The following is a 72089-nucleotide window of genomic DNA, read 5'->3' as shown; positions in this document are numbered from 1 at the left end:
CTCTGTGATTGGACCACTCTGTGGTCTCCTCATGCTTCTTTCACGTCACCAATATGTCAAAGGGCCACTTTGTGGACTTCTCGTGCTGTTCCCACCCTCTCTACTTCATGACTGGACCACTATTTAGCCTTTTTGGCTTGGCTGACATCATCATTTATTTGATCTGTCAAAAGGAAGGTAAAATGAGATGCACAACGGATCCTGTCTGTGTAGCAGCTGTAAGGCCTGTATGGTTTCATCAGAATTCGCTTGTGATTTGGTATCCAAAAGCAGGAGTGGGTACAAAACACAGAAGACTTGCAAATATTCCGTTCACATGTCATCTCTGTTTTGAATCCACTCCTGTTTTTTTTTTGGCATTAGCAATACTGATGGATTACTGACCAAATGCTGACCGACAGCATCCGTTTTTTGTGGGTATTGTTCTGGCAGATCAGAGGAAGGGCAAAATAATCAGTGACGTCAACACAAACTTACTGCTGACACCCTCTCCATTATGTCGGGAGGCTCTACTTGTATAAGCATGTAACAGAACAGGATCTGTAGACATTTATGTGGAATCAGCAGATGACGGTGTAAAAGGAGTGTGCTTCTCCTTAGCGCTAACATTGACCTGTAAGGCTGAGTTCATATGTGAGTTATTTGGTCAGTTTTGACCCGGTGACTGCCCAAATAAGTGAAGTGTGCAGTGATTCTAAGTGTGACGCCTGTCATCTACATGTCATACAGACTCACAGTATTATTTCACTACCAAAGCAGACTCCCTATGTGTGTTACTGCAAGGCACAGTGTTCTACACCGCTATGAAGGCTCTCTGCAGCCAAGAAATAGCCATTATTTAATGTAATTAGCCTCAAATTTGTTACTCACCTCTAGTTGAGATACATACCGTATTAGATGTGGATAATGTTACCAGAGGCCATCCATTTTTATGACATGAAATCCTTTTGTTTGTTTTGCTATTGTTTGCTATTTTTCTTTTTAGCTATATATGTACACTTGCGTCTTTAGAATTCTGCACAAAACCCCTGAAGAAGCCATATTAGCTGGTAAAACATGTCAGGGGGCAATTGTAGGTTTTAGCAATTTGTCTGTCCGTGTCCTTAGGTGTAAAAAAATATTGCATATTTGCATAATAGAGCATTTATCAATAGGTAGTTTAGGCTACAATGTGAGTCAGTGATGTAACTGGCCACCAGTGACCTGGTAGCAGTACCTATGTGATTAAGCCGGGAGAGTGCACATCACTGCTATTAGCAATCAAATATAAAAACATCAGACATTGGACACAAGGCACAGTCTATTTTTAATACTTGAGTTTTAATACATTTGAAAAAAAGTTATATTTTATTAATATGTAAACATGTATCTGGGTCATTAGGTACCAAGCCTGTATGGCTAAATTAGTGTATTCTGTGTCTAATTATGAAGCATCTCAGCACCACATAAAATTAGAGGTCTTGGATGGTTGCTTTCTAGGAGAACTCAGCTCTCCATGAGCTATGTAGGGGGGGGTCTCCCTTTTTCCAGGAGTCTCCCAGACATTTTGGGAGAGTTGGCAATAGTGGCATAGCTAGAACTGACTGGGCCCAACAGCAAATTTTTGAACCCCACAGCGACTGCTTTCCAACCCCCACCTCCCATGCAATCCCCACTCTTGTGGCTAGTCAAGATCACTTTCTCAGGCGAGGCCCAGCAGGAGCCCCATCCGTTTCCCACAGTCTCACTGTATATAATTAGTGATGGACGAACATTGGCAGGGACGATACGTGATCGCGTGAACACGATCAAATGTTCGTGAACCGCAAGTTCGCGGCGGGCCCCATTCACTTTAATGGCAGGCGAACCTGAAAAACCTTCAGGTCATATTTGCAGCCACCAAATACTTAAGTGCACAAATCGTCCCACAACATGGACAGTGACATACCAGAGGGGGATCAATAGCAAAAATTCCCACAAAAATATGTATTTTAATCAGGGGCCATTTTTATGCGTCTTAAAGGGAAACTGTCAAAAATGTACCCTGCTGAAGCCTAGAAATTTTTTATTTTAGGCCACGGGAGTAGAGGCACCAAACATTAGAGATGTCGCGAACATAAAATTTCCGTTCGCGGACCGCGAACGCAAATTTTCGCAAATGTTCGCGAACGGGCAAACCGCCATACACTTCAATAGGCAGGCGAATTTTAAAGCCCACAGGGACTCTTTCTGGCCACAACAGTGATGGAAAAGTTGTTTCAAGGGGACTAACACCTGGACTGTGGCATGCCGGAGGGGGATCCATGGCAAAACTCCCATGGAAAATTACGTAGTTGACGCAGAGTGTGGTAAGTTGAATTCGCAATGCAATTAATATAACCTGCATTAATCGCATTGCGAATTCAACTTACAGCTAAGTTCCTAATGGTTGTATTGCTAGAATTGACGAATATAACGAATATAGCACTATATTCTCAATCTTCGTTATATTCTAGCAATACAACCATTAGGAACCCAGCTCTAAGTTGAATTCGCAATGCGATTAATATAACCTGTATTACTCACATTGCGAATACAACTTAGTCAAATTTGTGACACTGCAGCTTCAGAATGAATCTAAGATGGATGCTGTCCTTGCTTCTGTCACACCCTGTATGAATGGTGTGCACACAGTACTGTCTGTGACTGAGCCTGCAGCCTCTCACACAACACGGGCAGGCAACTGCAATATAAATATATATATATATATATATATATAAAAATAAAAAAAGCAGACTGATGTACCAGCCCTGAAAAGGGCTTTTTGGGGTGCTGTCAGGACGCTGTCCTTACAGCAGATGAGTCTGTGGACACAGAACACTGCCCTAGCTAACGCTTTCCCTATTGAATCAGCAGCAGCAGCACTGTCCCTCCTCTCACTGAGAATGCAGATTCCGAATGAATCTAAAATGGATGCTGTCCAGGAGGTAGGAGGGTCTGGGAGGGAGGGTATGCTGATTGGCTGGAATGTGTCTGCTGACTGTGAGGTACAGGGTCAAAGTTTGCTCAATGATGATGTATAGGGGGCGGACCGAACATCGCATATGTTCGCCCGCCGCGGCGAACGCAAACAAGCTATGTTCGCCGGCGAATAGTTCGGGACATCTCTACCAAGAATTAGACATTCACCGGACAGAAAACATGAAGTGATTATGTGGCTGGATGTATATTAGACGAACTTTGAAAATCAATTTTACTGCAGGCCAGTGGAGTACAGGCCCCAAACATTAGGCATTCACCGGACAGAAAAAATCAAGTGATTATGTGGCTGGAGGTATATTAGACAGTCATTGGATATCAATTTTACTGCAGGACAGATGGCTACAGGCCCCAAAAATTATTCATTCACCGGACAGAAAACATCAAGTGATTATGTAAATGTCACGGATGGTGTACAGGAAACAAGACAATACAATATAAACAATGACTCACTGGATCCACAACTAAGGAACAAAAGGGAGACCCCTGCAAGAGACCTGCCGCTCTCCCTTATTGCTCAGCCTATGCGACCACCCCAAAGGTGGATGGGCGCATATCCACGTACCTCGACTATCTTACACCTGATGACCCTACAATAGTGAGGGGACACGACCACCGGCTCCCTACACAAGACACGGAGGGAGTCAGGGTCACCTGGATCCAGAAAAAAGAAAATCATAAATACATAAACAGAACTTATCTTGCAGACGACTGGGGACTGTGGACTGTGGACTGGGAACTAGGAACAGCATGCACACACACTCCAGGAAGTTGTATAAGCCACACACTACTGCATTCTGGGGAGGAACTTAAAGGGCAGCAATCAGTTCAACTGCATGACAGCTGAGATAGACTAACGAGATGAGGAACTTAACCAAAACAAAGAAACTCAAGGAGGAGGATCTGGAAAGCTCCTGTCAGAGCTTCTCAACTGTCTGGTTGTGACAGTACCCCTCCCTCTACGAGTGAACTCCGGACACTTAGGGCCCACCTTCTCAGGATGGGACCTATGGAAAGCCCTGATGAGACGAGTGGCCTTAATGTCCGTCACTGGGACCCACATCCTCTCCTCAGGACCATAACCCTCCCAATGAACGAGGTACTGGAGGGAACCGCGGACAAGACGAGAATCCACAATCCTAGAGACCTGAAATTCAATATTTCCATCAACCATAATCGGAGGAGGAGGCAAAGGCGAGGGTACAATAGGTTGAACATAAGGTTTCAATAAGGACTTATGAAAAACATTATGGATCTTCCAAGTCTGAGGAAGATCAAGACGGTAGGCAACAGGATTGATGACAGGATCTTGTAAGGCCCAATAAACCTAGGACCCAACTTCCAGGAGGGAACCTTCAATTTGATATTCTTGGTAGACAACCACACCAGATCACCAACATTCAGGTCCGGACCAGGCACACGTCTCTTATCTGCCACACGCTTATATCTCTCACTCATGCTCTTTAGATTATCCTGAATCTTTTGCCAAATAGATGACAAAGACGAGGAGAATCTGTCCTCATCAGGTAAACCAGAAGACCCCTCTCCCGAGAAAGTCCCAAACTGCGGATGAAACCCATATGCACCAAAAAATGGTGACTTATCAGAGGACTCCTGACGACGGTTATTTAAAGCAAACTCAGCAAGGGACAAAAAAGAACACCAATCCTCCTGATTCTCCGCCACAAAACAGCGCAGATATGTCTCCAGATTCTGATTGACGCGCTCTGTCTAGCCATTCGACTGCGGGAGGAAAGCAGAAGAGAATGACAACCGAACCCCCAAGCGAGAACAGAAAGCCTTCCAGAATCTGGAAACAAACTGCGTGCCCCTATCAGAGACTATGTCTGAAGGAATACCATGCAATTTGACAATGTGGTCAATAAATGCCTGCGCCAGCGTCTTAGCATTGGGCAAACCAGGAAAAGGGATGAAATGCACCATTTTGCTAAAACGGTCCACCACCACCAGAATCACAGTCTTCCCCGAGGAACGAGGCAAGTCCGTTATGAAGTCCATGGACAGATGTGTCCAAGGACGGGAAGGAATGGGTAAGGGAAGGAGAGGACCTGATGGCCGTGAATGAGGGACTTTGGCACGAGCGCAAGTCTCGCAAGCTGCCACAAAACCCTCAACCGACTTACGAAGCGCAGGCCACCAGAATCTCCGAGCGATGAGATCCAGTGTGGCTCTTGCCCCCGGGTGCCCAGCAAGGACCGTATCATGGTGTTCCTTAAAAATCTTGTGTCTTAAAGCGAGAGGCACAAACAACCTCCCGGGAGGACAAAGATCAGGAGCCTCTGACTGGGCTGCCTGCACCTCTGCCTCCAATTCAGGAAAAAGAGCAGAGACCACCACACCTTCAGCCAAAATGGGACCCGGGTCTTCAAAATTCCCACCTCCCGGAAAACAATGTGACAGGGCATCTGCCTTCACATTCTTAACCCCAGGGCGAAACGTGACAACAAAATTAAACCTTGAAAAGAACAAAGACCATCTGGCCTGTCTCGGGTTCAGACGCTTGGCTGACTCCAAGTAGGCCAGATTTTTATGGTCAGTAAACACAGTAATAGGGTGTCTGGCTCCCTCTAGCCAATGGCGCCATTCTTCAAAAGCCAACTTGATGGCCAACAATTCCCTATCTCCCACATCATAATTTCTCTCTGTGGAGGAGAGTTTCTTTGAGAAAAAGGCACACGGTTGCCATTTGGCAGGAGAGGAACCCTGAGACAAGACCGCACCCACCCCTACCTCAGAAGCATCAACGTCAACTATGAAGGGTAACGAAATATCAGGTTGTACCAGGATGGGAGCGGAAGCAAAACTCTCCTTGATATTAGAAAAGGCCTTACGCGCCTCTACCGACCAGGAAGAAAAATCTACCCCCTTTCTGGTCATATCAGTGAGTGGTTTAACAACAGAGGAATAATTCAAAATAAATTTCCTGTAATAATTGGCAAAGCCCAAAAAACGCATCAGCGCCTTCTCATTCTCAGGAAGCTCCCACTCAAGCACAGCGCAGACCTTCTCGGGGTCCATGCGAAAACCAGAAGCGGAGAGAAGAAACCCCAGAAATTGAATTTCTGGAACCGCAAACACACATTTTTCCAGTTTCGCGTATAATTTATTCTCCCACAGAATGAGCAAGACCTGACGTAAATGTTCCTTATGAGTCTTGAAATCAGGAGAAAAAATCAAAATGTCATCCAAATACACTAATACAAATTTTCCCATTAAATGATAAAAAATGCTGTTCACGAAATGCTGAAAAACGGCTGGGGCATTCATCAAACCAAAAGGCATAACCAAATTCTCAAAATGGCCCTCAGGGGTATTGAAAGCCGTCTTCCATTCGTCTCCTTCTCTGACCCTGACCAGGTTGTATGCCCCTCTTAGGTCTAATTTGGAAAAGACTTTAGCCCCAACAACCTGGTTAAACAGGTCCAGGATCAGAGGAAGCGGATAAGGGTCACGAATAGTGATACTGTTCAGCTCCCTGAAATCCAGACAAGGTCTTAAAGAACCATCTTTTTTCTTAACAAAGAAAAAACCAGCGGCAACAGGTGACTTCGAGGGTCGTATGTGTCCTTTTCTCAGACTCTCAGAGATATAAGCACGCATAGCGACCCTCTCAGGTTGGGAAAGATTGTATAAACGAGATTTCGGCAGCTTGGCGCCTGGGATGAGATTAATAGGGCAATCGTACACCCTGTGCGGGGGCAAATCCTGAACTCCACTCTCAGAGAAGACATCCGAAAATTCAGAGAGGAAAGGTTGTACAGTCTTAGTAGAAACCTCAGAAACAGATGTCATGAGGCAATTCTCTCTGCAAAAGTCACTCCAACCATTTATTTGCCTCGCTTGCCAATCAATGGTGGGGTTATGTTTAGTGAGCCAGGGTAGCCCCAACACTAGAGGAGTAGGCAAACCGCTAAGGACGAAACATGACACATCCTCAACATGAGCATCACTCACAATTAAACGGATATTGTGAACTATGCCCTTTAATGATTTCTGAGAAAGTGGAGCGGAATCAATAGCAAAAACAGGAATATCCTTTCCCAAAGTGCATACCTGGAAACCATGAGTTATTGCAAATTGATTATCAATGAGATTGACAGCTGCTCCACTATCCACAAAAATCTCACAAAAAATGCTTTTGCTCTCTAGCGCCACCCTAGCAGGCAGGACAAAACGGGAACTACAAGCAAACGGAAAACCTTCAATTTCCGCCTCAACCCTGCCAATAGTAACAGACGGAACATTTTTAAAAGATTTTTTCCTTTTAGTTTCTTTATTACTCCCAGAAAACTGCCTGAATCTCCAAGAGGGACAAACATTCGCCAAATGATTTATACCTCCACAACAAAAACAAACCCTCCCATGCGGGCTGAATCTTCTATTGTCAGAGGCAATCAACCCCAGCTGCATGGGCTCCTGCTCAGAAGGGACTGACAGCGACTGAGACCCCTGCGCACAGAAAGAGACCGCTGCACTGTCCCGGGACTGAGTATGACAGGAAGGAGAGATCTCTCCTCTCTCTCTAAGACGCCTGTCAATACGAACGGCCTGAGACATAGCAGAATCCAAGGAGGTAGGTCTCTCATGAAAGGCAAATGCATCTTTCAATCTCTCTGAAAGACCATGGCAAAATTGACTTCGGAGTGCAGCATCATTCCAACCAGTATCAGCTGCCCATCTCCGAAATTCTGAGCAGTATATCTCTGCGGATTGTTTACCCTGGCATAACAGACGTAGTCTAGACTCAGCCAGAGCAATACGATCCGGATCATCATATATCTGACCCAGGGCTAAAAAGAATTCATCCACTGAACGGAGGGGCCGTGCCCCCTCCGGCAGCGAAAAGGCCCAGGATTGAGCGTTACCCCTGAGCAGCGATATAATGATCCCCACCCTCCGTTCTTCATCACCAGAGGAATGGGGAAGAAGGCGAAAATGGAGTTTGCAAGCCTCTCTAAAACGCACAAAATACTCACTACCCCCGGAGAACGTATCCGGGAGCGAGATCTTAGGCTCAGAACAAACTCCATGAACGCAAGCTGAACCGGTCACTTGAAACTGAGAAAAAGTCTTACGGAGATCAGCTACCTCCAATGAAAGACCCTGGAAGCGCTCAGCCAAAAGTGAAACCGGATCCATGCTTGAGACGGTTTTGGTGGCTTATAATGTCACGGATGGTGTACAGGAAACAAGACAATACAATATAAACAATGACTCACTGGATCCACAACTAAGAAACAAAAGGGAGACCCCTGCAAGAGACCTGCCGCTCTCCCTTATTGCTCAGCCTATGCGACCACCCCAAAGGTGGATGGGCGCATATCCACGTACCTCGACTATCTTACACCTGATGACCCTACAATAGTGAGGGGACACGACCACCGGCTCCCTACACAAGACACGGAGGGAGTCAGGGTCACCTGGATCCAGAAAACAGAAAATCATAAATACATAAACAGAACTTATCTTGCAGACGACTGGGGACTGTGGACTGTGGACTGGGAACTAGGAGCAGCATGCACACACACTCCAGGAAGTTGTATAAGCTGCACATTACTGCATTCTGGGGAGGAACTTAAAGGGCAGCAATCAGTCCAACTGCATGACAGCTGAGATAGACTAACGAGATGAGGAACTTAACCAAAACAAAGAAACTCAAGGAGGAGGATCTGGAAAGCTCGTGTCAGAGCTTCTCAACTGTCTGGTTGTGACAGTAGCTGGAGGTACATTAGGCGGTCACCGTATAACAATTTTACTGTTGGCCAGTTAGATTACAGGCCCCAAAAATTATGCATTCAACATACATAAAAGATCAAGTGATTATGTGGCTGAAGGTATATTAGACGATCATTGGATATCAATTTTACTTTAGGCCAGTACAAGTACATGTCAAATACATAAGTTTAAAAGAACTAAAAATATAAAATTGGATTAAAAACATGGCTAACAAAATCCCCCCTCTTGAAAAACCCCCAAATGATAATAGTTGAAATTCGATAACACGTGGTTGTCACAGGTGTTGAATTCCTCCATGATCCCAAACATTAGGTATTTACCGGACAGAAAAGGCCATTTATGCCACTGTATTTAAATAAGACAGGGACCATTCTTTGTTCCGGGTGGTGACGGATATGTGTGGGCTGGCATGAGGAAATTCAATTAAACGTGGTCGTCACAGGTGTTAAATTCCTCCGTGAACCATGCCTCATTCGTTTTAAGAAATGTGACGTAATCCACACTGTCGTGAACTAGGCAATAGAGATGGCCCGAATAGTTCGCCGGCGAATAGTTCCCGGCGAACATAGCTTGTTTGCGTTCGCCGCGGCGGGCGAACATATGCGATGTTCGGTCCGCCCCCCATACATCATCATTGAGTAAACTTTGACCCTGTACCTCACAGTCAGAAGACACATTCCAGCCAATCAGCAGCAGACCCTCCCTCCCAGACCCTCCCACCTCCCGAACAGCATCCATTTTAGATTCATTCTGAATCTGCATTCTCAGTGAGAGGAGGGACAGTGCTGCTGCTGCTGATTCAATAGGGAAAGCGTTAGCTAGGGCATTGTTCTGTGTCCACAGACTCATCTGCTGTAAGGACAGCGTCCTGACAGCATCCCAAAAAGCCCTTTTCAGGGCTGGTACATCAGTCTGCTTTTTTTTTTTTTATATATATACATATATTGCAGTTGCCTGCCCGTGTGTGAGAGGAGGGACAGTGCTGCTGCTGCTGATTCAATAGGAAAACGTTAGCTAGGGCAGTGTTCTGTGTCCACAGACTCATCTGCTGTAAGGACAGCGTCCTGACAGCACCCCAAAAAGCCATTTTAAGGGCTGGTACATCAGTCTGCTTTTTTTATTTTATTTTATATATACATATATTGCAGTTGCCTGCCCGTGTGTGAGAGGCTGCAGGCTCAGTCACTGACAGTACTGTGTGCACACCATTCATACAGGGTGTGACAGAAAATACCTTGCAGATAAAAAAAATTCTATTTAATATTTTTCTGTGATCTAATCCCATTTGCAAGCCCGTGTGTGTCAGGCCCACACAGACTGTATTGTGGCCACTGGCTAGTGGCTAGACCTCCACTTATATCGTTACAGGGTGTCATTTACTCACAAATACCTCGCAGATAAAAAAAAAATTCTATTTAATATTTTTCTGTGATCTAATCCCATTTGCAAGCCCGTGTGTGTCAGTCCCACACAGACTGTATTGTGTCCTCTGGCTAGTGGCTAGACTTCCACTTATACTGTTACAGGGTGTCATTCACTCACAAATACCTTGCAGATAAATAAAAATTCTATTTAATATTTTTCTGTGATATAATCACAGTTGCAAGCCAGTGTGTGGCCCACACAGACTGCCCTGTGCCCACTGCCCACCACTTATATAGGGTGGCACAGTACCTTGCACGCATAGTAACACTTATCTAATAAAAAATGACAGGCAGAGGCAGGCCACGCCGCAGGGGACGTCGTGTTCGTGGTGCTGTGATTTCCACTGGCCCTGGAATAATGGCCAGTGTTCAGAGGCCACGTACCCTGAACCCCAAAAATTCAGAGAAAATAGTTGACTGGCTTACACAGGACACCCAATCTTCAACAGCTTCCGCTAAGAACCTTGACGCACCATCCTCCTCCAGCTCAGCTTTGGTCACCTGCTCTCAAGTTACCACTCTCCCGCCCGCCGCCACCACCACCACTACCACCACAGCCGCTTCACTTGATCCCTCAGAGGAGTTATTTACACATCATTTGGATGAAATTAGTGATGCGCAACCATTATTGCCAGAGGATGGAGATAACAGGGATATGTCTCAGTCAGGCAGCATTACACACATGGACATACAGTGTGATGATGATGATGATGTTGTACCCGCTGCTGCTTCCTTTGCTGAGGTGTCAGATACAAGTGAAGTGGTTGATGATGACGATGTGTCCGTGGATGCCACGTGGGTGCCTGCTCGAAGAGAAGAAGAAGAGGGGGAAAGTTCAGAAGGGGAGACAGAGAGAAGGAGGAGATGAGTTGGAAGCAGGGGGAGGTCGTCGCAAGGAGCTAGTGGCACAGTCAGACAGCATGTATCGGCACCCGGGGTCAGCCAGACAGCACGCCAATCAACACATGCTGCTGCCACCACCAGAATGCCGTCATTGCAAAGCTCAGCAGTATGGCATTTTTTTTGTGTGTCTGCCTCTGACAACAGCGATGCCATTTGCAACCTGTGCCAAAAGAAACTGAGTCGTGGGAAATCCAACACCCACCTAGGTACAACTGCTTTGCGAAGGCACATGATCGCACATCACAAACGCCTATGGGATCAACACATGATGACGAGTAGAAGCAGCACACAACCTCAAAGCCACCATCCTCCTCCTGGTCCAGCATCTTTAGCCAGGTCAACCACTGCTGTCCTCCTTGCCCCCTCTCAACCACCCGCCACTCCGCCTCTCACCTTCAGCAGTTTTATCTCATCTGCCCACAGTCAGGTGTCTGTAAAGGAAATGTTTGAGCGTAGGAAGCCAATGTCCCAGAGTCACCCCCTTGCCCGGCGTCTGACAGCTGGCTTGACGGAACTCTTAGCCCGCCAGCTTTTACTATACCAGCTGGTGGAGTCTGAGGCCTTCAAAAAATTTGTCGCTATTGGGACACCACAGTGGAAGGTACCCGGACAAAAAATTTTTTCAAAAAAGGCAATCCCAAACCTCTACTCAGTGATTGAAAAGGAAGTCATGGCATCTCTGGCATACAGTGTTGGGGCAAGGGTCCATCTGACCACTGATACCTGGTCTTCAAAGCACGGTCAGGGCAGGTATATCACCTACACTGCGCATTGGGTCAACCTGCTGACGGCTGACAAGCATGGAATGCGTGTCTCTGCAGTGGAGTTGGTGACATCGCCACGACTTGCAGGCAGGCCTACTGCCACCTCCTCTACTCCTCCTACTCCATCCTCTTCCATAACCTCCTCGGCTGAGTCCTCTTCTGCTGCGGCGTCTGGCTGCACATCAACTGAATCCCCCCAGCTCCCCAGGGGCTATTCCACATCCCGGATACGACAGTGTCACGCTGTCTTGGGGTTGACTTGCCTAAAAGCAGAGAGCCAGCATTCCTGTCCGCCCTGAACGGACCTGGATCAGTGGCTGACCCCGCACCAACTGGAGATCGGCAAAGTGGTGTGTGACAATGGAAGCAATTTGTTGGCGGCATTGAATTTGGGCAAGTTGTCACATGTGCCGTGCATGGCACACATGTTGAATCTCATCGTACAACGCTTTGTGCATAAGTACCCAGGCTTATAGGACGTCTTCAAGCAGGCCAGGAAGGTGTGTGGCCATTTCAGGCGTTCCTACACGGCCATGGCGCACTTTTCAGACATTCAGCGCCGAAACAACATGCCAGTGAGGCGCTTGATTTGCGACAGCCCGACATGTTGGAATTCAACACTCCTAATGTTCGACCGCCTGCTCCAACAAGAAAAAGCCGTCAACGAGTATTTGTATGACCGGGGTGCTAGGACAGCCTCTGCGGAGCTGGGAATTTTTTTGCCACGTTACTGGACGCTCATGCGCAATGCCTGTAGGCTCATGCGTCCTTTTGAGGACAAACCTATTCAGTCGCACCGAAGGCACCATCAGCGACCTCATCCCATTTGTTTTCTTCCTGGAGCGTGCCCTGCGAAGAGTGCTGGATCAGGCTGTAGATGAGCGTGAAGAGAAAGAGTTGTGGTCACCATCACCACCAGAAACAGCCTTGTCATCATCGCTTGCTGGACCTGCGGCAACGCTGGAAGAGGAGAGTGAGGAAGAGGAGTCAGAGGAGGAATGTGGCTTTGAGGAGGAGGAAGACCAACCACAGCAGGCATCCCAGGGTGCTCGTTGTTGTCACCTATCTGGGACCCGTGGTGTTGTATGTGGCTGGGGTGAAGAACAGACCGTCAATGACATCAGTGAGGACGAGGAACGGGAAATGAGTAGCTCGACATCCAACCTTGTGCAAATGGGGTCTTTCATGTTGTCATGTCTGTTGAGGGACCCTCGTATAAAAAGGATGAAGGAGAACGATCTGTACTGGGTGGCCATGCTACTAGACCCCCGGTATAAGCAGAAAGTGGTGGAAATGTTACCAACTTACCGAAAGTCAGAAAGGATGCAGCAGTTCAAAACAAAAATAAAAAATATGCTTTACACAGCTTATAAGGGGGATGTCACAGCACAACGGGAATCTAACAGGGGAAGAGGTGAAAGTAATCCTCTTCCTACCACGACCACGGCGGCAAGGACAGGACGCTTTACAGATGTGTTGTTGATGGAGGACATGCAGAGCTTTTTCAGTCCTACACATCGCCACAGCCCTTCGGGATCCAGCCTTAGAGAACGATTCGACCGACAGGTAACAGACTACCTCACCTTAACTGCAGATATCGACACTCTGAGGAGCGATGAACCCCTTAACTACTGGGTGTGCAGGCTTGACCTGTGGCCTGAGCTATCCCAGTTTGCGATAGAACTTCTGGCCTGCCCCGCTTCAAGTGTCCTGTCAGAAAGGACCTTCAGTGCAGCAGGAGGCATTGTCACTGACAAAAGAAGTCGCCTCGGTCAAAAAAGTGTTGATTACTTCACCTTCATTAAGATGAATGAGGCATGGATCCCGAATGGACTGACAGTGGGGGATACGTTTGACTAACAAAGGGCCTGATGACATGCCTTGGCCTCAAAATGGTCCCCACGCTGCTGTATTTAACCTCCTCAGGACCGCCGTACGCAGGATTGCGTCTTTGCGGCGGCCTTGCTCTTCTGGGTGGACGCGCCGGCGCGTCCTCTCGCGAGACGCGAGATTTCCTGTGAACGCGCGCACACAGGCGCGCGCGCTCACAGGAACGGAAGGTAAGAGAGTTGATCTCCAGCCTGCCAGCGGCGATCGTTCGCTGGCAGGCTGGAGATGTGTTTTTTTTAACCCCTAACAGGTATATTAGACGCTGTTTTGATAACAGCGTCTAATATACCTGCTACCTGGTCCTCTGGTGGTCCCCTTTGTTTGGATCGACCACCAGAGGACACAGGTAGCTCAGTAAAGTCCCACCAAGCACCACTACACTACACTACACCCCCCCCCGTCACTTATTAACCCCTTATTAGCCCCTGATCACCCCATATAGACTCCCTGATCACCCCCCTGTCATTGATTACACCCCTGTCATTGATCAACCCCCTGTAAAGCTCCATTCAGATGTCCGCATGATTTTTACGGATCCACTGATAGATGGATCGGATCCGCAAAACGCATACGGGCGTCTGAATGAAGCCTTACAGGGGCGTGATCAATGACTGTGGTGATCACCCCATATAGACTCCCTGATCACCCCCCTGTCATTGATTACCCCCCTGTCATTGATCAACCCCCTGTAAAGCTCCATTCAGATGTCCGCATGATTTTTACGGATCCACTGATAAATGGATCGGATCCGCAAAACGCATACGGGCGTCTGAATGAAGCCTTACAGGGGCGTGATCAATGACTGTGGTGATCACCCCATATAGACTCCCTGATCACCCCCCTGTCATTGATTACACCCCTGTCATTGATCAACCCCCTGTAAAGCTCCATTCAGATGTCCGCATGATTTTTACGGATCCACTGATAGATGGATCGGATCCGCAAAACGCATACGGACGTCTGAATGAAGCCTTACAGGGGCATGATCAATGACTGTGGTGATCACCCCATATAGACTCCCTGATCACCCCCCTGTAAAGCTCCATTCAGATGTCCGCATGATTTTTACGGATGCACTGATAGATGGATCGGATCCGCAAAACGCATCCGGACGTCTGAATGAAGCCTTACAGGGGCGTGATCAATGACTGTGGTGATCACTCCATATAGACTCCCTGATCACCCCCCTGTCATTGATTACCCCCCTGTCATTGATTACCCCCCTGTAAAGCTCCATTCAGATGTCCGCATGATTTTTACGGATGCACTGATAGATGGATCGGATCCGCAAAACGCATCCGGACGTCTGAATGAAGCCTTACAGGGGCATGATCAATGACTGTGGTTATCACCCCATATAGACTCCCTGATCACCCCCCTGTCATTGATTACCCCCCTGTAAAGCTCCATTCAGATGTCCGCATGATTTTTACGGATGCACTGATAGATGGATCGGATCCGCAAAACGCATCCGGACGTCTGAATGAAGCCTTACAGGGGCATGATCAATGACTGTGGTTATCACCCCATATAGACTCCCTGATCACCCCCCTGTCATTGATTACCCCCCTGTAAAGCTCCATTCAGATGTCCGTATGATTTTTACGGATCCACTGATAGATGGATCGGATCCGCAAAACACATACAGGCGTCTCCCTGGAGCCTTCCAGGGGGGGTGATCAATGACTGTGGTGATCACCCCATATAGACTCCCTGATCACCCCCCTGTAAAGCTCCATTCAGATGTCCGCATGATTTTTACGGATGCACTGATAGATGGATCGGATCCGCAAAACGCATCCGGACGTCTGAATGAAGCCTTACAGGGGCGTGATCAATGACTGTGGTGATCACTCCATATAGACTCCCTGATCACCCCCCTGTCATTGATTACCCCCCTGTCATTGATTACCCCCCTGTAAAGCTCCATTCAGATGTCCGCATGATTTTTACGGATGCACTGATAGATGGATCGGATCCGCAAAACGCATCCGGACGTCTGAATGAAGCCTTACAGGGGCATGATCAATGACTGTGGTTATCACCCCATATAGACTCCCTGATCACCCCCCTGTCATTGATTACCCCCCTGTAAAGCTCCATTCAGATGTCCGCATGATTTTTACGGATGCACTGATAGATGGATCGGATCCGCAAAACGCATCCGGACGTCTGAATGAAGCCTTACAGGGGCATGATCAATGACTGTGGTTATCACCCCATATAGACTCCCTGATCACCCCCCTGTCATTGATTACCCCCCTGTAAAGCTCCATTCAGATGTCCGTATGATTTTTAAGGATCCACTGATAGATGGATCGGATCCGCAAAACACATACAGGCGTCTCCCTGGAGCCTTCCAGGGGGGGTGATCAATGACTGTGGTGATCACCCCATATAGACTCCCTGATCATCCCCCTGTCATTGATCACCCCCCCCTGTCATTGATCACCCCCCCCTGTCATGCTGCATTCAGATGTCCGTATGATTTTTACGGATCCACGGATACATGGATCGGATCCGCAAAACACATACGGACATCTGAATGGAGCCTTACAGGGGGGTGATCAATGACAGGGGGGTGATCACCCCATAAAGACTCTCTGATCACCCCCCTGTCATTGATCACCCCCCCCTGTCATTGATCACCCCCCCCTGTCATGCTGCATTCAGATGTCCGTATGATTTTTACGGATCCACGGATACATGGATCGGATCCGCAAAACACATACGGACATCTGAATGGAGCCTTACAGGGGGGTGATCAATGACAGGGGGGTGATCACCCCATAAAGACTCTCTGATCACCCCCCTGTCATTGATCACCCCCCCTGTCATTGATCACCCCCCCTGTCATTGATCACCCCTCTGTAAGGCTCCATTCAGACATTTTTTTGGCCCAAGTTAGCGGAATTTTTTTTTTTTTTCTTACAAAGTCTCATATTCCACTAACTTGTGTCAAAAAATAAAATCTCACATGAACTCACCATACCCCTCACGGAATCCAAATGCGTAAAAATTTTTAGACATTTATATTCCAGACTTCTTCTCACGCTTTAGGGCCCCTAGAATGCCAGGGCAGTATAAATACCCCACATGTGACCCCATTTCGGAAAGAAGACACCCCCAGGTATTCCGTGAGGGGCATATTGAGTCCATGAAAGATTGAAATTTTTGTCCCAAGTTAGCGGAAAGGGAGACTTTGTGAGAAAAAAAAAAAATATCAATTTCTGCTAACTTGTGCCAAAAAAAATAAAATTTCTATGAACTCGTCATGCCCCTCATTGAATACCTTGGGGTGTCTTCTTTCCAAAATGGGGTCACATGTGGGGTATTTATACTGCCCTGGCATTCTAGGGGTCCTAAAGCGTGAGAAGAAGTCTGGGATCCAAATGTCTAAAAATGCCCTCATAAAATGAATGTGGGCCCCTTTGCGCATCTAGGCTGCAAAAAAGTGTCACACATGTGGTATCGCCGTACTCAGGAGAAGTTGGGGAATGTGTTTTGGGGTGTCATTTTACATATACCCATGCTGGGTGAGATAAATATCTTGGTCAAATGCCAACTTTGTATAAAAAAATGGGAAAAGTTGTCTTTTGCCGAGATATTTCTTTCACCCAGCATGGGTATATGTAAAAAGACACCCCAAAACACATTCCCCAACGTCTCCTGAGTACGGCGATACCACATGTGTGACACTTTTTTGCAGCCTAGGTGGGCAAAGGGGCCCACATTCCAAAGAGCACCTTTAGGATTTCACAGGTCATTTACCTACTTACCACACATTAGGGCCCCTGGAAAATGCCAGGGCAGTATAACTACCCCACAAGTGACCCCATTTTGGAAAGAAGACACCCCAAGGTATTCCGTGAGGGGCATGGCGAGTTCCTAGAATTTTTTATTTTTTGTCACAAGTTAGTGGAAAATGATGATTTTTTTTTTTGATTTTTTTTTCATACAAAGTCTCATATTCCACTAACTTGTGACAAAAAATAAAAACTTCCATGAACTCACTATGCCCATCAGCGAATACCTTGGGGTCTCTTCTTTCCAAAATGGGGTCACTTGTGGGGTAGTTATACTGCCCTGGCATTCTAGGGGCCCAAATGTGTGGTAAGGAGTTTGAAATCAAATTCTGTAAAAAATGACCTGTGAAATCCGAAAGGTGCTCTTTGGAATATGGGCCCCTTTGCCCACCTAGGCTGCAAAAAAGTGTCATACATGTGGTATCTCCGTATTCAGGAGAAGTTGGGCAATGTGTTTTGGGGTGTCATTTTACATATACCCATGCTGGGTGAGAGAAATATCTTGGCAAAAGACAACTTTTCCCATTTTTTTATACAAAGTTGGCATTTGACCAAGATATTTATCTCACCCAGCATGGGTATATGTAAAAAGACACCCCAAAACACATTCCTCAACTTCTCCTGAATACAGAGATACCAGATGTGTGACACTTTTTTGCAGCCTAGGTGGGCAAAGGGGCCCACATTCCAAAGAGCACCTTTCGGATTTCACAGGTCATTTTTTACAGAATTTGATTTCAAACTCCTTACCACACATTTGGGCCCCTAGAATGCCAGGGCAGTATAACTACCCCACAAGTGACCCCATTTTGGAAAGAAGAGACCCCAAGGTATTCGTTGATGGGCATAGTGAGTTCATGGAAGTTTTTATTTTTTGTCACAAGTTAGTGGAATATGAGACTTTGTATGAAAAAAATAAAATAAAATAAATCATCATTTTCCACTAACTTGTGACAAAAAATAAAAAATTCTAGGAACTCGCCATGCCCCTCACGGAATACCTTGGGGTGTCTTCTTTCCAAAATGGGGTCACTTGTGGGGTAGTTATACTGCCCTGGCATTCTAGGGGCCCAAATGTGTGGTAAGGAGTTTGAAATCAAATTCTGTAAAAAATGACCTGTGAAATCCTAAAGGTGCTCTTTGGAATATGGGCCCCTTTGCCCACCTAGGCTGCAAAAAAGTGTCACACATCTGGTATCTCCGTACTCAGGAGAAGGTGGGGAATGTGTTTTGGGGTGTCATTTTACATATACCCATGCTGGGTGAGAGAAATATCTTGGCAAAAGACAACTTTTCCCATTTTTTTATACAAAGTTGGCATTTGACCAAGATATTTATCTCACCCAGCATGGGTATATGTAAAAAGACACCCCAAAACACATTCCTCAACTTCTCCTGAATACAGAGATACCAGATGTGTGACACTTTTTTGCAGCCTAGGTGGGCAAAGGGGCCCATATTCCAAAGAGCACCTTTCGGATTTCACAGGTCATTTTTTACAGAATTTGATTTCAAACTCCTTACCACACATTTGGGCCCCTAGAATGCCAGGGCAGTATAACTACCCCACAAGTGACCCCATTTTGGAAAGAAGAGACCCCAAGGTATTTCGTGATGGGCATAGTGAGTTCATAGAACTTGTTATTTTTTGTCACAAGTTAGTGGAATATGAGACTTTGTAAGAAAAAAAAAAAAAAGAAAAAAAATCATCATTTTCCGCTAACTTGTGACAAAAAATAAAAAGTTCTATGAACTCACTATGCCCATCAGCGAATACCTTAGGGTGTGTACTTTCCGAAATGGGGTCATTTGTGGGGTGTTTGTACTGTCTGGCCATTGTAGAACCTCAGGAAACATGACAGGTGCTCAGAAAGTCAGAGCTGCTGCAAAAAGCGGAAATTCACATTTTTGTACCATAGTTTGTAAACGCTATAACTTTTACCCAAACCATTTTTTTTTTACCCAAACATTTTTTTTTTATCAAAGACATGTAGAACAATAAATTTAGAGCAAAATTTCTATATGGATCTCGTTTTTTTTTGCAAAATTTTACAACTGAAAGTGAAAAATGTCATTTTTTTGCAAAAAAATCGTTAAATTTCGATTAATAACAAAAAAAGTAAAAATGTCAGCAGCAATGAAATACCACCAAATGAAAGCTCTATTAGTGAGAAGAAAAGGAGGTAAAATTCATTTGGGTGGTAAGTTGCATGACCGAGCAATAAACGGTGAAAGTAGTGTAGGTCAGAAGTGTAAAAAGTGGTCTGGTCTTTCAGGGTGTTTAAGCACTGGGGGCTGAGGTGGTTAATGTCTGCATACCGGATGACTTTCGTGAATTCTCCGCCACCAACTAGGGTTCAAGCCGCAATGTTTTAGTCACCTTTCTGCCTTGAAAACATCAATTTTTCCGGCCGCTGCTACAACAGCGGCTGCAACAATAACATAATTTTTCAGGCATGTGTACATGCCTAATTTTTCTGTCCTCTGGTGCTGCACTGTGGCTGCAAAAACAAAACAAAAAAAAAAGGCACATACAAGTGTCAATTCCCCTTCGTGATCGTTACCTTGTTGTGGTGAAGGGGCTTGCATATCACAATGAAGCGATCATCACCTCTATGAGTGTGTTGGCAATGTTGCCACACCCCAGATGATAAGGCCATTGCTTCATTATGATCAGACCAAAAGCGATCGGCTGGGTAATTTTTCATAGAAAAAACATACATACATAGGGGACATAACAGGGATTAAACTGATAGGAATAGTACTAGTTAAGACACCACTCATATAGGGTGTCACAGCACATTGCTCCGTGCACGCGCAGTGCCCCAACTTGGGACTGAGTAAGAGGACCGACCAAGCTGCTTTTTCCATCTCCCAGTTCCTAAAATCAATTCATTTTGGTGTATCAGAGTTTGGTCTGTCACTGTGAAGGCAGTCGAAGGTACCCGGCCTAAATTTTTTTTCACAAAAGGCAATCCCACCCTGATATGGGACGTAACATGGATTAAACTGATGAGAATAGTACTACAGAAAATGCCACTCATATCCGGTGGGGCAGTAAATTGCACGGCGCAGACGCAGTGACCATGGCGTGGATTCAAACAAAGGGGAGGGAGCCAGCATTTTTTTTAACCATCTCCCCGTTGGAAAAATCTATTTAATAATTTGACCCCAGATTGGGGACGTAACAGGGATTAAACTGATGAGAAGAGAGAACTACAGAAAATACCACTCATATCCGGTGGGGCAGTAAATTGCACGGCGCAGACACAGTGACTGTGGCGTTGATTCAAACAAAGGGGAGGGAGCCAGCATTTTTTTTAACCATCTCCCCGTTCGAAAAATCTATCTAATAATTTGACCCCAGATTGGGGACGTAACAGGGATTAAACTGATGAGAAGAGAGAACTACAGAAAATACCACTCATATCCGGTGGGGCAGTAAATTGCATGGCGCAGACACAGTGACCGTGGATTCAAACAAAGGGGAGGGAGCCAGCGTTTTTTTAACCATCTGCCCGTTCGAAAAATCAATTCAATTCACCTTTCGGGGACCCTTGGTGTTGTACGTGGCTGGGTGGAGGAAGAAACCTTCAATGACATCAACGGGACATGGCTAGCTTGGTATCCAACCTTGAACAAATGGGGAGTTTGCAGTTGGGCAAATGGACTGTTTGCGGTTGTTTGCAGTGCATTAAAAGGGGAGTTTGGTCTGTCAATGTCTGTGAAGCGGGCGTAACCCTTACACTACCTGATCGATACAACATCATACCTGATCGTATACACACACTGGATGTTTTATACCACGTTGTTCAAAAAAAAATTGGATTGTGTGATTTATGCCCTTTATGGATTAAAATCCAACTCTGCGTCAGCTACATAATTTTCAATGGGAGTTTTGCCATGGATCCCCCTCCGGCATGCCACAGTCCAGGTGTTAGTCCCCTTGAAACAACTTTTCCATCACTACTGTGGCTAGAAAGAGTCCCTGTGGGTTTTAAAATTTGCCTGCCTATTGAAGTCTATGGCGGTTCGCCCGTTCGCGAACATTTGCAGAAATTCACATTCGGCGTTCGCGAACGGAAAATTTTATGTTCACGACATCACTACTAGGCAAGTGCGCTTATTGGTCACGATCCCCCCTGCTGCGCTGAATGTCCTTTCAGACAGGACACTTGACGAGGGGCAAGCAAAGAGTTCTATTGAGAATTGTGCCAGCTCTGGTCACAGGTCAAGTCTGCACACCCAGTAGTCAAGGGGTTCCTCGCTTCTCAGAGCATCCACATCGGCCGTTAACCCGTTGTAGTCGGACACCTGTTGGTCTAGGCGTTCCCTGAGGCTGGATCCAGAGGGCGGCTTTTCATGGGTTGGTTGCAAGAATGATCTCATATCCGAAGTGACCAACACATCTTCAAACCGCCCTCTTCTTGTCTGTGAAGGTTCTGTGAAGGCCCTCTTCTTGCATGCGCTGTAGGATTGGTACCCGCAACTGTTTCTCCGTGGGTGGAAATTCCTCTGCCAGCGCCTGCAACAGCAGAATGCAGCATCTCTTAAAACAAGGCCTGTAAATGCTGCATTCTGACAGCAATATGTGATGCGGGTAACATGTCCGCCATTTTGTGTTTGTACCGGTGGTTTAAGTACGTTGCCACCCAGTACTGGTCCTTGCCCTTTATGCTTTTTATACGAGGGAGCATGAAGGCCCCCATTTGCACTAAATTGGAAGCGGTGGAGCCGCCTGGCTCCTGCTCATCGCCCAGGAGAATGTCTTCCTTGGTCTCCTCGCCCCAGCCATGGACAACATCAGGGATCCCAGAAAAGTTTAAAACCTGCTCTTTTTGCTCCTCCTCCTCCTCCACTTAGCCACCATCCTCCTCTGACTCCTAATCCGACTTCTGCTGACTTGTCTCAGATGGAGTAGCCCCCCTGGGAATTCATTCAGCATTGCAACTTCCTCATCTTCCTGCTCCTGCTCCTCGATGGCTTGATAAATGACACAACACAAAGCACGCTCCAGAAAGAAGGCGTAAGGTACAATGTCACTGATGGCGCCGTGACTGCGAATTACCAGTTTGGTGATCTCATCAAATGGCCGCAGAAGTCTGCATGCATCGCGCATGAGCAGCCACTAGCACAGTGGGGGAAAAAACAAGCTCCCCGGGAGCTGTCCTGCCACAGAGTTCGTACAGGTAGTCGTTAATGGCAAGTTTCTGCTGGAGCAGCCTATCAATCATATACAAGTTGGAATTCCAGCGCAGTCACAAATCAAACATCTGATGGGAAAGTGGTGTCGCTGCTGAACATCAGCAAGGCAAGCCATGGCCGTGTAAGATCTTCTAAAATGACCGGAGATTTTCCTGGACTGTTGCAAGACATCCTGGACATCGGGGTATTTGGCAACGAATCGCTGCACAACTATTTTCAGGACGTTTTCCATGCACGGCATGTGTGTCATTTTGCCCTGTTTCAGTGCGCTCAACAGATTGGCACCGTTGTTGCACACCACTTTACCAACTGTCAAATTTAGCGGGGTTAGCCACTGATCGGCCTGTGACCACAGAGCTGAAAGAAGTGCAGGACTAGTGTGGCTTTTGGCTTCCAGGCACAACAGCCGCAGCACAGCATGGCAACGTCTCACCTGGAGTGTCAAATAGGTTATGGGGAGCTGGGTGGCTGGAGCGGAAGAGACGGTAGCAGTGGAAAAGGAGGAGTCAGCTGAGGAGGAAACGGAGGATGGAGTAGGAGAAGGAGAAGAAGAGGCAGGCCTGCATGCAATCCGTGGCGGTAACACCAAATCCACACTGGTGCCATGGGTTGCATGCTTGATAGCCATCAGAAGATTCACCCAGTGGGCAGTAAAAGTTATGTACCTTCCCTGCCCGTGTTTGCTAGACCACGTGTCTGTGGTCAGATGTATCTTGGCACCGACACTATGTGCCAGAGATACATTCACTTGCCGCTGAACATGGCTATATAGCTCTGGGATGCCCTTCTGGGAGAAATATTTCCTTCCGGGGACCTTCTATTGCAGTGTGCCAATGGCCACAAATTTTCTAAAAGCCTCCGAGTCCACCAGTTTATATGGCAGTAGTTGGCAGGCTAGCAGTTCCGACAATCCGGCTGTCAGCCATTGTGCAAGAGAGTTATCTGGTGTCATCAACTTTTTACATTCGAACATTTGGGCCATGGAGACCTGCCTTTTGCCAGATGAACGCAATGACGGCGTGGTGGAAGGTGGAGTGGAGGACAAATGGGAGGAGAAGGAGAAGAGGCAGGACGTGGAGCACCGGGAGTGTGGCTTTGTGGGTTCTGATGGTGTTGCTCCCACTGGGCTCAGTGATGGGAGGCCAGGTGCCTTCTTAAGACGTTCGTCCCTAGGTGAGTGTTGGGCTTACCGCGACTTATGCATTGACAGCACAGGCTGCAGATGGCAACACTATTGTCAGCAGCTGACACGTTAAAAAAAGCCCACACTGCGGAGCCATGTGCCGGCATCCTGGGAGTGCCAGATGTGACCGTGCATTGTAGATGGCTCGCTCCAGATACATTTACAGTCTGCTTTTTGCCTCCTGTGCACTGCGAGTTCTGCCTGCTTCTCCTCCTTCCCCTCCCTATCTGCTGCTCCGTCTCTCCCTCTGAACTCCCCTCCTTTTCCTCTCTTGTGGGAACGCACGTGATGTCAATCGACACGTCATCATCATGATCTTAACCACCACTGACATTAGAGATCTCGGAGTAGGCAGCAACAGTGGGAACCACCCTCCTTGAGCTGATCTGGGTACTGTCGTCAGACCGCAGGGTGGCGGCCATTGCTACCTACTCTTCCTGATCCGATGCCAAGAATGGCTGTGCATCGGTAAGGTCTGGGAATGGATGGTAAAATAATTCCTCTGACTCGAGTGGAGGGGCTATGGTGGTGGTGGTGTCTTTGGGTGTGCACACAGCAGAGAGTGAGGAGGGTGCTGAAACAGAGGATGAGGAGGGTGCAGAAGAGGAATCTGAGTGAGCAACTCAACCAACTCTGGTGTGTCCTTTGACGTTATCGCACGCACGCACCTTCTCCAACTTCCCACTTAGGCTCCGGCCTGGTGCATCAGCCCGACCCCTACCACCCCTGTGGAATGGCCTGCCTCTTCCTCTGCCTGTCATTTTTAAAATGACCCTGTGACAAAGTCCCTATAGAAGAGCAGTATTTGTAGAAGCAGTTATATTGCAGGCCTCAATCCATTTTTTGTGGAAGCTTGTATATCAATCCACTCTCAGTATTTTGTGGAAACACATATATAAAACCCAATAATGAGTATTTTCTGGAAGCCGGTAAATCAAACCCCTTAATCAATATTTGGTGAAAGTCGGTGTATCACACCCCTCAATCAGTATTTTGTGGAAGCAGGTATTTCGCACCCCTTAATCAGTTTTTTGGGGGGCAACAGGTATATCACACTAGTTGCAATTACTTATTCCAATAGCTTTTGTCTCTCTATCTAACTGTGGTATCTCAGCAGAACGGCACACAACTGCTGCACAATACAAATGCACTATAATATACTTTCTATGTTATATGATATTATAGGTATATCACACACCTCAATCAGTTTTTTTTGGGGCAACAGGTATGTAACACCAGTTGCAATTACTTATTCCAGTAGTGTTTGTCCCTCTATCTAGCTGCAGTATCGCAGCAGAACCGCACTCAATTTCTGCACAATGCAAATGCACTATAATATACTTTCTATGTTAGAAGGTATATTATAGTCTATTTACAAATGCCTGATTAGGCAAGAAACCTATCTTGACCCAGGTTTTAAAACTTCACTTTTATTGGTATAGTTCTAAAAAGATATATATATTTTTTATATTGTAGATGGATGCAACATGCACCCTTTATTGAACTGAAACAACCTAGGAATGAAAAATTAAAAATACAATGCACCTCAACTCTATTAGTGAAGATACTACACTAAATTAAAGGGAGAGAGATGTGCACTATCTCTCAATGGTTGTCCCTTATAAACAAAGTGCTGCTGTGGCACACTGCCATCACACCGTCCGCATTGATGCTTCACACTGAAAATGATGTTTAAACAGCCCACTGAATTGGTGTGAGAGCAAAACACACTCCACTATGTGTGTGTTACATTGGTTGTGGACTTGGTTCACAAGCTAAATTTGCTGAACCGCACCAGGGATTCAGTGTCCAGCAACATGTGCCACAGTGCACTGAAATTTAACCTGCACCAACACCATCACCGTTAGGTGTTGGTAACAATGAGGAGGTGCAGAGCAGTTAAAATCTAAGACTGCCCCCCGACATGTTTCGCCAGAATTCTGGCTTCTTCAGGGGCAAATGGGCAGCAACGAATGGCCCCAAACAACCACAGGTTTAAATAGTGTAGTGGTACTAATTTACTCAAGGACCTGCCAAACCACACCCACTGCACATGTCTCGACCGACCAATCCGGGCCAAGGACACTCCCCCACAAAAAAATATATCCCATTGGGGCGCCATCGATCACGCCCACCGCACACGTCACGACGGATGTGCTGCATCAGAAGGCCAACCAGGCCAAGGACACTCCCCCACATGAATCCCATTGGGACCCGTCGATCACGCCCACCAGACACGTCACAAAGGACGTGCTGCATCAGAGGGCCGCTGCGCGAACACTTGAACTGTGCTCATACCAGCATATGACCATCGCCCATTGGAATCGTAAGCGGAGAGAGCTGCGCATGCTCCCTAGATATACCCACTGATTATGGGAGACTGCGCATGTGCTGCGCTACTAATACGTGCGCCTAGACTCGGACATGGGGGAGAAATGAAGGGAAGGATAGCCTGCGCAGGTAACTGGTGCGCCCAGACTTGGAGCTGGAAAAATGAAATAAATAAATACCAGCCATAATAATGTAAATACATTATTGCACAAAAAAAAAAAAAAATGTGTGCGCCATGTTAAACAAGGTCATTGCTCATGCACTAACTGATGTGCAGGGCAGCACTATTATGAATAGATATATAGTGTAAAATTACTCATCAGCTCAAAATAATCCTCTAGTATAATAACTGCAGGATAATCTAGAACCTGACGGTATGGGACAATAACAGGCACATTTTGGGTGGTAATGGGTTGGCCAGCCGCATTGATTTGTGATACATCATTATGGCAATATTCGAGTAAACAGAAAATGATAATGGAACAAGTGGCATGTATTCTGATAGTTTATAAATAGATTATACATTATAGTACAATCAGTGGTTGGGGACCAACGAATCATTCCTTGGCTGGATGTTAGAAAATAATATAGAAATGACATACGACACATCAAAACAAAACAAAACTGAACAAAACAAAAACAGCAAACTACAACCTCTCCTAATCAACCGAGAAATGCCGTGAAAGCAAATCCTTCATTGAGCCCTTTCGGACTCTGGCTGTCCAATCGATATATCCACCTAGTCTCTTCCTGCAAAAGAAGGGCATCAAGGTCTCCTCTCCTAGCGCCCAGGGTTTTCTTGCATATTCCCCAAAATTTAAGTACCTTGTGATCACCTCCATGGTAAGCTCTGACATGCCTGGAGACCGAAGTATCAGCTTTGGTATTGATACTGCTGATATGCTGGCATATCCTTCTTCTGACCTCTTGGGATGTCTTCCCAACATAAATCTTGAGACAGGGACATTGAATAGCATAAACAATTCCCTTGGTCTTACAATTAATGTATTGCTTTATCTGATATTCTTTTTGGTCTACAGGATTGATGAAGGATCGACATTTTGAGACCAGAGGACAGAAGACACAGTCCCCACAGGGGTAAGTGCCCACTACATTAGACCTAAGCCAGGTAGCTTTTGGTGACGCTGGACTAAAAAAGCTGTGGACCAGAAGATCCTTCAAATTCCTACCTCTGCGGTAGGTAACACTCGGATTCTGCATAATGACTGACCTCAGGTCATTGTCCGCCCACAAAACATGCCAGTGTTTTTTTAGGATGCGAAAAATCTGGTTGTTTTGGGCATCATAGGTGCCAATGCACCTAACTAGTGGTGTTTTGGGGTCCTGAGTTCTAGCCTTTAGCAGATCTCTCCTGTCAGTGTTCTTTGCTCTGGCATAGGCCTTATGTAGAACCTTTTTAGGGTATCCCCTAGCACGGAACCGGTCGTATAGAGTGTTACACACTTTGACAAAAGTCACCTCGTCAGAGCAATTTCTGCGGGCCCTGATGTATTGCCCTACAGGGATTCCCATCTTAAGGGGTCTAGGATGATAGCTACCCCACTGCAAAAGGTTATTCGTAGACGTGGGTTTACGATAGATCTCGGACTGGATGTGGCCATCAGGGTCCAGGGTGAGTTTAAGATCCAAAAACGTGATAGTGTTGTCATGGATCTCGGAAGTGAAGACCATCCCTATGGTGTTTAAATTAAGTGCTGAAACAAACTCGTGAAACTTATAAGTGGGGCCTTCCCATAATATTAGTACATCATCGATGTACCTGCCCCAAAAAAGAATGTGCTGTGTAAACTCAGAAAAATCAGGTGTGAAAACAATAGAATCCTCCCACCAACCTAAAAATAAGTTTGCATAATTTGGTGCACACTTGCTTCCCATTGCGGTCCCAACCTTTTGTAAATAAAATCGGCCGTCAAAGAGAAAATAATTATGTGTGAGTAGGAAGCTAAGGAGAATCAGAAGAAACTCATTATGTGCACAAAACTGAATACTCTTAGTGGAAAGAAAAGAAGAAACTGCCTTAATCCCTAACTCATGTCTGATGTTGGTGTATAGTGCCTCAACATCTAGGCTAGCTAGTTTGGTGTCTGAAGTGACCTGAATATCCTGGAGCCTGATGACCACATCCTTAGTGTCCTTAATGTAAGAGGGCAGGCTCGGTACAAAAGGTGCTATAAAGACATCAACGTACTGGCTGATGTTTTCAGTCAGACTGTTGTTCCCAGATATAATAGGTCTTCCTGGTACTGGTCGTCTCTGTTTATGTACCTTGGGTATAGCGTAAATGGTGGCAATGGTAGGGTGCGTCTTAAAGAGGTACTTAAATTCCTCTTTGGAAATCAAATTATCCTCCTTAGCTGTAGAGAGTATTGCTTTTAGTTCTCCTAAAAACCTGTCTGTTGGGTTAAGATCCAGTAACTGATAGGTGTCTGTTTGTTTGACCAGGGCATCAACCATTTTTTTGTAATCTGGTTTATTCATTAGGACGACATGACCGCCCTTATCCGAGGGCTTTATTACCAGTTGATCATTAAGGCTAAGTTCATCTAAAGCCCGTTGTTCGTCCAACTCCAGATTAAGCTGTGTGGTCGATATTTTACTACTCAGGGTTTTTAAATCACCTGTCACTAGTTGGACGAAGGTATCAATATTTCCATACTGGGAGAATGGAGGTGTATATTTGGATTGGGGTTTCAAAGTTGATAGCGATGCTACAACCAAATCCTGAGCACTCTCATCTAAAGTGTCCAGTGATTCTAAGATAGCTAGGGCTTCTTTTTCTCTGGCCTGTGTACGCTGAAAATCCCTGGACTGCTGATTAAAGGATTTGTGGAGTGCCAATTTCCTTGCGAAAAGGTTTATATCCTTAACCCAGGTGAAACACTGGAAAGCTGGTGTTGGTGTAAAGGATAAACCCTTTCTAAGTACCTGTAGATGCCCGGGTCCTAACTGAAAACTAGAGAGATTAATGACTCTGAGTCGATCGTCTACGTCCTGACATTGTATGCCCACTTTTCCCTGTCTCTCAGGGCAGGGCCCTGACCTAAAAAAGAGGGAAGACTCGTAGAGGCTGTTACATTGGGCATTGTCATGGATGGAGTACATGAGACACCAGATGAACCAGGAGGAAACAGTGGTCCTTGTTGTTGCAAATTGACTGGTGGTGCTACGATGGGCACTAGCGGACTGGTGCTTGGTGCAGGGTTGTACCCCTGGGTACCTTGCCATATTTGCCCCGTTTGTGTTAAAGCACCTGTCTGAGGGACCGGTGTCTTCCTTTGACTGGACTGACCCCTAGCTCGATATCTACGCCTAGGCCCCCTGGATTTCTTATGGGGTGGGTGTCTGACTCTGACCAGTCAGATTCTGAAAAGTCTGATTGGGAAGCACTTGGCTTATTGTTATTATACCTCTTTCCAAAATTATGATGATAAATCTGGCCAGTATCAAAATCCCTCTTGTCTCTTATGTATTTGTTATGCTTCCTCTCTTTTATTTCAGTTTGGAATGATTCTATATGTTTTTGAAGCTGCAGTTCTTGTGCAGCAAAATCCGGGCTATGCCTAAAATTCTGGATCTGTGTGATTTCTTGCTCCAACTGTTTGGCCGTATTTGTCAATGAGAGTCTCTCATAATCTAACAGATATTGCTGCATCTGCAGAGAGTTTTCTGTTAATGGCTGTTGCCAACCCTTAATAAAGGTGGCATCATCCTCATGCGAATGTGGGATAATGTTAACTCGCATACCCCTAAACACCAGACCCTGTTGTTGATAGGTGTCTAAACTGGCGACTTCCTACTGGGCTCTAACATATTGCTTGTAGGTCTTATAGATTTCTTTGAAAGCCACTTGTATGTCAGTGGTGTTAATGGGGAGACAGCCAGTAGAGAAGACTTGTGCTGCCTCTGTGATGTTAAAGCTAGATGGCGGTACGTTGGACAAAAAACCTGCCATGTGTATAAACACAACTGTGGTGCTAACTTGACGTTGACTACAGTCAAACAGTCAAACTAACTTGAAATAAAGGGGAGGGAGTTTGCTATTAATGGGTGAAGCGGAGGGTCCCCACAACAAAGGCTGTTGAGCCTACACAAAATATTTTTATATATATAGTTGAGACCAACCTGGGTAAGGTTATTTTTATATTCTATTTACAAATGCCTGATTAGGCAAGAAACCTATCTTGACCCAGGTTTTAAAACTTCACTTTTATTGGTATAGTTCTAAAAAGATATATATATTTTTTATATTGTAGATGGATGCAACATGCACCCTTTATTGAACTGAAACAACCTAGGAATGAAAAATAAATTTTTCATTCCTAGGTTGTTTCAGTTCAATAAAGGGTGCATGTTGCATCCATCTACAATATAAAAAAATATATATATCTTTTTAGAACTATACCAATAAAAGTGAAGTTTTAAAACCTGGGTCAAGATAGGTTTCTTGCCTAATCAGGCATTTGTAAATAGACTATAAAAATAACCTTACCCAGGTTGGTCTCAACTATATATATAAAGGTATATTATAGGTATATCACACCCCTCAATCAGTTTTTTTTTTGTGGGGCAATAGGTATATCACACCAGTTGCAATTAGTTATTCCAATAGTGTTTGTCCCTCTATCTAGCTGCAGTATCGCAGCAGAACCGCACACAACTACTGCACAATACAAATGCACTATAATATACTTTCTATGTTAGAAAGTATATTATAAGTATATCACACTCTATAACACACCTATACGAGTCCTTGAAAGGACTTTTGTGGCTCTATTAGCTAGAGTTTGGTGTCCCTAACAGTCTGCCCCTGCTCCACACAGCAACCTCTCCCTACACTGGCAAAAAACTGAATGTAAAATGGCTGCCAGATTGGGTTTATTTATAGGGTAGGGGGTATGTCCATGTGCTGAAATGTCTCAATTGGCTGTCCTGTCCCACCTGATAGATGTGTCATGGGTCAAAGTTCTTAACAATGCTAAGAATATGGTGCGGGCGGACATCGCCATATGTTCGCCTGTTCGGCGAACAAGGAAATTTTGCCGCAAAACGACCGCCGGGCGTACCGCAAGGCCATCTCTATATATAATGTAATTTTATAATATTGCTGAGGGGGGCCTGACATTAAAATCTTTTAGGCCTCCTCCTTGGTGGGCCCTTTTTGAGTTTGGGCCCCAAAGCAGTTCTATTCCCCTATTTCGCCTATAGTCACGCCCTTGTTTGGCAAGAATAGGTTGAAGCTCTCTAGGAATTTGGCCCTTATGAGTATTCTTGACATACAGTCGGAGAATTACATAATAAGGGATTGATGTGATGTCATCTCTCTACAGCACTGCAGAATACAGTATGTTGGTGTTATATCAACTTTGGAAAATAGATAAACACAAAATCATAAACCAGCGTAGTCCAAGCTAAGTTGCTCTGGGCTCAAACTAGACATTTGTATGCCCTCAATTTTATAAAGATGGCATATTATGGTTGTGATACCATATTCTTTAAGATGGTACCTTGTTATAGAGAATATCTGCATAATATGTTGCCATATGAAAGCACCATAAGGTGACACATGGAGTTCATATTTCAAATATTCAGTTTTATCTAGCCTTATACATTCCTAAGGGTAGGATTTTCCATAATGTGATTGCTGGTGGAATTGGAAGTGGTAGCAATTTACAGTACCAGCAAATGGCATGAGATTCTCATTCACATGCTGCAGAATAGTGGATTTTTCCTGCTGAATTTACACTTCCTGTTATGTATCCCTAATAGAAATTATATTTTACCTGCTACTCAATCATAGTAAGCTTTGTTAGTCTGCTATACATCCCCAAAGTACAAACTGAATAATGAATATTTATGTAATGTATACATTTAGGAGACTGAATGTATTGCTTGTCATAGTAGACCATCATATTATTTCACATTAGATACAGAAATCTTATCATACTAAAATTATGGCCAAATAAAGAATACAACTTGTTGTTATGGAAACATTATTATACCACCAATAGTGAAAATTAACAAAATAAATAAAATGTAATGAGGCTGTCCGAGCACTGATATGTATTCCACGGTGTTGCCAAAGAACCAGCAATTAATACAAAGGATCACTGCCTGGATACTGGAGGATTTTGTTACAATACAAACGTGAGATGCTCTATATGAACTTTTTATTAGTACAACTAAGTTGGAAAAAAAAAAAGAAAGAAAAAAAGAAATCTACAGTAAGCATGCAGAAACCTGCACAGGCTCTTAAAAAGAAATATCAATGCACTATCAGTACCATTTATGTGTATGGAACATCAGAAACAACAACTATTTGACCCAAAATGCACCCATAAATTTAATATGAGCTAACATTATACAAGGAAACACTGGCAAAAAATTAGGCAGAGCTATTTTTCATAATCCATATTTTTCCAGCCGACAATGCACCCTAGGTGACCATCTACTATACCTATCCCTTATCTTGGCATTTTCTTATTTTGCCTACTGAATGAACAGTCTTCCTCGTGTGATATCAGAGCTTTGTTGTGTATTCCCGTCTTCCTCTTCAACACTGCTCTTTATCACTTTTCCACCTCATGCTGTTATACTGAAACATTTAGTGTGAAACTGCAGTTGCATCCCCTCTTCTTTGCCTATTGTTTTCTTGCCTGGGTAGGCTTTTGGATAAGGATGAGAGAACCAGGTTCGGTCCGAACTGTGCTATTTTTCAGACGGCAAAGGAACCCAAATATATTCAGGTTAGTGTTGGACAAATCAACTAAAACGGTGCTTAGGACTGGGCTGTGAATGAGGGTGATTGGGTGTTACAGTGTCTGTCAGGTAGACAATCTTAGGGAGTCAGGGAGAGTCAGAAATCATTCAGGTACAGTCAGAATTCAATCAATCCTATTGCCAGAGAGAGTGAAGGGAAAGGCTAGGATTCCAAAGAAGAATTGTGTATGTTGTGTAGAATAGGGACAAGCAGGGCAGCTGACAGACATGAACAGAGAAGACAGGAGCTGTGGCTGGCTGTGCATCAGAAGTGTAGGTGCTGCACTGCAGACCTCAAAATCAGCTACCTGTAAGCAAATACTTTAATTTTTTCCCCTAATTTTCACAGAAATCCTTTATTTTGTGAGGTTCAATTTAATTAAACAGCATATATACATGGTCAACAATACTAGCAGCATTCTACCTGTGTGTATTAAAGTGAAATTAAGCATCAAGCCTCAATTGTTGCATTCAGTTTATTCAGTTTCCATACTGTTGCAATTTAAATATAAGTTTTTTTTTTTGTTTTTTGGGGGGGGGGGGCAATTTAATTAAGCTGCACATATATATGATTATTGCATCAACACCCACATTTTCATACTCCTCTGGCTGATTCTGATGAATAGTCCTCACCTTGCTGGCAGTGCCCCATCTTGCCACTGTTCCTGTCTCTCTGCATCAATACCCAAGTAGTAGAAGCAATCTAAATGTGTGTATTATCAAGATCAATTATTAGAGTCAAATGTCAATTGTCAATTTCCATTTATTCCGTTTCCACACGGTTGGAATAAAAATAATTTGGGGGATTGTTAAATTTTATTTAACCAGCATAAATATATGATCACTACAAGACACAGGGTAGGGAAGCAATCTACCTGTGAATGATAATGAGAAATTGAGCATCAAGCCTCAGTCGTCCGTTTTTTTCAGTTTTCACACGGTTGCAATTAAACATTTTTTGGGGGGATTCAATTTAATCAAGCTTGCACATACTGTATAAGTAATCAATACCGACTTTTTCAAACTCCAACTGATTCTGATGAATAGACCTTGCTTTGTTGGTGGTGCACCATCTTGCCACTATTGCTGTTTGTCTGCATCAATACCCAAGGTATAGCAGCAATCGTCCGTTTATGTATATTCAGTTTCCACACAGTTGGAAAGTAATAAAATATTTTTTATTGGGCTTGTTCTATTTAATTAAGTAGCATATGTACGTGATTACTGCATTAATACACAAGATATAGCAGCAATCTACCTGTGAGTGATAACGTGAAATTGAACGTGAGGCCTGGCCCTTAATCATCATTCTTTTATTTCTTCACACAGTTGCATTTATTTATTTTTTTGGGTGTTGGTGGGTGGATCAATTTAATTAAGCAGCATATATACTGTACATGTTTACTACACCAATACACAGGGTAGTGCGCAACATCTGAGAGACCCAAAAATGTCCAGGCTATGGAAGGGTTCCAAACAAAACACTCAGAGCCAGAATGTGTGTTGTAGAAGCTCCACCTATCTGGCCAGAATTAGTAGTAGTTGTAGTAGTAGGCCGCAATTGCCCCTGCCGGCTCAGAAAGGCGTAACATTATAGTTGAGAAGAAAGAGGATGAGGTTGTGGATTGGAAGGCTCTCTCCTCCTCCTTGCAGCCCCAAAGAAGTCTTTCAGTGGAGTCCTCCCAGTCTTCACTGCCCCTTCCTAGAGGGGCGCTTTCCTTTTTCCTAAGAAGTGGCAAGAAAACCAAACCACACCCTATGGCAGATAGTCAAAAGAGTCTCTCTGTTGACCACTTGTGTGAGAGCAGTCAATATTTGTACTGACCTGAGGAGGAGATGGAGGAGAATGCTGCAGACCCCAGACATAGCCATGTTGGTGGTGGTAGTGGAGCCTGTAGCCACACTATTGGCGTTGGGAGCAGTGACAGTGGCAGTCGGGTAACAGCAGGGAAGGGGGGTGAAAGAACCCACCATGATACTCCAAAGTCTGATAGAAGCGAAAGGGAGGGTGAGGACTCCGATGACAATTGTGTGCTGGACAGGACTTCAGAACTAGATCAGGGTGCTGAGGAGGAGGCAACATCATGGGAGGAGGGTGATGGAGGCAGAAATAAAGAGCAGAGGCCACGTACCTCCCAAAGAATAGCCAGGGCCACGTCTGCTTCAGGATTTGGTGAGGCTGCTGACGCTGTGGGTGGGTTAGACCAAAAACATGCGAGCTAAGCTCAGCTTGGCTGCCTCTATCTCTGTTGTGTGAGAGTGTTCCATATGTAATGTTTTCTCCACGCTGCTGGAAGACGAAAGCATTGTCTCGTGCAAGCTGTGCAAAAGCAAAATAAGCCGTGGGAAGGCAAACACAAACGTAGGCACCACAGCTCTATTGAACCACATGAAACTGCATCATCCCATCCTGTGGGCAAACAGAGGTGGCAGCAAGCCACTGAAGCAAGAGTTCCCTCCTTCTCCTGGTCCCCCTTGTGCAATCCAGGCCACATCCAAGGGCAATGTGTACTGTATGTCACATCGTCATCATCCCTTACCGCTTCTCCTGCTCAGACTCCTCCTCCACCACTCCAATGTCAGCCATCGATAATGGAATGCATGGCCAGGAAACAACTCTACATGATAGCAATGTGCACAAGTTTAATTCCCACCTGGCCAAGTTGCTAGCGGGGAAGTTGCTGCCGTACCAGTTAGTCGAGTCTGCTGCCTTTAGGGAGATAATTGCATGCACTCAGCCTTCAGGAAAGATTCGTAGTCAGCATTATTTCTCCCAAAAAGCCTCCCTGCCCTGTACTCTCACATGGTGGACAACATGGGCTGCTCTCTGTGATTTTAGCTGATTTTAGCTGTGTGGCCAGATTCATGCCACGGTGGACATCTGGAGCAGCTCTTATAGGCAAGGACAGTACATGTCTTTCATGGCCCACTGGATCAATCTTTTTTCTGGCACCCCAATGAGGCCAGGTCCTTTTGATTGACTGTGTTGGCCTGGCTCACACATCAGGCACTTATCCGCCTCCTCCTCCATGAACACATTTTTGTTTCCACTTGCTTGCACTACCCCTCCTTCCTATCACATGCATCAGGAAATGCGTTGCCATGCCGTGTTGGAACTGATTGGCCTGGGAGAGAGTAGCCACACTAGCGAGCAGTTGCTCAAGTTCATCAAGTAGCAAACATCCTGCTGACTGTCACCTCTCCAACTCCAACTGGGCAAAGTGGTCAACGACAATGGGTGTAACATCATGGCTGTCCTGAACCTGGACAAAATAACACATGCTCTCTGTATGGTGTATGTCATGAACCTAGTGGTGAAGTGCTTTCTAAATAAGTTCACTGGCTTGTGCAAGGTGCTGGCAAAGTCCATGAGACTGTCCAAGCACTTCAGCCACTCTTACGTGGCGAGGAACGCTCTCCTGGACCTGCAACAACAGAATGGCCTGCCACTACAATGATTAATCTGCAACATGCCAACTTGATGGAATTTGACAATCCACATGCTCGAGCATCTGTACGAGCAGTGGAAAGCCATGAATGACTTTATCATGCATCAGGCAGCCTCAGTAGCAGGGAGCATGTGTTGCTTTGAGGTCAGGCAGTGGCAGCAAATCTGAGATGCCTGTCAGTTGCTGAAGCCCTTCGAAAAGGCCACAAAGTTTGTTAGCAGGGTCAACTGCGGTATGAATGGCGTCATCCCTCTCATATTTATCTCAGAACAGATGCTGACACTTATGCAGCAGGGGACCCTGGTGGAAGAAGATCAGATTATGCATCTTGGTGTCCGTCCTCTAGCTATTGGGGACACACAAATGGAATCGGCAATGGAGGATGACAAAGATGAGGAAAATGATGATGATGAGCAAGAGGTCAATGATGAGGATGGCTCCCATCAAGACATCCAATCGTCTCAGTGGGGGGGGGGCGGAGCTGGAAATAAGTGGCTCTTTGGGCACGCTGGCCAGAATGACCACCTGTATGCTGGCTTGTTTATGTAGTGATAGACGTATCATTGACATCAAGCAGTCTGATGATTACTGGATAGCCATGCTTTTAGACCCTCGCTACCAAGGCAAAAGGGGGGAATGTTGTGCTCTTGCATAAAAGGGATGAAAAATTACATTACTACCAGGAAACATTATGTATGCAGCTTGCAACAGCTTACGGCGAGCCGACACCTGCCACCAATGTGTCTGAAAGGGAGGCCCCTCTCCACTCCCCACAGTCACTCCCCTTCTGCTGCCACAAGCAGCAGTAGCAGCAGCAGCAGCCATTTTAGTCTCCTCAACATGATGAAGAAGTTTTTCCACGTGCCACGCCAGGTAGAGGCCAGTCAGCAAGCTGACAGTTCCCACCCAACGCCCAGGTTCAGGCCTACCTAAACTATGGCTACTCCCACTATTGTGGCAGCATGCCACTACTGTATATCAGTACCATACCCTTTCCACATCCACACTGCACTGCTGCTGCTCCCAATTAAAAGGGATAATTTTTTAGGCTCATTCACAATGAGCCACTTTTTCTTCTGACTAGTGTTGGGCAAATCAAAGTATCCAAAGTGGAATTTGATCTGAAGTTTAGGAAAAATTCAAATCCGAATTTCCTCACGCTTCGTAGTAGCAAATCGTTTTTTTTCCTTATGCTGTTGTGCCTTGCTTGTCTACTGGTCCTGATGCTTCTTCTCCTTCTCACACATTTAACCAGTAGGGATGAGCGAGTTTGAACTAAACTTTGCGAGTTTTTTCGCTGAAGTCCAGGTTTGGTGTTCGGGTGCTTTTATTATTTTCTGTTATAACATGGCTATATCAGAAAATAATAGCATACTTAAGACAGAATGCAAAAGATTAGAATATGACTAATTAGGGGTTTAAAAAAAACCTCACCTTATCCACTTGATCGCGCTTCAGCAGTCTCTTCTATTTTCATTCAACAGGACCTGCTAAAGGACCTGTGATGTGTGCGATGATGTCACCGAGCTCACCACGTGTCATTCCACTCCTTCACATCCTGGAGCAGATGCTGATAAATCTGTCTGGCCAGGGGACAGGAGACATGGCGCCTACATCTCACCCATCAAAGCCATCATTATAGATGCAAAGGTTGGTATGTAACAGCTGACACCTACTACTGATGGCAATGGCTGTTCTCCTGAGCTAATGCTATCACTGTGTGGTACATTTAAAACTGGCTTTGCTAACTACCCAACCAATGTGACATACATATAAAGCACAGTGTGCAAAGGGGTTAGATCATTTAACCGCTTAATCTACCTTTTCCCTCTTCTATTTATAAAAAGACATACAGTATATAATATATATTTTGTTAGAACCAAAACAAACAAAAGAACTCAGTCGCCATACATAGTGGTACAAAGTGTAATGGATATAAAGGATTTTGACCCTTATAAAGGGTGTAGGCCTACCCTATTCTTATATTGCTGGATCTTTGCTTCAAAAGTGATATCTGTTTTTAATATTTGTAAAGTATATCAACCATATTTTGCCAGAATTGCTGACGCAATGCAATATTGGATGGTGTGCAAGGTCTTGCAATGACAAAGCTATATATAAGACTGTAGAAAATGAACCCATGAGTAGTAATTTTGTATGGAAACTTTCTTGCTAATAATGCTAATTTATTTATTCCATCCTCAGTAGTTAGCCTATATACATTAAGGTTCTACAAAAACTAAGATGCACAGCCAAAATAATCTCCAGCTATAAAGGATGTAATTTATAAGATTTATAGCCCGGTACTACCAGTTTGTGGTAAAAAATAATCTTGATCCTAAAAAGCTTCCCCTGAAGACATTGTGATCATCTAACCAATATGGTACTTCATGAATTAATAAGCTGAACACTTTACAGGAAAGATACAATATGTGTTATATATAGGAACTCTAAAATGATTGCTGTAAACTATGTTAATATAGCACTGATGATTATGAATGTAAGTGCATATAGAAAGCAATGTGAGCATAATTTATGGGACCTGTGTTCAAGGGCAAAGACAAGGAAAGAGGACAGCAACTTGTACACAAATCTAAATCTGAGTGCCAGAGAGAGGGGAAAAGAGGAGTTAGGCTACTTTCAAACTTGGGTTGTGTGAGGCAGTGACAGGCCTCATATATGAAAGAAAGCATGTGTCTCCTAGAATGATGCAGGAAACCTATTAAGGAGATGCATATGGTGGTTTGCTATGGTTCACCTGAGACGTGCCACCAAGGTTCCTGGCCTGGGTGGAATGGAAGCCAGTAGCTAGAGTGTCCACTAAGATAGATAGTGGATGCTGTTGCTAATCTGGGCCTGGCTTTTACTGGGAATAAGCAAAAAGCTGGGCGGGTGCTTATTCCCCACGATTCACTCCGGGTTTTATATGTGGCTCATGTCCATGATTGTGTTTAAAAAGTCAGCAGCATGAAGCAGGGTGTGTCTGCTAGAGTGAGAGGCTACAGATCACCAAGTTCATGGCACGTGTGGAGCAACACTGGCATGTGGACGAATCTAAAGGAGACCCGAGCCTGCATTACTTATTTTGGTTGTTATGGACTGACTACCTGACCCGGCTGCGATCCGGCTTTACTGAACTGTAAGTTGGCTGAAACAATTAATAAACCGTATTGAAGTGACTTTGTGTCTCTGCCTTTCTTCAACATTGGTCGTAGGAGCCCACGTCATTACAGTTGTTAATTCCGGCAATACCGGAATTAAATAGATCCGTTTTTATTTTGCACAACAGGATGCATCTGTTCCGTTAGGATGCATTTGTGCAAAATCAGAATAGAAAAAAAACGGATCTGTCACTAAATACCTTGAAAGTCAATGGGAGAATGATCAGTTTTTTTTAGGCTCTTAAGAAACGGACAAAGAAAGTTGCTTGGATGTTCCTGGGCAAGTGTCACAGATCAGCAGCAGGATCCATGTGAGGAATAGGTCCCAATTCCTTTCTTAAAGGGGTTATCAGAGACTAAAAAAATGTCCCCCATATGCCCAGGCCTTTTACATTGAATATACTTACCTGGCTCCCCGCACTGCTCCTGGTCCCCGCATTGCTGCTGCTGCTTTTCCCCTCGCACGGATGAAAACATCCAATGTCATGTGGGGGGGGGGGCAGCCAATGGCAGGCTCAGACGTGGACTAGCATCCGTAGCATTACCTGCGATGCTAGGGAGGTTCGTCCCTGTCCCCACCTGCCATTGGCTGCCCCCCCCCCCACCGACACCGGATGTTTTCAAGTAGTACACAATGACTGACCTACCACCAGATGAAGCAGAGCGAAACCCGGGTCGGGCATTGTGTAATACAAATGTAATGCAAATTAAGACAACAATCTTGTGAGTGGATCTATGCTATGTCAACTTTCTTGTGATACATAAGATCTTCAGTTACCTGTGGGACGAGAGATACTGAAGTAGTGTCTGTAGAGAAGAGAGACACGGGAAAATTGTGCTTCTGGAAATCAGCGTTTTATTTGTCCACTATGCAGTCTCGTGTCTGTTACATTACCGCGGATCCAAAATTATTTATTGTTCCTAAAAAAAAAATTGATCCGTCACCATTGAATTACATTGTTTTCAGTGATGGATCCATTTTTTTCTGTTTTTATCACCGGACACAAAACCGCAGGTTGCAGCAGTTTTGTGTCCGGTCACAAGACAGAATGATGACAGAACGGAAAACATCCTGATGCATCCTGACCGGATCTCTTTCCATTTAGAATGCATGAGGACCAAACAGAAAAGTTTTTTGTTCCGGTATTGAGATGCTTTGCCGGATTTCAATACCGGAAAACAACAACGCAAGTTTGAAAGTAGCCTTAAGCTTATATTGCACACACAGATAGGGTGGGTTCACATATTCGTTGTATATTCCATTATATAGCTCTGTTAAAACATAGTAACATAGTACATAAGGCCGAAAAAAGACATTTGCTCATCAAGTTCGGCCTATTATTCTGCAAGTTGATCCAGAGGAAGGCAAAAAAAAACTGTGAGGTAGAAGCCAATTTTCCCTACTTAACCACCTCCCGACTGCTTAACGCAGGGATGCGTCCTGCGGGCAGACGGGTTATTCCTCGTTGATGCATCGGCGCGTCATCTCGCAAGACGCGAGATTTCCTGTGAACGCGCGCACACAGGAGCGCGCATTCACAGGATCGGAAGGTAAACGAGCTGATCTACAGCCTGCCAGCGGCGATCATTCGCTGGCAGGCTGTAGATGCGAATTATTATTATTATTTATTTATTTATTTTTTACCCCTGAAAGGTATATCAGACGCTGTTTTGTTAACAGCGTCTGATATACCTGGCCCTCTGGTGGTCCTTTTTGCTTGGATCGACCACCAGAGGACACAGGCAGCTCTGTAAGTAGCACCACACTACACTACACCCCCCTTGTCACTTATTAACCCCTGATCACCCCATATAGACTCCCTGATCACCCCCTTGTCATTAATCACCCGCCTTTAAGGCTCCATTCAGACGTCCGTATGTGTTTTGCGGATCCACGGATCCGCAAAACACGGACACCGGCAATGTGCTTTCAGCATTTTGCGGATCCGCACATTGCCAGAACTACATAGAACATGTTCTATAGGCTCTACAAAAAACGCAGTGTTCGCCCGATCAGGCCTGATCTTGTGCGCACACTTGCGTTATTTTTTTCTGATCACTGCAAAAACACCGTAAAATCGCTGCGGCGCTATAAAGATCACTTTTGAGGGGCATGGCGAGATCATAGAAGATTTTTTTTTTTTTGCACAAGTTAGCGGAAATAGATTTTTTTTCTTTTTGTTTTTTTGTTTTTTCTTACAAAGTCTCATTCCACTAACTTGTGACAAAAAATAAAATCTCACATGAACTCCTCATACCCCTCACGGAATCCAAATGTGTAACATTTTTTAGACATTTATATTCGAGATTTCTTCTCACGCTTTAGGGCCGATAAAATGCCAGGGCAGTATAAATACCCCACATGTGACCCCATTTTGGAAAGAAGACACCCCAAGGTATTTCGTGAGGGGCATGGCGAGTTCATGTAAAATTAAATTTTTGTCACAAGTTAGTGGAATATTAGACTTTGTAAGAGAAAAAAAAAATAATAATAATTTTCCGCTAACTTGTGCCAAAAAAAAAATATTCTAGTAACTCGCCATGCCCCTCACGGAATACCTTGGGGTGTCTTCTTTCCAAAATGGGATTACTTGTGGTGTATTTATACTGCCCTGGTATTTTAGGGGCCCTAAAGCGTGAGAAGTAGTTTGGAATCCAAATGCGTAAAAAATGCCCTGTGAAATCCTAAAAATACTCATTGGAATTTGGGCCCCTTTGCGCACCTAGGCTGCAAAAAAGTGTCACACATGTGGTATCGCCGTACTCAGGAGAAGTAGGGCAATGTGTTTTGGGGTGTATTTTTACATATACCCATACTGTGTGTGAGAATTATCTCTGTAAATGTCAACTTTAAAAAAAAAAAATTATACAAAGTTGTCAATTTACAGAGATATTTCTCTCACCCAGCATGGGTATATGTAAAAATACACCCCAAAACACATTGCCCTACTTCTTCTGAGTACGGCGATACCACATGTGTGACACTTTTTTGCAGCCTAGATGCACAAAGGGGCCGAAAGTCCAACGAGTACCTTTAGGCTGGGTTCACACTTGAGCGCATTTTATATGCGCGTTTAACGTGCGTTTTTGTCGCACGTTTTTATGCGCGTTTTTTGCAATAGTAAACGCGCGTTTGACGCGCGTTTGTGTGATTGACAGCAGTGCCCTATGGCCACAAACGCGCGTCAAAACGCCCCAAAGAAGCTCAAGAACTTGTTTGAGCGTAGGGCGTTTTTCAGCGCATTCAAACGCGCTGTAAAACGCTCAAGTGAGAACCAGGGCCATAGGAAAGCATTGGTTTTCATGTGTTGAGCGTTTTACAGCGCGTTTGAACGCGCTGTAAAACGCTCAAGTGTGAACCCAGCCTTAGGCTTTACAGGGTTGCTCACAATTTAACCCCGCCCAAAATGCCAGAACAGTAAACACACCCCACAAATGACCCCATTTTGGAAAGTAGACACCCCAAGGTATTCGCTGAGGGGCATATTGGGTCCATGAAAGATTTAACTTTTTGTCACAAGTTAGCGGAAAGGGAGACTTTGTGAGAAAATAAAAATCAATTTCCGCTTACTTGTGCTAAAAAAAAAAACTTCTATGAACTCGCCATGCCCCTCACGGAATACCTTGGGGTGTCTTCTTTCCAAAATGGGGTCACATGTGGGGTATTTATACTGCCCTGGCATTTTAGGGGCCCTAAAGCGTGAGAATTAGTTTGGAATCCAAATGCGTAAAAAATGCCCTGTAAAATTCTAAAGATACTCATTTGAATTTGGGCCCCTTTGTGCACCTAGGCTGCAAAAAAGTGCCACACATGTGGTATCGCCGTACTCAGGAGAAGTAGGACAATGTGTTTTGGGTGTATTTTTACATATACCCATACTGTGTGTGAGAAATATCTCTGTAAAATGACAACTTTGTATAAAAAAAATGGGAAAAGTTGTCTTTTACAGAGATATTTATCTCACCCAGCATGGGTATATGTAAAAATACACCCCAAAACACATTGCCCTACTTCTCCTGAGTACGGCGATACCACATGTGTGACACTTTTTTGCAGCCTAGGTGCGCAAAGGGGCCCAAATTCCAATGAGTACTTTTAGGATTTCACAGGGCATTTTTACGCATTTGGATTCCAAACTACTTCTCGCGCTTTAGGTCCCCTAAAATGCCAGGGCAGTATAAATAACCCACAAGTGACCCCATTTTAGAAAGAAGACACCCCAAGGTATTCCGTGAGGGGTATGGTGAGTTCATGTAAAATTTTATTTTTTGTCACAAGTTAGTGGAATATGAGACTTTGTAAGAAAAAATAAATAATCTCTTTTTCCGCTAACTTGTGACAAAAAATAAAAACTTCCATGAACTCACTATGCCCAGCAGCGAATACCTTAGGGTGTCTACTTTCCGAAATAGGGTCATTTGTGGGGTGTTTCTACTGTCTGGGCATTGTAGAACCTCAGGAAACATGACAGGTGCTCAGAAAGTCTAAGTGCGTAAATTCACATTTTTGCACCATAGTTTGTAAACGCTATAACTTTTACCCAAACCAATAAATATACACTTATTGCATTTTTTTTTTTATCAAAGACATGTAGAACAATAAATTTATACAGAAATGTAGTTTTATTTGAAACATTTTACAACAAAGTGAAAAATGGAATTTTTTTAGCAAAAAATTCGGTCAATTTTGATTAATATCAAAAAAAGTAAAAATGTCAGCAGCAATGAAATACCACCAAATGAAAGCTCTATTAGTGAGAAGAAAAGGAGGTAAAATTCATTTGGGTGGTAATTTGTATGACCGAGCAATAAACCGTAAAAGGGGTGTAGTGCAGAATTGTAAAAAGTTGTCTGGTCATTAAGGGGGTTTAAGCTAGGGGAGCTGAGGTGGTTAAGAGGAAAAAATTCCTTCCCGACTCCAATCAGGCAATCAGAATAACTCCCTGGATCAACGACGACTCTCTAGTAGCTATAGCCTGTAATATTATTACACTCCAGAAATAGATCCAGGCCTCTCTTGAATTCCTTTATTGTACTCACCATCACCACCTCCTCGGGCAGAGAGTTCTATAGTCTCACTGCTCTTACCATAAAGAATCCTCTTCTATGTTTGTGTAAAAACCTTCTTTCCTCCAGACGCAGAGGATGTCCCCTTGTCACAGTCACAGTCCTGGGGATAAATAGATGATGGGATAGATCTCTGTACTGATCCCTGATATATTTATACATAGTAATTGGATCTCCCCTCAGTTGTCTTGTTTTCTAAAGTGAATAACCCTAATGTTGATAATCTTTCAGGGTACTGTAGTTGCCCCATTCCAGTTATTACTTTAGTTGCCCTCCTCTGGACCCTCTCCAGCTCTGCTATGTCTGCCTTGTTCACAGGAGCTCAGAACTGTACACAGTACTCCATGTGTGGTCTGACCAGTGATTTGTAAAGTGGTAGGACTATGTTCTCATCACGGGCATCTATTCCCCTTTTGATGCAACCCATTATCTTATTGGCCTTGGAAGCAGCTGCCTGACACTGGTTTTTACTGCTTAGTTTAGTGTTTATAAAAATTCCTAGGTCCTTTTCCATGTCAGTGTTAGGCCTCATGCACACGGCCGTTTTTTTCCCCCGTTTACTGGCCGTTTTTTGCGTTCCGTATACGGTCCGTATACGGAACCATTCATTTCAATGGTTCCGCAAAAAAAACTGAATGTACTCCGTATGCATTCCGTTTCCGTATTTCCGTTTTTCCGTTCCGTTTTAACATAGAACATGTCCTATTATTGCCCGCAAATCACAGTCCGTGGCTCCATTCAAGTCAATGGGTCCGCAAAAAAAACGGAACACATACGGAAATGCATCCGTATGTCTTCCGTTTCCGTTCCGTTTTTTGCTGAACCATCTATTGAAAATGTTATGCCCAGCCCAATTTTATCTATGTAATTACTGTATACTGTATATGCCATAAGGAAAAACAGAACAAAAACGGAAACACAACGGAAACAAAAAACGGAACAACCGATCCATGAAAAACGGACCGCAAAACACTGAAAAAGCCATACGGTCGTGTGCAATAAGCCTTACCGAGTGTTTTACCATTTTGCACGGGTGATTTGCATTATTCCTTCCCATGTGCATAACCTTACATTTGTCAGTGTTAAATCTCATCTGCCACTTATCTGCCCAAGCCTCCAATCTATCCAGATCCATCTGTAGCAGTATACTGTCCTCTCCAGTGTTAATTACTTTACACAGTTTAAAAAATTTATATTTTACTGTGCAAGCCTTCTACAAGATCATTAATAAATATATTGAAGAGAATAGGGCCCAATACTGACCCCTGAGGTACTCCACTAGTGACAGTGACTCAATCTGAGTGTGTACCGTTAATAACCACCCTCTGTTTTCTATCATTGAGCCAGTTACTTACCCACTTACAGACGTTTTCTCCCAGTCCGAGCATTCTCATTTTATATACTAACCTTTTATGTGGTTCAGTGTCAAATGCTTTGGAGAAGTCCAGATATACGACATCCCTTGATTCGCCGCTGTCAAGTCTAGAACTTACCTCCTCATAGAAACTGATTAAATTAGTTTGACATGACCGATCCCTCATGAAGCCATGCTGATATGATGTTATTTGCTTATTTTCATTGAGATCCTCAAAGATAGCATTTCTTAGAAAACCTTCAAACCGTTTACCCACAACAGATGTTAAACTTACCGGCCTTTACTTTTACATTCTGCATTTCATCTGACAGTTTATTTTCCTCAGTGAATACAGTGGAGAAAAAAATATTTAATAGCTTTGCTTTCTCCTTGTCGCTCTCTACAACTCCCCCCTCATTGCTCTGTAGAGGGCTGACACCTTCAGATTTATACTTTTTGCCATTTATATAATTGAAGAACATTTTAGGGTTAGTTTTGCTCTCTTTGGCAATTAATCTCTCGGTTTCTAGTTTGGCGGCTTTTATTTGTTTTTTACATATTCTATTTTTTTTCTTATAGTTTTTCAGTGCTTCCTGGGCACCCTCTTGTTTTAGTGATTTAAATGCTTTCTTTACAGTTCTATTTATCCCCATTGGTTTCTTCTTGTTCCTTAACCCTTTATTCCTATAAGGTATGTACCTCTCACAATTAGATTTTAGGATGCTTTTAAAAATATCTCATTTTGTGGTGGTATTTTTTATTTTTGAGGACTTTGTCCCAGTTATTTGCGCCTATGGCCTCTCTTAGTTGGCTAAATTTAGCTTTTTTGAAGTTTGGCAGTTTTGTTCTTCCCTGTAGAAACACTCATTTGAAGGATAATTGGAAGGTTATTACTTTATGGTCACTATTTCCATGTGTCCCGCAACCTGCACATCTGTTGTTCTGTCAGGTCTATTGGTTAATACTAAGTCCAGTATGGCCGTCCCTCTAGTCGGGTTCTGAACCAGTTGGTAAAGGTAATTGTCTTTGGTTATTGCCAAGAATCTGTTTCCTTTATGAGATGTATAGCTTTTAGTTTCCCAGTCTATATCTGGGTAGTTGAAGTCCCCCATAATAACCACCTCCATTATGATTTGCCGTCTCGTCTATCTCGTTTAGTAGTAGATTTTCTGTGGACTCTAGTATATTTGGTGGTTTATAATAATCTCCTATTAGTAACTTTATTATTATTTTTGCCTCCATATATTTCTACCCACAGTGACTCCACATGGTTATGTCCCTCACTTATATCTTCTCGGATTGTGGACTTTAGACAGGACTTTACATAAAGGCAGACCTCTCCCCCTCTCCGGTTTTGGCTATCTTTTCTAAACAGACTGTAACCTTGTACATTAACTGCCCAGTCATAGCGATCATCCAGCCATGTCCCATGTCATAGTCCTCCTCACACATCACTAATTCCAGTTCCCCAGTTTTATTAGTCAGGCTTCTGGCATTAGTATACACATAATTTAGAGGCTTATGTATATTTTTACCCTACACCTTTCCTTCTGAACTGTTCTAGTTCCTCCCCAGTCCCACTACCTTGCCCCTAGTCTCTATCTGCACTATCTTCCCATCCTATAATGTAATTTCCCTCCCCCCCCCAGTCCCTAGTTTAAACACTCCTCCAACCTTCTAGCCATCTTTCCCCCAACACAGCTGCTCCTTCCCCATTGAGGTTAAGCCCATCCCTACGATAGAGCCTGTAGCTGACAGAGAAGTCGGCCCAATTCCCCAGGAACCCAAACCCCTCCTTCCTACACTAGTTCTTGAGCCACTTGTTAACCTCCCTAATCGCCCGCTGCCTTTCTTGTGTGGCTCGTGGTACATGCAGTATTTCGGAAAACACTACCTTTTGAGGTCCTTGCCCTAAGCTTTTGACCTAAATCCCTAAAATCATTTTTAAGGACTCTCCACCTTCCTCTAACTTTGTCATTGGTTCCGATATGGACCATGACCGCTGGATCTTCTCCAGCCCCTCCCAGTAATCTGTCAACCCGATCCGCGATGTTATAACGGAATATAACATAATTCAAGGACGGAATGCAAAACCCTTTAGAGGCATTCTGTTTTAATCCGTCCTAATAGTTTTATGGGCACATTATGTATTCCATTATGTATGACTGAAAAAAAAGTCCTGTTCACTTTGATACTTATATTCAGGCTTTTACTTTCTATTTAAATAGTTCTGCAGAAATTTTACAATGAAACAACAGTGTATTGTAGCAGCATGGTTGTACTGCTCTCGTTCCAACCTGTAGTCTGTGAATCAGTAGGGCATCTGTACTATGCTGCCTAAACTTCCTCCTCCTACATGTACAATGGTAAATAGCATAGTGAAATCAGCCAACAGTTACAGGATAAACTATGTTAAAGGATTTGTCTCCTTTTTTATATTGATGACCTACCCTCAGGATAGATAATCAATATCTGAATGGCAGAGGCCCAACTCCTGGCACCCCTGCCGATCAGCTGTTTGAAGAGAAGTCGCGCACTGTGCCAGTGCTGCCTTCTCTTCACTGTTTGCTCGCTGTCGCAATTGGAGCAGTGAGCAGATGTAATTACAACTCTGCCGACCCATTCACTTCAGTGGGATGGCTCCTTCCTATTCGAGTACAGCACATAAAGAGTAAAGAGCTCTATGTTCTCTTCAAACAACTGATCGGCGAGGGTGCCTGGAGTCCTGCCCATGTCAATCTGATATTGATGATTTATCCTGAGCATATAAAAAAAAAAAACTCCTTTTCAATCCATCCAAAGGTCAGTGTATTAGCTACACCCCAATTTGTGCACACGCTCCACCTCCTCTCTACTACAGGAGCACTGATACACAATGTGCTTTAGTCTATTGAAGCAGCTTCAGACAGTGACTGTCTCCGAAACAGTAGTGAAACTGACTGATAGGTGATGTCACCTGGAAGGACAGAGGCTGTGCTCCTACGTGTTTTGGAAGGTATGTCTTTCTTAATTAAGGATAACCAATTTCCACAGTAACATTAACCTGTTAGTGACCACCAATAAGCTTATTTACCGCAGTCACTAACAGTGGAGAGTGGGGCAGGGGCTGTCACGGCCTATGGTCGTGACTCTTTGTGTCGCATGCAGTTGTCAGCGGTCTGCTTGTTGTCTATCGCAGGTTAGGACAGTTTGTATGATTGTCTCACGTGTGGTTGCCGCTAGCAACATAGTTATGTTTGGCAGTGTAGCAGCCTGAGTTGGTTGCTAGGCGGCTCGCTGTCAAGGCATGCGGTTGCTTCTAGGAACATTTGTATGTACAGTACAGACCAAAAGTTTGTACACACCTTCTCATTCAAAGAGTTTTCTTTATTTTCATGACTATGAAGGCATCAAAACTATGAATTAACACGTGGAATTATATACATAACAAACAAGTGTGAAACAACTGAAAATATGTCATATTCTAGGTTCTTCAAAGTAGTTTTGCTTTGATTACTGCTTTGCACACTCTTGGCATTCTCTTGATGAGCTTCAAGAGGTAGTCCACTGAAATGGTCTTCCAACAGTCTTGAAGCAGTTCCCAGAGTTGCTTAGCACTTGTTGGCCCTTTTGCCTTCACTCTGCGGTCCAGCTCACCCCAAACCATCAGGTCCGGTGACTGTGGAGGCCAGGTCATCTGGCTCAGCACCCCATCACTCTCCTTCATGGTCAAATAGCCCTTACTTTCAAAGTTTTCCCAATTTTTCGGCTGACTGACTGACCTTCATTTCTTAAAGTAATGATGGCCACTCGTTTTTCTTTACTTAGCTGCTATTTTCTTGCCATAATACAAATTCTAACAGTCTATTCAGTAGGACTATCAGCTGTGTATCCACCTGACTTCTCCTCAACGCCACTGATGGTCCCAACCCCATTTATAAGGCAAGAAATCCCACTTATTAAACCTGACAGGGCACACCTGTGAAGTGAAAACCATTTCAGGGGACTACCTCTTGAAGCTCATCAAGAGTGTGCAAAGCAGTAATCAAAGCAAAAGGTGGCTACTTTGAAGAACCTAGAATACAACATATTTTCAGTTGTTTCACACTTGTTTGTTATGTATATAATTCAACATGTGTTAATTCATAGTTTTGATGCCTTCAGTGTGAATCTACAATTTTCATAGTCATGAAAATGAAGAAAACTCTTTGAATGAGAAGGTGTGTCCAAACTTTTGGTCTGTACTGTATGTGTTCACTGTCTGTTTGGTGAGCACGGGATTCATTTATGTGTACCTTTCCCCTTAAAGAGGACCTTTCACCCATTATGACAATGTGAACTAAGTATATATACATGGAGAGCGGCGCCCGGGGATCTCACTGCACTTACTATTATCCCTGGGCGCCGCTCCGTTCTCCCACTATGCCCTCCGGTATCTTCGTTCACAAAGTTTTGGTAAGCGGAGTCTTCCCTTGTTCTTCTGTAGCGCTGGCCAATCGCATTGCAGAGCTCACAGCCTGGGAGAAAAGAATCTCCCCAGGCTGTGAGCTCTGCGCTGCGATTGGCCAGCGCTACAGCAGAACAAGGCCTGACTCCGCCTACCATAACTTAGTGACTGAAATCTCCGCCTACCATAACTTAGTGAGCGAAGATACTGGAGGGCATAACGGGAGAACGGAGCGGCGCCCAGGGTTACTGGTATGTGCAGTGAGATCCCCGGGCGCCGCTCTCCATGTATGTATACTTAGTTCACATTGTCATAATGGGTGAAAGGTCCTCTTTAAGTGACACTTACCTTGTCTGGTGTTGGAAGGGTTAACTCCTTTCCTAGTTTGTGTGTGTGGGTGTGGCTACTTGGGGTATTTGGCCTCTGCTGGATCCCTGTAGCTGAGGGGTACTCCAGCCATGCCTTATGCTGGACTCCTCTTCCTGGTCTTATACCATCTGTCCAGTGAGGGCCACCCTTGCTGTCATAAAACATGTATTGATGTTGAGCTTTGTTTGTGTGGTGTTTAACCTTATTGCAGCTATGGATCTGGTTTCCTGTGTGTTTAATGTGTGTGTGTGTGTGCTGTCTCCCTCTATGTTTGGTGTGGACATCAGCATTTGAGCATGGGTTCCAGTCACTGTGTCTGTGGCAGGTAGGTGTGGAAGTTGTTTCACTCACCTGCCATATCCATATGTTGTATATGTTCCCCTTTCCTTGCAGTTTGGCCAGTGAGACTCCTGTCCGTCCGTGTCTAGGAGGAAAACATCATCTTACCCTGCTCCTAGTCCAGGGATATCCTGAGGGCTAGTAGGGACCCGAGGTTCCTGAGTATGAGCCCTCCTACCATCTTGGTTGGCTCATACAGTTAGGAGTCAGGGTCAGAGTTAGGGACACTTTAGGACGTGACCAGCTCCCTGATTCTGTTGTCCTGGCCTAGCAACTTCCCTTTCCATTTAACATCGCACGGCGGGGGGTTTCCCCCACTCTCCGCCATGACAGGGGAGTGGCTAGCAGCTGACATGAGGCTCCCGACCTACATCCTGACTAATCCTATTAGCTGACATCACCCAAACTCAGTTCATACGTGGTGCCGCAGCAGAAGAATTCGCCAAACCTCACCATGGGCCCCAGCAAGGCACAAGCGGAGGCGGAGCGCTTAAAAGAATATGCTCGGCAGGAGGCCCAAAATGGAGCCACTCCTGCCAGAACACCGCGCGTTCAGCACACTCGCGTACAAGCAGCCCAGCAGGCGTCCGCTGGAGACACAGATGCGCCTGAACTCACTCTGAAAGTTACATGACCAGCTTATGTCTGCAATCCTGTTGTGCCAGACCTCCCTCATTACACAGATAGCAGAGGTGCAGGTGGACCTTGGCCTACTCTAGCAAGATGTGCAACAACTTAGAGAGAGAGTACGGGGTGCAGAGGAAAGAATATCAGAGCTTGAGGACCTCACTCAACCCCTACCAGCGAAGATCTGGGATTTAGAGGGATCAGTCCATCTATGGAGACAAAAGTGCGATGACTTGGATAATCGTGCCAGGAGACATAACATTTGCATATTGAGCATGCCTGAAAGAGCAGAGGGCCCATATCCATGTACTTTCCTAGAGAGATGGTTCAGAGCCATTTTTCCTGAAGCAGCCTTCTTCATGGCGTACCCATAGGGTCCCGGCACGACCACCACCTCCTGGAAAGACCAGAGACCTTATTCTCAGCCAGGCAAGACTCAAGAAAACTATAATATTTGAAAATGCAAATATCTCGCTCTTCCCTGATTTTTTTGGCTGAACTTCAGAAGAAGAGGGCAACCTTCGTCTCCGTGATTTGAACTTATCATATGCAATGGCATATCCTGCTCGTCTACGTGTGATGGAAGGTGGGAAATCGCATTTCTTCACGGATCCGAAAGAAACGGATGACTAGGTGTCTAGGAAACTACGTAGAGCTACGCCAACCTGAAGTTATTGGTCTGGATCATCTACACTTTGTCTTCATGTGCCTTACCGATGAGGATGTTACTTGCTAATTCCTTAACACAGTTTTATAAAGGAACTCCAGCGATGCAGATTTTGAATTGTTATTGACGATCGGTTCAGAGTGAGTTGCACTGTTTGCGACAGCAATCACCAATAATTTGTCAGTTAAATGTTTATCATGCAAGGAGCCGGTCAGACACCTACATAGCTTTTTAACAACCTGAACTGTGCAGGTCCCTGATCACATAGCTACAGGGAGATTTATCTCCCATTGCTGCTTCTACTAAGGTTTTATAAGATTCTTGTTCTTTTTGTTCTATTCCATGCTCAATTACTTTTAGGGCAAGACCGGATAGTAGAATGTACGTGGAAACTGGGGTATGCCTAATGGAGGACCTGAGAGCAGGTTGTACTAGCATAACATTAACGATATGTGACCATCCGGGACAATGTAAGTTGGTAGTGTCATGGCTACTTTAAGTAATTAATTTATATTGAATGGCACGACCGCCAAGTTAGATCCAAATGGAGGTGCTCCGTGAAGGGGCTGTCAAGCCACTATATAGGAAAAAATATTCCACTGCACACTCATATAGTTTGCACAATAATATGCATTTTTAAAATACATATTATCGTGCAAAATATATGAGTGTGCCATGGAATATTTTTTCCATGGCTACTTTAAGTGTTATGTCTTGGAATGTGCGGGGAATGGGTAACCCGGGTAAGAGAATAGCAGTGTTCTCACAGATCCGTAGATATAACCCGCATATCCTAGGCCTATAAGAAACTCATTTAACTACTGACACAGTAGATAGAATTAAAAAACCTTGGGTACAATGGATAGTACGGTACATCGTACTATTAGATGTGAGCCTCACAATGTGGAAACGTATCCAGAGGAAAAATATATTTTTTGTTTTTGCTCATATAAATTGTATTCCATATGTACTCTTGAACATATACTGCCCCAGCTAATATCTCGGTCCTATAGCCGCAGCAAGTTTTGCAGTTCAATTTCCGTAAGCCAGATTGCTCTGTATGGGGGACCTTAATATGGTCATGAACAACCAATTGGACAGGTTTCATGCTGGGCCTTTACCAGGCACACAAAAGTTAGCTACTACCTTATCCAATTGGATTGAAGAAATGGGGTGGATGGACCTCTGGAGAAAAAAAACTTATTGAGTATTCATGCTTCACTCCCTTGCGAGGAGCGTTATCAAGAATAGATTATATGATAGGCACCCCCAATATTTACATGGACCTCGTAGATGTATTTTATGGCCCTCAGGGTACATCAGACCACGTACCGGTGATAGCCAAATTTAATGTACCAAACACTACATACTCCCAAACTAAAATGAGAATACACCCGTTTTGGCTTTCTCTTATGTCCGATAATGACAGAGTACTAGACCAACTTAAGGTATTTTTGGAGCTGCATGATGGAAAGTCCAATACTCTGTTATTGTGGGACACACTGAAAGCATATCTTAGAGATTGCATTAAATCTTCCATCTCATATATCAAAAAAGATACGCAACGAAAAAGAGAAGGTGTTGAGTATTAGTGTTAAGGAATCGGAAACTCGGTTTACCTCTGACCCTTCTGAGGCAAACAGGAAGGACTGGTTACAAAAGGGGATATTATATATGAATCATCTTAAGGAAAAAAGCAACCGTAAATTATTATTTTTTAAACATCAAGCATATGAGATGGGGAATAAAGCAGGGAATATATTGGCCCATATCGTCAACAAAAATACAGCCGCCCCACTGGTTCTTCGTATACGAACATCTGATGGTATAATACAAGAAAGCACTGAAGGTACTGTGGCAGGTTTATGGGAATTTTACCTAGAGCTATACCGATCGACAGTATGTTACTCGACCAATGACCTTGATAATTATCTTGAGGAAGTAACACACCCTCAGCTTACCACTAGTGATAGAGATATACTTAAAAAAGTAATAACATTAGAAGAGATTCAAGAAGCTGTTAGAGGTCTAGCAAATGGGAAATCACCTGGACCAGATGGGCTCCCTCTAGAGGTTTATACAAATATATCGATATTTTGGGACCACAACTGCATGATGTATACAGGGCGGCCCAACAAACAAGGAAGCTCCCAGATTCTTTATACGATGCCTCCATAGTGGAATTGTTGAAACCAAACAAGGATCCAGTGGATTGTGCGTCATACAGACCCATTTCACTGTTAAACCTAGACTACAAAGTGCTCACAAAAATCCTGGCCAATAGATTAAACACAATAATACCCAACATTATTCATGGAGATCAGACTGGATTTATTCCGGGTCGATTGATGTACAGTAATATTAGAAGAGCACAAGTTATAGCACAAATACAGGGAGTGCAGAATTATTAGGCAAGTTGTATTTTTGAGGATTAATTTTATTATTGAACAACAACCATGTTCTCAATGAACCCAAAAAACTCATTAATATCAAAGCTGAATATTTTTGGAAGTCGTTTTTAGTTTGTTTTTAGTTTTAGCTATTTTAGGGGGATATCTGTGTGTGCAGGTGACTATTACTGTGCATAATTATTAGGCAACTTAACAAAAAACAAATATATACCCATTTCAATTATTTATTTTTACCAGTGAAACCAATATAACATCTCAACATTCACAAATATACATTTCTGACATTCAAAAACAAAACAAAAACAAATCAGTGACCAATATAGCCACCTTTCTTTGCAAGGACACTCAAAAGCCTGCCATCCATGGATTATGTCAGTGTTTTGATCTGTTCACCATCAACATTGCGTGCAGCAGCAACCACAGCCTCCCAGACACTGTTCAGAGAGGTGTACTGTTTTCCCTCCTTGTAAATCTCACATTTGATGATGGACCACAGGTTCTCAATGGGGTTCAGATCAGGTGAACAAGGAGGCCATGTCATTAGATTTTCTTCTTTTATACCTTTTCTTGCCAGCCACGCTGTGGAGTACTTGGACGCGTGTGATGGAGCATTGTCCTGCATGAAAATCATGTTTTTCTTGAAGGATGCAGACTTCTTCCTGTACCACTGCTTGAAGAAGGTGTCTTCCAGAAACTGGCAGTAGAACTGGGAGTTGAGCTTGACTCCATCCTCAACCCGAAAAGGCCCCACAAGCTCATCTTTGATGATACTAGCCCAAACCAGTACTCCACCTCCACCTTGCTGGCGTCTAAGTCGGACTGGAGCTCTCTGCCCTTTACCAATCCAGCCACGGGCCCATCCATCTGGCCCATCAAGACTCACTCTCATTTCATCAGTCCATAAAACCTTAGAAAAATCAGTCTTGAGATATTTCTTGGCCCAGTCTTGACGTTTCAGCTTGTGTGTCTTGTTCAGTGGTGGTCGTCTTTCAGCCTTTCTTACCTTGGCCATGTCTCTGAGTATTGCACACCTTGTGCTTTTGGGCACTCCAGTGATGTTGCAGCTCTGAAATATGGCCAAACTGGTGGCAAGTGGCATCTTGGCAGCTGCACGCTTGACTTTTCTTAGTTCATGGGCAGTTATTTTGCGCCTTGGTTTTTCCACACGCTTCTTGCGACCCTGTTGACTATTTTGAATGAAACGCTTGATTGTTCGATGATCACGCTTCAGAAGCTTTGCAATTTTAAGAGTGCTGCATCCCTCTGCAAGATATCTCACTATTTTTGACTTTTCTGAGCCTGTCAAGTCCTTCTTTTGACCCATTTTGCCAAAGGAAAGGAAGTTGCCTAATAATTATGCACACCTAATATAGGGTGTTGATGTCATTAGACCACACCCCTTCTCATTACAGAGATGCACATCACCTAATATGCTTAATTGGTAGTAGGCTTTCGAGCCTATACAGCTTGGAGTAAGACAACATGCATAAAGAGGATGATGTGGTCAAAATACTCATTTGCCTAATAATTCTGCACTCCCTGTAGGAATGCAAAACAATAATCAATGGGCTATGGCCTCATTGGATATGACCAAAGCTTGTGACTCCTTGGAGTGGCAGTATTTGATAGGGATCCTAAAAAGTTTCGGATTTGGTACAGAGTTCCTTAGATGGATCTAATATAATATATAGGAATACCAGGGCCCATATACTTATAAATGGCAATGTCTCACCCTCATTTCCGCTAGAACGTGGCACGAGGCAGGGATGTCCCCCCCCCCCCCCCCCCTATTGTTCGCCATTGCGATAAACACCTAGCTCTCAGAATACGCCAGGATCTGGTGTTTCAGGGGGTGTCGATGGGGGAGAGGGAGGATAGAGTTGGTCTGTACGCGGATGATCTTATATTATACATGAGCGCAGTGGAGACCACATTACCAAGGGCAATAGATCTTATAGAGAAATTTGGATGATTTTCAGGGTAACACATAAATTGGGCTAAGTCGGCACTCCAGCCCCTCTGGCAGACTAACTGGCCAGTGGTTTATAACAATCTCAGGGTAGTGGAACACTTTAAATACTTAGGCGTATTCATCACTAAAGACCCCAAAGGACTCTTACTCTAAAAACATTGCCCCTATAAAATCCACATTCAATGATAAATTCAAGGTATGGAAAACCCTTCCCCTGTCAATAATGGGTAGAATAAACCTTATAAAAATGGTATTACTACCTAAAGGATTGTATTTATTAGAACATGCATGCACCCCAATATCTCATAGTTTATTTGACTGTATCCACTCTCTGATGGTTAACTTTTATCTGGGGTGACGCTAGACATAAGATTGCACTTACAACACTACAGCGATCAAAACAACAGGAAGGAGCGACATTGCCAAACTTCCATTTATATTTCTTGGCGGGGCAATTAAGGTATCTATCTACATGGGTTACACAGGAGCCGCACCAGAATGCGGAATATTACTTACAACATTACCTCAGACTTTCCACACTATGACCAGTCCTAGAGAATATTGGGTTACTTTCTGGGCGTGTATTGCAGGTACACAGGTTGGCTCATCAGGTGTGGAAGGATTCAAAACTTCACCAATACAAGGATTGGGCAGATGTTATACGGCTATGGGATAACCCACTGCTTCCACATCTACAAAATATTGAAGGAATAAATATCTGGAAAGAATATGGAATAACCATGCTGCGAGATCCTTTTCTCAACTTCAGGAACAATCCCTGGTGATACGCTCCCAGTTCTTTAGATATTTGCAAGTTAGACACGCTCTCTGGGAACAATTTAAGAACAATAAAAGAGCTATATCCTCTTATCCTTTAATAGGAATTATTAAGTCACAAGGACCAAAGGGAATAATCTCTGCACTTTGGGAATTCACATGTCATAACATCCAATAGTGGCTGAATCTAGATGGAAAGGGGACATCCCTCATCTTACTGCAGAAGATTGGTCAGAGGCATTAGAGACTGCTACAAAAGTCTCACCCTCTATAAACAATAGACTTATTCAACTATTTATTCTACATAGAAGTTATTTAACCCCCACCAGGCTGCATAGGATGGGGAGGATGTCTCACTCCAGATGTATTAGATGTTCACACGAAAATGCTGTTTTTTGGCATATGTTGTGGGAATGCAGTTACATCAGATCATTTTGGCAGGCAGTACTTCCATAGGTCTAGGACCCATACCATTATGCCCCAAAGTGTGTTTATTGGGTATATTAGACGAGGAAGGTGAACACACCATAATAAAATATTCTTGTGGGAAACCCTGTTCCTAGCTTGGAAGGTTATAGCCCTTAAATGGATGTCAGATGATCTGCCTACAATGGGGCATTGGAATAAGTTAGTGAATCAAGTGGTGCCTTTAGAGAATGTGATGATTATACATAGAAAATGTCCCCAAAAATGTATGAAAGTCTGGGGCCTTTGGTGTGCATTGCCATTGACCCTACCTAACAATTTTACGATACCTGATGACTCCACTCCGTAGTACAAATGACAGTCAATACACGCCTTTATAGCACTTGTCTGTTTTATTGTATTTGGATGGTATAAGATGGAAATGATGTGTGTGTGTGTGTGTGTGTGTGTGTGTGTGTATATATGTATATGTATATATATATATATATATATATATATGTGTCCAAAGAATGAGGCAGCACTCCAGGTAAATAGAAAAAAGTGGATCCTTTATTCCCCTCTGTGCAACGTTTCAACCGTCTCAATGCGGTCTTTCTCAAGCATTGCTTGAGAAAGACCGCATTGAGACGGTTGAAACGTTGCACAGAGGGGAATAAAGGATCCACTTTTTTCTATTTACCTGGAGTGCTGCCTCATTCTTTGGACACTATACTCATCTATAGCCGTTTGAGCCTGCGGCTGGGAGGATTAGCACCCGTAGTCTCTGGACTTGTGCTGCTGTGACTTTTTTTTAATATATATATATATATATATATATATATATATATATATATATATATTATACACAAAAAAGGCCAAGGTAGCACTCAAATATCCGTGAACAAAAGGGTATTTTATTCACCCATGTGTTAACAGCAACGTTTCAGCTCACTCCATGAAACCTTTGTCAAGCCATAATACATGGTGCAAAATCAAGTGCTTATATAGCATACTTAATTAACAAAGTGATTACATGATTATACATCAATATCTATAAAAACAGTGTTAAAACAATATACAGGAGGATGTGCATAATTATATCTCGCTAAAAACAGACAATGGGTCATAAAGTGCTATGTGCCAATGATGTGTCCATAAAGTCATATGATTACAGTGCATAACATCATTACGCAATATCGCAACTCAGGTGTACATGATCGTGTTAATTAAAAACAAATAATTCATTCAGTCAAAGGTTCTCACATGTAGCTTGAGACGGCAGGACCTCGTCGACGTCCGAGATTGCGTAGTGCGCAGGCGTGAAATGCTTCTCATCCCGCGAGACTATTCTATCACATAGAAGACATAGGCGTCCACAACCAAGATGGCGACCTCGCGCTGAGCATCAACTGAGCATGCTCCTTCCCAAAGTAAGGTGGAAGCAGTCTGTCGATCACATGACGGAGTCACATGACCGCCATTCATACCAGCGGACAATCCATACTATATCATTTCTTTAGTGATTACTCAAAAGGTGGGAGTCAAACAATACAAAATGGGCTAGTGGCATCCCGCCATTGTCACCCTTACAAGCATACTCCCATACCATCATGTATCAATAGTTGTGTATCTGATCGTCCACTAGTGATGAGCAGCAGGGGCAATATTCGAATTTGCGATATTTCGCGAATATTTGGGCGAATATTCGCCATATATTCGAGAATTTGCGAATTCATGATCTCTAAGCATTATTTTCTTGATTGCGAAAATTCGCATAAAATTCGCATGAACTGGTATATTCGCGATTACGAATATATTTTGCGATATTCTAAATATTCACAAATTCTCGAAGTGCCGATATTCGCGATTAAAATTCGCAATTTGAATATTCGTGATCAACACTATAGTCCACCTGTCATAGGCAGTCAGACTTTCTCTCAGGGGGCATGACGTCCCGGCCAGGTGTCACCCGTTCGGGGGCAGCATGCCCAAATGGGATCCAAGGACGCAGCCGTCACCGTGAAGCGACCCTGCATCCCGGTCCCCATCCTGAAATACCATCCAATCATATGCAGACTGTATGATACCCTAGGGATCCAATACACACAGATACATGACCTCCAACAAGTGTCAATCTGCACTGTGCCAAAGTTCCCATATTGTTGGAAGGATTGATGCAAGGTCAAATCTTGTCTGTGTGGTCATATGTCTCAATGTGATTACATGCATACAACATTGTACACAAAATATAAATAATTTATTTTTTCACATGTCCATAACCGCCAGTATGGTCCTGCTGTCTTGCAGCTTCCAAGGAGGTAATTCATTATTGAAAAGGTTTGTATATCCATCTATATAAAAAATAATAAATAAAACATGAATCAATTAATGGAATAGATCCAATGGTTGCACGTGTATAAAAACCTGTACGCGAGAGGAAAGCAGAATTCATCAGAACAATGGAAGGGAAAGGAAAGAAACAGGAATAAGGATAAAGGAAAAAGGAAAAAACAACCGCATCGGTGAGGAAAATTCATATGACCCTGAAATCCACATTGGGGCCTCGTGCTTAAGAATTTGTAACTCAAAGATCCAGTAAAGCTCTCTTCTTTTTAAACATATAGTCCTATCTCCACCCCTTCTGGACAAAGGCACTTGCTCAAGTACTCTAAATTTCAAATCGCGCTCACAGTGTCCTGCATCCTTAAAATGTTTGGGCACAGGTAAATCCAGCCTCTGTTTTCTTATAGTATACCTATGTTGGTTTAGGCGTGTTTTAACGTCCCAAGTTGTTTTGCCAACATACCACAGGTTGCACGGACATGATAATAAGTTAATTACATATGTAGAATCACACGTGAGATATTGTTGGATTCTAATTGTTTTGCCAGAGGCTGGATTTACGAAAGAATCACCCCTAATCATATAGGGGAAATTGACACAATTGCAACACGGATAACAGCCCTTACCTGTAGAACCAAAATACGTGCTGCAATCGATTCTAGAGGACCCAACATCAGACTTGACTAATTTGTCGCCCACAACTGATGATCAAGTCTCTTCCTCTTAGCCAAATGATACGGGTAGCTAGGATAGTTGATGAGGGCCCTGTTAGGGACCTTAGATTAACAGAGATGGCTACTAAATTACAGACTAGAGGATACCCCAAGAGTCTTATTTCCGACAGTATCTGTAAAACTAGAATGATGAATGGAGATCCAAGGAGGCCCAAGACTGTGACGCCCAGGATTCCATTCGTCACTGACAATAGCATCAACAGTCATAGTAACATAGTACATAAGGCTGAAAAAAGACATTTGTCCATCCAGTTCGGCCTGTTATCCTGCAAGTTAATCCAGAGGAAGGCAAAAAAAAAAACCTGTGAGGTAGAAGCCAATTTTCCCCACTTTAGGGGAATAAAAAATGCTCTTACCGTAAAGAATCCTCTTCTATGTTTGTGTACAAACCTTCTTTTTTCCAGACGCAGAGGATGTCCCCTCATCACAGTCACAGTCCTGGGGACAAATAGATGATGGGATAGATCTCTGTACTGACCCCTGATATATTTATACATATTAATTAGATCTCCCCTCAGTCGTCTTTTTTCTAAAGTGAATAACCCCAATTTTGATAATCTTTCAGGGTACTGTAGTTGCCCCATTCCAGTTATTACTTTATTTGCCCTCCTCTGGACCCTCTCCAGCTCTGCTATGTCTGCCTTGTTTACAGGAGCCCAGAACTGTACACAGTACTCCATGTGTGGTCTGACTAGCGATTTGTAAATTGGTAGGACTATGTTCTTATCACGGGCATCTATGCCCCTTCTGATGCAACCCATTATCTTATTGGCCTTGGCAGCAGCTGCCTGACACTGGTTTTGCAGCTTAGTTTGCTGTTTATTAAAATCCTAGATCCTTTTCCATGTCAGTGTTACCGAGTGTTTTACCATTTAGTATGTACGGGTGACTTGCATTAGTCCTTTCCATGTGCATAACCTTACATTTGTCAGTGTTAAACCTCATCTGCCACTTATCTGCCCAAGCCTCCAATCTATCCAGATCCCTCTGTAGCAGTATACTGTCCTCTTCAGTGTTAATTACTTTACACAGTTTAGTGTCATCTGCGAAAATTGATATTTTACTATGCAAGCCTTCTACAAGATCATTAATAAATATATTGAAGAGAATAGGGCCCAATACTGACCCCTGAGGTACCCCACTAGTGACAGTGACCCAATCTGAGTGTGTACCGTTAATAACCACCCTCTGTTTTCTATCATTGAGCCAGTTACTTACCCACATACAGACATCTTCTCCCAGTCCGAGCATTTTCATTTTATATACTAACCTTTAATGTGGTACAGTGTCAAATGCTTTGGAGAAGTCCAGATATACGACATCCATTGATTCGCCGCTGTCAAGTCTAGAACTTACCTCCTCATAGAAACTTATTCAATTAGTTTGGCATGACCGTTCCCCCACACGAAGCCATGCTGATATGGCGTTATTTGCTTATTTCCGTTGAGATGCTCTAAGATAGCATCTCTCAGAAAACCTTCAAACAGTTTACCCACAACAGATGTTAAACTTACCGGCCTATAGTTTCCAGGCTCAGTTTTTGGACCCTTTTTGAATATTGGCACCACATTTGCCATGCGCCAATCCTGTGGGACATTCCCTGTCAGTATAGAGTCCGCAAATATCAGAAATAAGGGTCTGGCTATGACATTACTTAATTCCCTTAGGATACGGGGGTGTATGCCATCCGGTCCTGGCGATTTGTCTATTTTAATCTTTTTAAGTCGCTGATGTACTTCTTCCTGGGTCAGACAGGACACTTTTAATGGGGAATTTATTTTTACATTCTGCATGTCATCTGACAGTTTATTTTCCTCAGTGAATACACTGGAGAAAAAAATATTTAATAGCTTTGCTTTCTCCTCGTCGCTCTCTGCGACTCCCCCCTCATTACTCTTTAAAGGGCCGACACCTTCAGATTTATACTTTATAACATTTATATAATTGAAGAACATTTTAGGGTTAGTTTTACTCTTTGGCAATTAATCTCTCGGTCTCTAGTTTGGCCGCTTTTATTTGTTTTTTACATGTTCTTTTTTTTTCCTTTATAGTTTTTCAGTGCTTCCGTGCTACCCTCCTGTTTTAGTGATTTATATGCTTTTTTTTTGTCATTTATTGCTTTCTTTACAATTCTGTTTATCTACATTGGTTTTTTTTTTGTTCCTTAACATTTTATTCCCATACGGTATGTACCTCTCACAATGAGATTTTAGGATGTTTTTAAAGATATCCCATTTTGTGGCGGTATTTTTATTTTTTAGGATTTTGTCCCAGTTAGTTAGACCCATGGTCTCTCTTGGTTGGCTAAATTTAGCTTTTTTGAAGTTTTGGTATTTTTGTTCCTCCCTGTAGAAACGCTTTTTTGAATGATAATTGGAAGGTTATTACTTTATAGTCACTATTTTGCAGGTGTCCACCAACCTGCACGTCTGTTGTTCTCAGGTTTCATCCATTGTCAGGAAACTCTGGTCGGTTTTGACCAGTGGGTTTGACAATATAGAGGAGTTCAGGGCTCCCCCATTGTGCTCCTTTCGTAGGAGTCGTAACTTAGGCGACAAATTAGTGAAGTCTGATGTTGGGTCCTCTAGAATCGATTGCAGCACGTATTTTGTTTCTAAACGTAAGGGCTGTTATTCGTGTTGCAATTGTGGTTTTACCACCAAACGAAGTGTGAACGAGTTTCAAAATATGAATTTGCTCATCTCTAGCAGCTACCCTCAATATATGCTACAAGAAAATTTAGACAAGCACATTCATAGTCGCAAGTGCACATACATAAAGCTAGCATGCAGAAAGCAAACAACAAAAAAAAGGTATGGCTGCACAACATCTCACATACAAACAATAAAACTGGGAAATAGGGATTATTCTAAATTAAAGTGGTATTATACCTACTATACTCTGCTTCCGAGCAGAGTATAAATGTAGCTGGTTCCTACTTCCTACACCGCTCTGAACATTAGCTTAGGTCAAGCCCAGGAGAGGCAGTTCTGTTAGGGACCCATCTGCAGAAGCCAACTTGACACCTGGTAGATGGGCCCGACACATGTTTGATCAAAAGTGTGCGCAAAGAACTTCTATTTTTTTATTTTATTTATAGTAGGTATAATACCACTTTAATTTAGAATAATCTCTATTTCCCAGTTTTATTGTTTTTATGTGAGATGTTGTGCTGCCATACCATTTTGTTGTTTGCTTTCTGCATGCTAGCTTTATTGATGTGCACCTGTCACTATGTATGTGCCTGTCCAAAATTTCTTGTAGTAAAACAATATAAAACTGGCATGTGAGAGAAAAGCACATCTTGGTAGTTATATCAGCTATCAGTAATTATGTTCAGAATATACAAGAAAGGTGCAGTGTATCGTAAAAAATCGCCTGATAAAGTCTCCTTTTGGGATTAGTAAATGGTTAAAAAAGCTACGTAAAGTTATATTAAATAAAAATACATATCCAGACGAATGCACATTTTCAGTGGAAAAAATAGCAAAAATAAGATCCCTCCACAGATTTGGTATTGCAGTGTTGAAATGACGCACACTACACAGTTATCATGTAATTCTTTCATATGGTAAATGGTGTATGCTTATGCTTATTCGCAATAAAAAAAAACTGTCATAAAAAGTGATCAAAGTGTGCTATTTAAATAAAAAAAAACATAAGCCTGTTTCTGATATTTAACTTTTAAAACAGATATAAATTAATCTAGTCATGTAGCAATGAAAATATTATTATAACTTACATGTTCCTCATGATTAGTGGATACTGTATATATGTTGGTTTACTCTTTCTGACTATGAGCAAGTAATTTATATACAGTAGTACTTTGTAATGTACTTTATTATTGTTGATGCCTGGTTTTGAAATTCCTCGCAAAAAACAGAAAAAAAAAACTAATTTTCTCACTTCACAGAAAGACCGCTGTCAGAGGATGACATCTGTATAAAGTATATTTTTACACTACATAGTTCACATAGTAATTTAAATTCAATATGCACCCTTGATTGAATTGTCAATATAATTCATAGGCTATACATTACTCTCGTTGTTGTTCTTTAGTGTTGAGCACGAATATTCGAATTGCGAATTTTAATCGCGAATATCGGCACATTTAGAATATCGCAAAATATATTTGTAATCGCAAATATTCGGGTTTTTTAAAATACCAGTTCATGCGAATTTTCATGTGAATATTTTATGCAAATTTTATGCGAATTTTCGCAATCAAGAAAATAATGCCTGGAGATCATGAATTCGCGAATTATCAAATATATGGCGAATATTTGCGAAATATCGCGAATTCGAATATTGCCCCTGCCGCTCATAACTATTGTTCTTATGAGTAAGATGGGAATAAAGGATACCTCTGACTGCCCACAGTGAGTCCCACTTCCTACACCTGCTCTGGATGTGTCCGCAGATAGGGCAATTCTGGGGTATGGTATCAGATGTTATAAATAGAGTTGAGTGGACACCTGGATGTTCGGGTTCGGTCAAACTTCACAAAAAAGTTTGAGTTTGGGACCCGAACTTGACCCCGAACCCCATTGAAGTCAATGGGGATCAGAACTTTTGAGCACTAAAATGGCTGTAGAAAAGTCATGGAAAGGGCTAATGGCATCAAAATGTGGTTAAGAGCATGGCAAGTGCTCTGCAAACAAATGTGGATAGGGAAATGACTTAAAATAATATAAAATACGTAAAAATAAAAAATAATAATCTTGATCTTGGAGTAGGAGGTGGAGGAGGCAGTGGATGTGGCGGTGTAGGTGGAAGCAGCGGTGGAGGATGAGGAGGTAGCCTACACTGCTTTTTGGTTTTATTTAAATTAGGGTACACCCCAAAACATTGGGAAATAGAACCTGTTATTACCCCCTCCAGTCGTGCTAAACAAACGTTCAGACAATACACTGGCTGCAGGGCAGGCCAGCACCTCCAAGGTGTAAAGGGCAAGCTCAGGCCATGTGCCCAATTTGGAGACCCAGAAGTTGAAGGGGGCAGACCCATAATTCAGTACGTGTAGGCGTGTGCACACATACTGCTCCACCATGTTGGTGAAATGCTGCCTCCTGCTAAGACGTTCCATATCAGCTGGTGGTGCTGGTTGTTGTTTCCACATTTCAGCCATACTAACCATGCCTTCTGAGGTGCTGGTGGTGCCCCAGCTTCGTTGGTGACCTCTTCTTCCTCCTCTGCCTTCGCCTTGTGCTTCCACTGTGCCCCCCGCTGTCAGGTGGGAATGCTACCAGCAGCGCGCCTACCAGCATGCGCTTGTACTTGCGCATCTTATGATCACACTCCAGTGACAGAATTAAGGACGGTACGTTGTCCTTGTAATGGGGATCCAGCAGCGTGGCCACCCAGTAATCAGCACAAGTTAGAATGTTGGCAACTCGGCAGTCATTGCGGAGACACTGCAGCATGTAATCGCTCATGTGTGCCAGGCTACCCATAGGCCACGACAAGCTGTCCTCGGTGGGAGGTGTATCGGCTGTGTCCTCTGTATCCCCCCAGCCACGCACCAGTGATTGCCATGGGCTGGTTTGGGTGCTACCTTGCTGTGAACATGGTTCTTCCTCCTCCATCTCCTCCTCCTCATCCTCTACCACATCATCCTTCGGAACTGTGCCCTGGCTGGACAATTGTGTACCTGGCGTTTGTGGCTGCAGGAACCCACCCTCGGAGCTACTTGTGAATGACTGGCCGGAAACCCTATGAAATTAATCCTCTTCCTACTCCTCCTCCTGTGCCACATCCTCTTCCATCATCGCCAGAAGCGTTTTTTCAAGGAGGCATAGAAGTGGAATAGTAACGCTGAGAACGGAGTTATCCGCACTGGTCATGTTAAGGGAGTACTCAAAACAGTGCAACAAGGAACACAGGTCTTGCATGAAGGCCCAGTCATTGGTGGTGAAGTGGTGCTGTTCTGCAGAGCGACTCACCCTCGCGTGCTGCAGCTGAAACTCCATTATCGCCTGCTGCTGCTCGCACAGTCTGGCCAGCATGTGCAAGGTCGAGTTCCATCTTGTGGGCACGTCGCATATAAGGCGGTGAGAGGGAAGGCCGAAGTTACGCTGCAGCGCTGACAGGCGATCAGCAACAGGGTGAGAACGCCGAAAGCACGCACAGACGGCCCACACTTTCTGCAGCAGCTCTGACATATCGGGGTACATTTTAAGGAACCTCTGCACCACCAAATTCAGCACATGCTCCAGACAAGGGATGTGCGTCAAACAGGCTAGTCCCCGAGCTGCTACGAGATTTCGCCCATTATCGCACACCACCAGGCCGGGCTTGAGGCTCACTGGCACCAACCACTCATCGGTCTGTTGTTCCATGCCCAATTTTTTTACATAGTTGCCAAAGGTTATGTAAAGCTAAAGTCCTCAGCCCGACTCCTAAGCATTAATACTGATTTTCCTGCGAGCACCAAATAAAGTGTTTAAAAATAACTGTTCCCTGATGTGGCAATATAGTGTAGCAGCCGCTCAACACCATTCAGTTAGCCACTAGGGCTTTACCTAACTTGACGATCTGAGAGATGTGATACCTACACGACCGAGTATCACACATAGAAAAGGTAAATACCTCAAAGACATTTTGGTTCATAGTCTTTCAGTCAGAAGCCAAGGAGAACTACCTGCTTAAAATCGAAGGTGATGGGCACACATTTCTGTGGCAGATGTACTTTCTGTGCTTTTCTCAGGAAAATAAGAGTTTTTCAATCCATCAAGATAACAAACAATACCAAATTAGAGAGTTTACAAACTGTCAAACAGCAGGGATTGTCTATGCAGTTCAATGTCCTTGCAAAAAGATGTATGTTGGGACCATCCAAGAATTTAGGCGGAGAATATGCCAGGATATAAGCAGCATAAATACCAAAGCAGACACGACCATATCAAGACATGTGAGACAATGCCATGCAGGGGCATCTGCAAGAAATAACTTGGGCTAAGAAGAGGGAATTTAGACAAACTTCTACTGCAAGAGGAAACAAAGTCGATTTACAAACTAAATAGTCTCAGTCCAAATGGCCTCAATGAAGGTTTTACGTTTGCGTCATTTCTGTAGATCTCTGTTGATGGTCACTACAAGTTGATTATTATTCAAATACTCGTTTGTGAAACATGATTAAGCCATTGCCTGTTCATTTTATCAAATGGAGATATTCACAGAAGATGTATTTATTTATTTATTTATTTTTCTTTATATAATTTTTGTATTCTTCCCTTCTATTTTGACCTATGTCAAGGTTTTACTGTTTAATCAATAAGATTATATTTTGTCACACCTAACACTTATATGTCACATATATCATGTGACATTATACATTTTATTTCCACTTCACCACCATGACGGCCCAGAGAGATTGACCCCTGACCTCTGTAGGGGCAGGAACAGAGATAGGTTTAAAGGACCCCTCCCACCACCATTCACCAGTGTGTTCCTGCCCCTATAGTGGCCAGGACAGAGAAAAGTCCTCTCTGGCTTCAGGGAGGTGAAGTGGACCTCGTTTTTTTATTTTCTAAGTTACCTGGGTGACCGCATCGGCGGTCCTTGTGGCCTCTCTTACGGGTCTATCATCCTGGAAAGCGTCCCCTGCTCTCCGGCGGACTAGTTCCAAAGCTGGCAGGGTGACGCCGGGGTCACGCTCCCTACGGAGGGAAGCCTGCCCTGAGCTGCCGCAGGTCGCCTACCTCCCTGTGGGGGAGCCGACCGAAAGGACGTTCTGCGCAGTCGCGCGCGTCTGACGTCACTTCCGGGTTGCCGGCGAAACCCGGAAGTAGACGGGGCCTCTACAAAAATGCTCCCAGCACTCTTCCCCTCTGCGCTCTCTGCATCGCTCGCCCACCGGACATGTCGGACCAGGAGAGGGAGAAAGAGCCGCAGCAAAAGGAGCCGCAGCTGAAGGAGCAGACCGCTTCAGAGCGCCCCTGCGTGAGTAGCCCACCTGGGCAGCCGGCAGCTTCACAGATACCAGGGGGAGGGGGGGTGGTGTATGTAGGTGTGCACACCCTAGTGTATTCACTGTTCCCTCCCCCTGGGGGTCTGCGGGTATACTGCATCTATATTATGCTCCTATACCTGAGGGGCATAATTTAATGGACTGCCTCTCTCACTTTAGGCCAAATTACCTTTAAAAAAAGTCAAAGAAGACCGCCAGATGCATCCAGTGCTCCGTCCGGCTTCCTGATGACTATACAAAAAAACTTTGCAGGGATTGCATCGCTAAATTAGTGAGAGAGGAACAGCCCTCAATTATGCAGGAGTTCAGATCCATGATTCAGGAAGAGGTTAAATCTTCCCTGGCCTCCCTCCGTGAGGATATCGGGGGGTCTCGCCCACCTAAACGGCCCAGGATGGCGGATATTTCTGACTCCGAGGATTTAGAGGACGATGCCTCATCCTCTAAAAAAGAGGACGACGACCCCCTATCTGAGGGCGAGATCGTCGAGGACGCTAGGAAATATTTCTTTACCTCCAGTGAGATGAGTGACCTTTTAAAGGCTGTCAGGGATACCATGGGGGTGGAGGATATCCAGCGACCCCATACGGTTCAGGAGGAGATGTTTGGTGGATTGAAGATCAAACGCTCCAGGGTCTTCCCCATAAATGAAAACATTAAGGAGATGGTGATGGATGAATGGGCCCATCCTGAAAAGAAACTGGGAATTTCCAAAGAGTTCAGGAACCGCCTTGTGTTTGACCCGTCAGATTCTAAGATTTTTGACGAGGTTCCTAGAATTGACGTCCAGGTGGCCAAGGTCAATAAAAAAACCTCACTTCCATTTGAGGATTCCTGTCAGTTAAGGGACACTATGGAAAGGAAGGCTGACAGTTTATTAAAAAAGTCTTGGGAGGCTGCCATGTTTAGCGTCAAGACAAACCTAGCTGCTACTTCAGTCGCCAGGTCTATATACCTATGGCTGAATGAATTAGAAGGTCATCTAGTTAACAAGACATCTAGGGACCAGATACTCGATACTATTCCCCTACTAAAATCCGCCACGGGTTTTCTAGCGGACGCCTCTGCAGAGACTATTAGGTTCTCAGCCAAGGACGCCGCTTTGTCCAATGCTGCCAGACGGGCACTTTGGATGAAATCTTGGTCGGGTGACATCTCTTCCAAGATGGTTATGTTCTATAGCCTTCTCAGGGGAATATGTGTTTGGTCCTGTACTGGACAGGATCCTTGAGAAGGCTACAGATAAAAAGAAAGGTTTCCCTGAAGAGAAGACCGCTAAAAGGAAATCTTCCTTTCGTGGCCAATTTTCCCAAAATAGCTCCTTTCGTGGTAGGGGTAAATCCGGACGTTGGAGTTACCCAAAAGGGGGGAGGGGTAGAGGTTTCCTCCTTAATCCCCAAAACAAGGGAGGTGACAAACAGTGACACCAGGATGGGGGGAAGACTATCCCAGTTTTTTGCTCAGTGGCAACAGACTTCTCCCAGCCTCTGGGCTCAAAATCTTGTCAGAAACGGTTACAGGATAGAGTTTTCTTCCCCCCCTCCAAATGTGTTTCTGGTTTCTCACCACCCATCTCCTTGTCAGCACAGCCAGATCTGGAGGGAGGTTCAGAACCTCCGGGACTTGGGAGTGGTAATTCCTGTTCCCGAACTTCAACGGGGGCAGGGTTTCTACTCCAGCCTTTTCTTAGTAAAGAAACCGGGGGGTTCCTTCCGGATGATCATAAATCTCAAAAGGCTAAACAAATTTGTTACCTACAAAAAATTCAAGATGGAATCTCTAAATTCCACCATTCCTTTAATTCAAAAGGATGCGTCCCTCTGTACAATCGACCTAAAGGACGCATACTATCATGTTCCTATTCACTTCCAGTCTCAAAGGTTCCTGCGGTTTGCAATAAGAGATCACAAAGGGTCTGTTCACCACTTCCAGTTCGTGGCTCTCCCCTTCGGGCTGGCCTCAGCCCCAAGGATTTTCACGAAGCTGGTGGTAGAGATGGTCGCCTCCCTGAGGTCTCTGGGTGTGACGGTCGTTCCTTACCTAGATGACTTTCTACTAATTTCCAACTCAGTAGATCAGTCTATAGCAGACCGAGACATCTTCTGCTCCCTTCTGACATCTCTGGGGTGGGTGATAAACCTAAAAAAATCATCCCTAGTTCCGAAGACCAGGGTAAAATTCCTGGGGGTTCTGTTAGATTCAGAAAAACTAACAACCTTTCTTCCAGCAGAAAGAATTCAGAACCTGCCGTCAGCTATCAGGGCCTTCCGGGGACGTCGAGCCTTCTCGTGCAGAGAAGCGATGAGTCTCTTAGGTCAGATGACAGCCTGCATAGTAGCAGTCCCTTGGTGCCAGGCCCATTACAGAGCCCTTCAGTCCTGGCTTTTAAGGAAGTGGGACAAAAATCTATCCTCTTTGGACAGGAAAATCCTGATCCCAGGCCACATAAAATCCTCAGTACGGTGGTGGCTTCAAACAAAAAACTTAACGAAGGGCATGGTCTTATTCAGATCCCCAGCAGTGCTTATTCATACCGACGCCAGCGTAAAGGGGTGGGGAGCAAAAATTTCTTCCGATCTCTACCAGGGAGACTGGCCTCAAAGTATTGCAGCTCAGTCTTCAAACTACAGGGAGCTCAGGGCAGTTTGGGAGACAATACAGGTAGCCGCTCCAAAATTAAGAAATCAACATATAAAGGTCTATTCAGACAATGTAACGACCGTGTCCTACCGCAAACATCAGGGGGGCACACGGTCTCAGAAACTAGAGGGTCTGTCCAAAAAGATCTTCCTCTGGGGGAAAAGAACGTAAGGTCGATATCTGCGATTCATTTAAAAGGAAGCCTAAACTGTGCAGCGGACTTCCTCAGCAGGACTACCATAGACCAGGGGGAATGGTCTTTAAACAGGGACGTCTTCAATCTGATCGTCCAGAGGATGGGCCTCCCTCTGGTAGATCTATTTGCTACAAGAATAAACGCAA

The sequence above is a fragment of the Bufo bufo genome, chromosome 3 (assembly GCF_905171765.1).
Source record: "Bufo bufo chromosome 3, aBufBuf1.1, whole genome shotgun sequence".
Classification (NCBI taxonomy): domain Eukaryota; kingdom Metazoa; phylum Chordata; class Amphibia; order Anura; family Bufonidae; genus Bufo; species Bufo bufo.
Note: the sequence above shows the minus strand (reverse complement) of the source record.